The sequence below is a fragment of the Lithobates pipiens genome, unplaced genomic scaffold (genome assembly GCF_037356315.1).
Source record: "Lithobates pipiens isolate NorthernLeopardFrog02 unplaced genomic scaffold, aLitPip1_a1.2 Scaffold_1, whole genome shotgun sequence".
Classification (NCBI taxonomy): domain Eukaryota; kingdom Metazoa; phylum Chordata; class Amphibia; order Anura; family Ranidae; genus Lithobates; species Lithobates pipiens.
This window is the reverse complement of record NW_027507685.1, coordinates 98,077,799-98,149,887: the sequence shown is the minus strand read 5'-3', so window position 1 is coordinate 98,149,887 and position 72,089 is coordinate 98,077,799. Positions and strand designations below refer to the sequence as shown.

General features: G+C 44.7%; 1 protein-coding gene across 2 annotated transcripts; it reads right to left on the bottom strand.

The window, feature by feature from the left end:
* Positions 1 to 13,591: 13,591 nt before the first annotated feature.
* Positions 13,592 to 66,157, bottom strand: PLP1 (proteolipid protein 1). 2 transcript variants are annotated; one of them, XM_077466148.1, is made up of 7 exons: positions 66,003 to 66,157; positions 51,474 to 51,660; positions 47,933 to 48,194; positions 44,206 to 44,374; positions 39,638 to 39,711; positions 35,442 to 35,507; positions 13,592 to 15,913 (listed from the first exon to the last, which is right to left on the bottom strand). In XM_077466148.1, exons 1-7 carry the CDS (start codon positions 66,004 to 66,006, stop codon positions 15,761 to 15,763), a joined length of 915 nt encoding a protein of 304 aa, XP_077322274.1. In that variant the 5' UTR covers positions 66,007 to 66,157; the 3' UTR covers positions 13,592 to 15,760. The 2 variants fall into 2 exon arrangements, with proteins under 2 accessions (XP_077322274.1, XP_077322336.1); XM_077466210.1 differs by lacking the exon at positions 13,592 to 15,913 and adding an exon at positions 23,762 to 28,411.
* Positions 66,158 to 72,089: the final 5,932 nt, after the last annotated feature.

The window sequence follows — 72,089 nt, the reverse complement described above, 5'->3', positions numbered from 1 at the left end:
ATTGTGCAGTCATGCTACACTGTACCCAAACTAAATTTTTATCATTTTGTTCCCACAAATAGAGCTTTCTTTTGGTGGTATTTGATCGCCTCTGGGATTTTTATTTTCTGCTAAATAAATAAAAAAAAAAAAGACAGAAAATTTTGAAAAAAAAAATATTTTTTTTCTTTCAGTTACAAAACTTTGCAAATAAGTAAGTTTTCTCCTTCACTGATGGGGCTGTAGTGACGGGCACTGATGTGGCACCAATGAAGTGGCACTGATAGGTGGTATAGATAGGTGGCATTGTAGTGTAAAGTATTGTACGGATGGATGCCAATCAGTGCCAAACAATGCATGCCAATCAGTGATGCACTGATTGGCATGCATTGTGGGCACTGACTGGCATCCCTGGTGGTCCAGTGTGGGCATCCATGGAGGGGCTGTGCTGATAATCGATCAGCACAGACCCCCCGTCAGAGGAGCAGTCGATCACTGGCTCTTCCTATTTACACTGTGATCAGCCGTTATAGGACACGGCTGATCACGTGGTAAAGAGTCTCCGTCAGAGACTCTTTACCGAGATTGTAGTTGCGGTGTGTCAGACTAACACTCCGCAACAACGATCGGCGCGATGCGCGCCCCCGGAGGTGCGCAGCGGTTCAATATCCCGATCACGTCATATGACGCCCGGTCAGGATATTGAAACCACTTTGCCGCCGTCATTCTGCTATATGGTGGGCGGCAAGTGGTTAACAGCTCCCGTCACTAGAAATAGCTGAACTTACGATAGACCTGGTTCACACACATGCTTTTTTTTTTTTTTTTTGGTTCCATAGATTTCAATGGTTAAAAATGTGTATTGAATAATGCAAATTGCAAAGTGCATAGGTGTGAATCAGGGCTAGTTATAGAGTAGGTGTGATGGTCAGGTGCTCATGTAGTCTATAAGGTTGGGCAGTAATAGCTTTTCACTCATTGGATGTTATTATTGTGCCCTATACTGTCCAGATAATTCTTCTTCATATAATTTTACTACTTTAAAAAAAAATGGGAGCAGGTTTTTTCCAACATCAGGATCTGACCTCAATCCTACTTGTGACGGAACGTTCCACACTCGAGATTGAGTGTTTTCGTCTTATACTGTTTCCTCCCAGTCTGATTATAGATATCAGATATTCCAACCGCTCCCAACAACAAAACAAGATGATGCTCGTTTGGTTGCTGAACATGTACTGTTTTATTTGAGATCTCACACAAATATATACAGCAGGATGACAATACAAACTGTAACCAGAAAGCTAATTAACATTAGCTTGTTATCTAATCATTGACTCAGATATATGACCTTCCAGGGTAGACTTGCCGTCTCCTCACTCCCAACTTACAATACACATAATTAGAAACATCCCCCAATAGTTTGCTGGGAGGCAAAGGTGTGTTAACGAGCACAATAAACTATTGGGTGAAAGACCCAGGCTTTCCAGGTCTCATTAATCAGCATTCCTTTTAATTACATCTGTCCACTGAGTCCCAAGCTGGCAGAGACCATGATGGCCTCCTTAATAATGTCATTTTGCATTACATAACAAAATATCTTCCTAAATGCTTGTACAGTGGAACCTTGGATTATGAGCATAATCCGTTCCAGGAGAATGCTTGTAGTCCAAAGCACTCGCTTATTAAAGCGTATTTCCCCATAGAAGTCAATGGAAACTAAAATAATTTGTTCCACATTGACTTCTATTGCATGCAATACCGCATGTGGCTAGAAGTGGGGGGGTGTTGGAGAGCCTCGGAAATACTCTGGGACAGCTCGGCTGAACTCCGAAACACTCTGGGTATTTCCGAACGGCTCAGAACCGTTGTGAGTGTCACTGGCACCCCCGCACCTCTGGCCAAATGCGGTACTGCAAATAACATTAGCTTGAATGCTGCTCGTTTTGAGAGACAACACTCGCAAATTGAGTCAGGATTTAAAAAAAAAATGTTGCTTGTCTTTTAAAACGCTCCTTAACCGTGTTACTTGTTAACCAAGGTTTCACTGTAGCTCCCTCAAATGCCAGGGCCCATAGTCGGTATGCAAGAGGCTAGCATTCAGTCCCCTCCCAAAGCCTTTTGTCCTGGGTGAGTCTGTCACACTACTGACCTCCTTTAGGATTGAGTCTTTTCTTCCAACATCAGTATCTCACCTTAATCCTAATGAACACCTTTTGGATCGGATCTTCTCATCCAACATCAGAACCTGACCTCAACCCTACTGAGCTCCTTTAGGATTAGGTCTTCTCTTCCAACATCAGGATCTGACCTCGACCCTACTGAACACCTTTGCGATCGGATCTTCTAATCCAATATCAATACAGGAACTCAACCCTACTGAACACCTTTGTAATTGGGTCTTTTCATCCAATACTGGATCTCAACCCTACTGAACACTAGGGATGAGCTTCGTGTTCGAGTCCGTTTGGTGAATTCCGAACATTATGGGCCGTTCGCGCCAAATTCGTGTGGCGCTCACGGCCCACAATGCACTGCGTCATCGCAGTGCATTGCTGGCTCATGATTGGCCAAGCATGCACTGTGACCCCGCATGCTTGGCCAATCACAGCGCCAGCAGCGAGGAGAGCCATGATTGGCCACAGGCAGGAGGCCTGTGGCCAATCATAGCTCAGGCTGTGTAGTACACGCCCCACACTATATAAGGCCGCCAGCGCGACGGCCTTGTGTAGTGTGTTGGCGTCTGAAGCAGTTAGTGGGTGTTCTGTGTACCTTCAACACAGTATACACCGATCGTTATCGGCCGATTTTTGATCTTGCTCTTCTGTAGTGGTTGTTGTCTGCGTGCCCTGACCGCAGTATACACCGCTATATTCACCTCACCTATATAGCTAGTGATCTATCTTTTATAATAGAGCTTGCAGTCAGTAGTGTTAGGAGCTTGTGCGTGCTGTCTGCGTGCTCTGTACCCAGTACACACCGCTATATCCACCTACATAGCTTTTCTCTATTTGAGCCATCTGCCATCTGCAGGAGTTATTGGAAGTTGTGTGTGCCTCCAGCACAGCACAGTATACATCTGTATATACCCCTTTATCTCTGGTGTTCTATAATAAAGGCATCTGCAGGAGTTAGTGGGTGTTTTGTGCCTCCAGCACAATATACACCTGTATCTACCCTTTATTGCTGTTCTCTAATAGAGCCACCTGCAGGGCTTAGTGGGTGTTGTGTGCCTCCATTACAGTATACCCCTTTATCTCTGGTGTTCTATAATAAAGGCATCTGCAGGGGTTAGTGGGTGTTGTGTGCCTCCAGCACAATATACACCTGTATCTACCCTTTATTGCTGTTCTCTAATAGAGCCACCTGCAGGGCTTAGTGGGTGTTGTGTGACTCCATTACAGTGTACCCCTTTATCTCTGGTGTTCTATAATAAAGGCATCTGCAGGAGTTAGTGGGTGTTGTGTGCCTCCAGCACAATGTACACTACCCAACTGCTGTTTTACCCAACTCCCTTCAGGCCATTACCATGTCTGGAAGGCCAGCAAGGAGAGGCAGACAGGCGCGAGCCAATAAAAGAGGGCAAGCAGGCTCTGTGTCTAGAGACAACAGTGCTGGTCGTGGACGCGGTGCATTGTCATCAGCACGTGGCCATAGGACATGCTTGTCCTTCTTTTCGGCAGCTGGACATGTTGAACCGCAACATGCCAACGACTTGGTAGAGTGGATGACCAAGCCCTCTTCATCCTCCTCATCCTCTCTCACCCAGTCTCAGGGTACTAGCAAAGCAGCTGCCAACGAATCGTCTTCCCTCGTCTCAATGTCATCATCAGTGACTCCTTCCCTAGACCCACCACGTCCTCCTGAGGAGTCTCCTGAACTCTTTGAGCACAGTGTTGGGTACATGCTCTAGGAGGATGCCCAGTGTTTTGTAGGCTCTGATGATGACACTCAGCTAGAGGAAGGCAGTAGCGTGAATGCAGAGAGAGGGGATGCTCAAGAAGGACAGCAATCTGGCAGTCATGTTCCACAAGCTGCAGCATATTGCCAGGTTTGCTACAGCGATGAAGAGGGAGGGGATGATGAGGGCACTGACTCCACGTGGGTGCCTGGTAGGAGAGAGGAGGAGGAGGCACATGTCCAACGAGGCAGGATGCCCTCCGGGGGCCAGCTTAGGGGCAGCACACCGACTGAATCACACCGCAGAGCTCCGCCTGTGCAGGGCGCTGCCTCTGCGCGTTATTCTAAAAGTTCTTTGGTGTGGGCCTTTTTTGAGACAAGTGCATCAGATCGCACCGCTGCTATTTGCAACATATGTCTCAAGCTTATCTCGCGTGGCCAAAACATCAGCCGCTTGGGCACCACATGCTTGACCAGACATATGTTGACCTGCCATGCAGCTCGTTGGCAAGCGTACCTCAAAGACCCACACCAAAGAACAAAGCGGACCTCTCCTTGCTCCTCATCAGCTGGTATCTCCAACCCCACTAGACCTTCAGTCCTCTCTGAAACCTGCTCTGAGAGGAATGAAGGTGTAGAATTAGGTGTGTCACAGCCAAGTGCTTCCGGGCACTCTGCTAGCAGTACACCCACGTCCGATTATAGCAGGCAAATGTCCCTGCCTCAGCTGCTGGACCGGCGAAAGAAGTTCACTCCCAGCCATCCACATGCCCAGCAGTTGAATGCAAGATTGGCTAAATTGCTAGCACTTCAACTGCTGCCTTTTCAGTTGGTAGACTCGGCCCCCTTCCGTGAGTTTGTACAATGTGCGGTTCCTCAGTGGCAGGTCCCCAAACGCCACTTTTTCTCACGGAAGGCGATTCCGGCTCTCTACTGGCATGTGGAAGGCAATGTCCTTGCCTCGCTGGACAGGGCGGTCAGCGGTAAGGTGCATATTACCGCTGACTCATGGTCCAGCAGGCATGGACAGGGACATTACCTGTCTTTCACGGCCCATTGGGTCACTCTTCTGGCAGCTGGGAAGGATGCAGGACAAGGTGCAGTAGTGTTGGAGGTTGTTCCGCCACCACGCCTCCAAAATGCTACTATTGGTTGTGACACACCTCTCTCCTCCACCCCCTCCTCTTTTTCTTCCTCCATGGCCTCTTCCAGTGCTCTGTCCTCAGAACCAGCGGTGCTCCGTAGGCGTTCCAGGGGCTATGCAAGTACGCAGGCAAAACGATGCCATGCCGTGCTTGCGCTGGTTTGTTTGGGGGACAGGAGCCACACTGGGGCGGATGTTTTGTCAGCTCTGCAGGGGCAGGCCGAGAGGTGGTTGACGCCACGCCAGCTTAAGCCAGGAATGGTGGTTTGCGACAATGGCACCAACCTCCTCTCTGCCCTCCGACAGGGACAACTGACCCATGTGCCCTGTGTAGCTCACGTCCTTAACCTGGTGGTGCAGCGGTTCTTGGGCAGGTACACGGGCTTACAGGATGTCCTGAAGCAGGCCAGGAAAGTCTGTGTGCATTTCCGCCGATCATTTAATGCCTGTGCTCGGCTGGCTGAGCTCCAAAAGGAGTTGAACCTGCCCAAGAACCGCCTTATATGTGACATGCCCACCAGGTGGAACTCAACGTTGGCCATGCTGCAGCGGCTGCACACGCAGCAGAGGGCCATCAATGAGTACCTGTGCGACTACGGCACCAGGACAGGGTCAGGGGAGCTCGGTTTTTTCTCATCACGCCAGTGAGGCATGATCAGGGATGCATGCACTGTCCTGTCACCGTTTGAGGAGGCCACAAGGATGGTGAGCAGTGACAGTGCATGCATCAGTGACACTGTACCTCTTGTCCACCTCTTGGAGCATATGCTGCGTGGAATAATGGACAGGGCACTTGAGGCAGAACAGAGGCAGGAAGGGGAGGACTTCCTTGCCTCTCAAGGCCCCCTTTATCCAGACAGTGTTCCTGCTGTGCCAGCCATCACACAGGAAGAGGAAGAGGAGGGGGAGGATGATTGTGTCAGCATGGAGGTGGAGGCTGGCACTCAGCATCAGCAGCAGCAGTCTTGTAGGGATGATTTACAGTCCCAAGAAACACGTGGACTTGTACGTGGCTGGGAGGAGGTAGCTGCGGATCATGTTGTCCTTAGTGACCCAGAGGACTCCAGACTGAATGCCTCAGCTAACCTACGCTGCATGGCCTCCCTGATCCTGCAAAGCCTGCGGAAGGATCCTCGTATTCTTCGGATCAAGGAGAGGGACCATTACTGGCTGGCCACTCTCCTTGATCCACGGTACAAGGGTAAGGTTGCCGACCTTATCTTGCCATCGCAGAGGGAGCAGAGGATGAGACATCTCCGGGAGGCCTTGCAGAAAGGTCTGTGCAACGCGTTCCCAGAGACTGGGAGGTTACAAACTCCTGGTCCTGGACAACGTGTTGCTGATGCATCGGTCAGAAGGAGCAGTGGAGAAGGTGGCCGTCTGACTGATGATTTCAGACAATTTTTTAGTCCGCAGCCCCAAGGTATGATCGGTTCCAGCAACCATCGCCAGCGTCTGATTTACATGGTGCAGGAATACCTAGGGGCAAGGTCAGACTTGGACACCTTTCCCACCGAAAATCCTCTGGCTTACTGGGTCTTGAGGATGGATCACTGGCCAGAGCTTGCACAGTATGCAATTGAGCTACTGGCCTGTCCTGCATCCAGCGTTCTTTCGGAACGCACCTTCAGTGCTGCTGGTGGCTTTGTTACCGATCACAGGGTGCGCCTGTCCACCGAATCAGTTGATCGACTGACCTTCATCAAGATGAATCAGTCTTGGATCACCCACAGCTACCAAGCACCTGAAGCTGATGTAACCGAATAATTTTTTTTTAAATATCACATCCCTTCAAGACTGCCTATGCTGATGCTGAGTGACTGTCCTGTTATGTTGATTGTCTATCCTCTTCCTCCTCCGCTGATATGTTGGAAGAACATTTCTGGTTCTGGGTGATGCCATCAGCCCAATTTTTCTGCCCCTGTTTAACAGGGGCGTTTAAGTACAATTTTTGATGCAATGCTTTGCAGCAGGGCTAATTCCTGCAATAAAACAAGAGTATATGGGAGAGGTTGCAGTGTCGTGGCACCAGCACCAGTGCCTAAGGCCCAATTTTTCTGCCCCTGTTTAACAGGGACATGTAATTACAATTCTTGATATAATATTTCACAGGAGGGCCCGTTCCTGTGCCAGAGTAACTGTGAGGACTTATAGTGTTGTGGCACCAGCACCACAACCACCAAAGGTCAATTTTTCTACCACTGTTCAACAATGGCATGTAATTACAATTCTTGATATAATCGTTCACAGCAGGGCGCTCCAGCGCCCACCAAGAGTCACTTTGAGGGCTTACAATGTTGTGGCAAAACCAACACCTTGTTCCGCCATTTCTGCAGAGCATATAGGGCAGGCGCCTACTTTCAAACATCCAACTTACAAACATCTCCTACTTGCAAACAGAAGGAGACAACAGCAAGTGAGATGAAAAAAGATGTACGACAAAACAAATTATACAGGGGTGATGACCTGTATACTGCTGTTCTGAGTATATAGGGCCTGGGGGCCACACGCATTTCCTTTTTTTAATATGGGTACTGGGTTCCCCTTAATATGCGTACAAGACCCAAAAGGGCTGGTAATGGGCAGGGAGGGCTACCCATGCCATTTTTCTCAATGATTTTCAACCATGTTGCAGGAACCAGATATAACATTAAAACCGCAAGCAGTTTTAAATGATGTTATTTCCGTTTAATGTCATTTTGTGCAGGGACTGTTCTAAACACGGGAAACACGTGGCACTTCACAGGCATACTACAGACACCCCCCAGGCACCATATTTAAAGGAATATTTCACCTTTTTTTCACTTTAATCGTCATTAAAATCAGTGCTCCCGCCAAAACGGCCGTTTTTAAAAACATTTTAGGCATTGACCCATGTCCCCTGGGGCAGGAGCCAGGTCCCCAAACCCTTTTTAGGACAGTATCTTGCATATTAGCTGTTAAAATTAGCACTTTTAATTTCGAACGTTCGAGTCCCATAGACTTCAATGGGGTTCTAAAGTTCATACGAATTTGGGGTCCGTTCGAAAGTTCTGGTGCGAACCGAACCGGGGGGTGTTCGGCTCATCCCTACTGAACACCTTTAGGATTGGGTCTTTTCATCCAATAGCAGTCCCAAACCTCAACCCTACTGAACACCTTTGGGATTGGGTCTTTTCATCCAATACCAGTACCGGACCTCAACCCTACTGAACAGCTTTGGGATCTGGTCTTTTCATCCAATATCAGTACCTGACCTTAACTCTACTGAACAACCCATGGTTTTAGGAAAGAAATTTGCACCATCTATGGCCGGCCTTAGACAGTTGTCAAAGGAACAAGTCTCCTGTTTAAAGGATTTCCTCTTCATATCTGCTATTGATTTTCTGTCACAATAGTCACCAGGAAAAACGTAGTGAATGTTCCTTTGTTACTTGCTACAAAGTTACAATCTAAACAGAGAGGAGACTGAGGAAATGCTTCTTCCTGCCTGCAGTAGACTGATGACACCATCTCACCCTAAGCAATGTGTCTGGAATGGAACTCTGGGATTGCTCTTTAATATTGAATAATAAAAAAAATGGCACATTTTTGGAAAAAGTATATTGTGACAAGAAATGTAGCTTGAGATTTCCACATTAAGTTCTCATTTCACTTATATTCACAGACTGACACAGCTCCTCTCTGTAACAAAATGGGTTGTTAGCCCTATCACTGGAGATTACTAGGCAAAAATGTAATACAACACTTCAGAACTTTAGTTCCGCCCAGGGGGGCGGTCCCTAGGCTACAATCCCCTCACTCTGCCCTAGCAGCCTCAGTTTTATTTTGCCTAGTGAGGAGATAGACCTAGGAACCCTGCGGGCACATAGGTCCGTGTTTTTTTGATGCAGAAGCTTGGCTTTTTGCGCAAGATGAATGATCCTGTGATCTTCTATCAAAAGCCGGCTGGGTGACAGGCTGGTTCACTTATCCTTGTAGTCTTCCCAGTCCGGCCATCGAGTGTGTGCAGGTCGCAGCTACGGCTCGGCAGGCCATGACATACCTCAGCTCCAGAGGTGGTCGGTGAGCTTTTATGCTCCGGGGCATACATATACCGGGCTACTGATCAGGAGTTGGCTACAATGGAATGTCTCCCAGCTCTTCAGGACTGGTAAGTACGGTTATCCCTGTCTCGGCAGGGTTGAGGAGCTGGGCATTCCCTGGAAGGTCGATTCGGGGGCCCCCTCACCCCCCTCTCTTCTCTCCCCTGTCCCTAACTCCCCTCCTCCTCCCCCCTCACGGGGTGGGGCGTGAATGGATGCTGAGCGGTGTGCACCTGGGTTCTGACTGTAGTGGGGTGCCTGGGTCCTGAGTGCTTAATCCCGGGAGGTGTCTGTGAGGGTTGCCCCTGTGTCGGTGCAGCGCTGTTTCTGCCACATGTTTCTTTCTGCCTCTCATGTTGTTGGCTGGTGGCCATTTTCAGTATGGGCAAGGGACAGCATGCTTTTGGGCTTCAAGCGGCCATTTTCCCAGTGATTCCCTATTCAGAACACTGGCGGCCATTTTCTTGAAGCCGGACCACATTTTTTGTGCTCTAGCAGCAGCTTCCTGTGCCCTCAGCTTCGCTCAGCGATCATTCACAGATCGTTCTGATGGGCTGCCACAGACACAGCTTTGGTCCCTCTGCATCTGCATCTGGGAGCGCTAGGGAGCTACAGGCACTGCTGTATACAGCGTAGAACTCCTCAGGGCGATGAGTCCCACGGGTTAGACCCCCTCAGTCAGCGGCAGCAAGGGTGGTGGGACTGTCACTGTCCTAAGTCCCCTTCGGGTGGCAGACAGGGTAGGGTCAGCATGGCTTCACAAACTGGTGTTTCTTCCCCCGAAATCCAGGCAATTGCAACCGGGTCCCCTGCTGACTGCGCGGTTCCCATGGACACCCTAACGACAGTCCTCAATTCGTTCATTGCCAAGATAGAGGCAGTGCGTGGGAAGAAAGGTGCTAAAAAGCGCCCCCCCGCCCTCCGGGGAGAGCTCTGATGCAGACTCGGGTCCGGCTGAGGCCGGTGACCCCTGCTCTGTCTTGTCAGATGACGCTGACCAGCACCATTCGGACAGTGAGGATGAGTCCCCGTCCGGGTCCGTGCGTGACAAAGCGCTTGTTGGAGCACTTATCACAGCTGTGAAGATTCAGCAGCCAGCGGATCCCTCTGCTGATGTACTGGTCTCTTTTGGGTCCACGTTCACCTAAGGTGTTCCCGTATCTGACTTATTTTGACAAGTTCATTTACAAGGAATGGGGTCGCCTGCAACGGACCTTTTCGGTCCCCATGGCGGGGCATTACCCCTTTGAGGAAAGCCTTCTCAAAAAGTGGTCGGCTCCTCCGGTCGTGGACCCCCAGTATCCAGGTTAAATAAAGTAACCACGATCCCAATTGAGGGGACTCCTGCATTCAAGGATCCCACGGACAGGAAGGCCGAGGCGGTGGCTCGCTCCTTGTTTACGGTCGTGGGGTCAGCCGTGCGACCTGTACTGCCATCTGCACTGGTGTCGCAGACACTAACTGAGTGGGCAAAACTTTTGCACCGCGAATTGGGAGAGCAACAAGCTTCCCCTGTCTGCGTGGAACTAGCAGACCAACTAGTGCAAGGCCTTAAGTACGTCTGTGACGTGGCCCTGGATACTCTCCCTCTGTTATCCAGTGCTTCAGTGTCAGCTGTGGTGCTGAGGTTCCTAATTTGGCTAAAATGCTGGTCTGCTGACCAGGCATCCAAAAAAGCCCTGATGGATCTTCCTTTCCTTGGCAACCGGCTCTTTGGAGCCTCGTTAGATGACATTATTAAAAATGCCACTGGTGGTAAGAGTACCCTACTCCCACAGGCCAGGAAAAGCTAAGGAGCCACGCCGTAGGCAAGGGCCCTCTTTTTCTGCTCACAAATGGCTTTTTGCCCGCCCTGAGCTTCGACAAAACGTCCACAGCCCGACAGGACACCCAGAAACGTCCCTGGAATCGCAAGCCTGCGAAATAAAAGTGCTACTGCATGAAGGTTTGCCCCTACCCTTGTCTCGGGGGGGGGCACCTTCGGGAGTTTGCAGCCCAGTGGTCCTCCCGGTTATCCGACCAATGGGTCTGCGATCTGATTTCCACAGGCTACAAGACAGAGTTTCTCTCTTGGCCGCCAAACAGATTCTTCCCCTCCAGTATACCCGTATCCCCGGATCGCTGGGAGGCCCTCTTGGGGCAGTAAGGGACCTGCTGAATCGAGGGGTGGTTGTACTGGTTCCAGACTCGGAACGCTTCCAGGGATTCTACTCAAATCTGTTTGTGGTTCCCAAGAAGGAAGGTGTACGTCCAATCTTGGACTTAAAAGCCCTCAATCATTTTGTGAACATGCAGAGGTTCAGAATGGAATCAGTTTGCTCAGTAGTCGCTGCGCTCCATCAAGGGGAGTGCCTGGAGTCTTTAAATATCCAGGATGCGTACCTGCACATACCCATATGCCTTCGGCATCAAAAGCTTCTGCGTTTTGCTGTCGGGAATGGCCATTACCAATTGTGGCTCTTCCCTGGTCTGGCATCAGCCCCCCGGGTCTTTACCAAGGTACTGGCTCCAGTATTGGTGTTGCTGCGACAACGTGGGATCGCGATCGTGGGCTAGCTGGACGATCTCCTCCTGAGAGCATCTTCTGCCTCAGAATTAGAGGAGGATGTGGCGATCACCATGCAGACCCTGAGGAATTTGGGTGGCTGTTGACCCTAAAGAAGTCAGTGATTGTGCCGACCCAGCATCTGCACCGTTTGCTGTTGGACTCCAGGGAAGCGAGAGTTTTTCTCCCTGACAAAATGCAGACTCTCAGATCTGCGGTCAAATTACTGATTAACCACAGGTGGTTGTCGCTCCGGTTTTGCATGCGAGTACTGGGACTCATGATAGCCTCCTTCGAGGCAGTGCCTTATGCCCAGTTCCACACCAGAGTTCGGCAGAAGGAGATCTTGTTAAAATGGGACAAATCTCAGTTGTCCCTGGATCGGCAGATCAAGGTGAGCCAGCCATTCAGGGACTCACTGATCTGGTGGTTAAGGTCCATGGTGAGTCAGTCCGGAAAATCGTTCCTTCCTCTGAAATGGGCAGTGATCACTACGGACACCAGTCTATCCGGCTGGGGTGGAGTGATGGGGGTTCAGTCGGCTCAGGGCCTCTGGTCGATGGAAGAATCCGAGCTGCCAATCAATCAATCTGCTTAAATTGAGAGCGATCAGGCTGTGTCTCCCCACATGGTTGAGGAGTTTTCAAGGGCACCCGATCAGGATACAGTCAGACAACGTCACGGCTGTGGCGTACGTAAATCACCAAGGGGGAACAAGAAGCTCAGCCGCTGCACGGAGGTCACTCACATACTTCGGTGGGCAGAGCGACACGTACCGGCCCTGTCGGCCATTTACATCCCGGGAGTGGAGAACTGGCAGGCGGACTATCTAAGCTGCCAGATGCTGGACCCAGGAGAATGGGCATTGCATCCGGAGACATGTGCCTGAAGTGGGGCACACCAGATGTGGATCTACTGGGCTCCCGTCTCAATCGGAAGGTGCCAAGATTCGTGTCCAGGACAAGAGATCCATGGGCAGACGTGTCGGACGCGCTGGTGGCCCCGTGGGATCAGTAACAGCTGATCTACGCATTTCCTCCACTGAAACTGTTGCCACCTTTGCTTCACAGAGTGGAAGCCGAGGAGATCCCAGTAATACTGGTTGCCCCGGATTGGCCTCAGCATCCTTGGTACGCAGACCTGGTGCGTCTGGTGGTAGACGCTCCCTGGCGACTGCCGTTGTGAGAGGACCTCCTATCTCAAGGTCCAATTCTTCATCCTGCTTTACCATCGCTGGCTTTAACGGCATGGCTATTGAGAGCCAGGTGTTGAGGAATCGGGGTCTGTCGGACTCTGTCGGAAATCTTCTTCTCGGAAGACATACCATCGTACCCATCGTTCACTAGTTCCCAACTGCCATGGTGGATGAAGTTTTTATGCTGTTTTTACCACCCCTCGTTTGGCACTGCTTGGGGAACGTCCCATTTTGTTACAGAGAGGAGCTGTGTCGGTCGGTGAAGAGAGAAAGAGAAAGAGAGAAAATAGGATTTTTTGTACTCATCGTAAGATCCTTTTCTCTGTAATTCACCGACCGACACAGCATCCGCCCCTCCTTTTTTCTCTTTACGTTATACTGCTTGTTGACGTACTGAGGCTGCTGGGGCAGACTGTGGGGATTGTAGCCTAAGGGACCGCCCCCCTGGGCACAACTAAAGTTCTGAAGTGTTGTATTACAACTTTGCCTAGTATCTCCTAGTGATAGGGCTAACAACCCATTTTGTTACAGAGAGGAGCTGTGTCAGTCAGTGAATTACAGAGAAAAGGATTTTACGGTGAGTATAAAAAATCCTATTATTCTACAATCAGCGCATTTCATGACACATTTGGAGTTTAAAAGATTGGGAATATGTGGAGCACAGCAGCAGGTTAGCGTGAGCCCTTTTTAACATGAAGAGAACTTTAGCTTAGCATTTGTAGGTAGAACATATCTTGAGCAAAGAAGAAGAATGACGGAACTCCTGGTTATAATACAGTCCAAAAGAATTTTATTTCAAACACAAAATAAAAGAACATTTTAGATTGGCATGGAATGGACACATCAGATATAATGAGGAAATGCGCCTGGGCTGATGACATAATTGACATTTGTTAAATTAGAAAAGCCACTTGGTTTCACTGGTTTCAAACATTTATATTCAACTGTAAGAATAAAAGTCTTATTGGCGACTGCTGACCCATGGCCAGTTGTCCTATTACTAATATAGGCTACAAAGTGGATCATCCCTTTAACACCCAAATTGTATTACTACAAATGCTTTCTCATTTTAGAGTTCTGAATGTAATTTATATTCAGCATTGATATACAAGGTGTAAATACCACTGCAAATTGTAGACTAGTCCTTCTGTGACGCAATATAAAGGCAGGCCACACGCTACATCAGTTGGTGTTCAACAAAGTGTCATTGTTCTAGATGGTTCACACACCCCACCAGACTCATCTCTATTGTGTTTGACCCTAAAATAAGGCTTAAAGTGTATGTCCAGGCATTGCCTAAATTTAACCCAAACCTCTTGCGTTCTCTCTTGCAATAGTCGTTCTCATCCAGGGTTTAGTGGAACCGTACGGTTCCTTCAGAAGTTGCAAGAGGTTCCTCAAGCTGTGGCTGAGTGACCTCCTATTTGATATGCTTGCATGATACCAGAGCCAACACAACATGACCAAATTAGAAGCATAACACCAATGATCTTTTTAGCTGTCTGTAAGGTGACATTCTGACTACCAATGTATAGAGCATTCATACCACTAACCACCAATGTAAGGGGCATTTTTCCTTTTACCACCAATGTAAGGCATTCATCCCACTGACCACTAATGTAAAGGAGCATTCTTCCCACTGACCACCAATGTAAGGGGCATTCTTCCCACTGACCACCAATGTAAGGGGCATTCTTCCCACTGACCAACAATGTAAGGGTCATTCTTCCCACTGACCAACAATGTAAGGAACATTCTTCCCACTGACCACCAATGTAATGAGCATTCTTCCCACTGACCACCAATGTAAGGAACATTCTTCCCAATGACCACTAATGTAAGGAACATTCTTCCCAATGACCACCTATATAACGTGCAATTTTCCCACTGACCATCAATGTAAGGGACATACTTCTCACTGACCACCAATGTAAGTACCATTCTTCCCACTGATCCCCGTGTATGGAGCATTTTCTCACTGACCACCAATGTAAGGGACACTTTTCCTTCTGGTCACCAATGTAAAGGACATTTTTCCCACTGACCGCCAATGTAAGGGGCATTTTCCCCCACACACACCACCAAAATAAAGGGCATTTTCTCACTGAAACCCAGTGAATTGGTTTAAACCCCAGGGTTCCTCAGGAACCCAAAATTATTTTAGAGGATCCTCTGTGGGAAAGTTTGAGAAATAAAACATTATAGTAGCCCAGCATTCTTTGTAGCAAGAAACAGTTTTTTTATCATAAGGCTTGTAAAGGTCTAAAAGGGTCAGTTGCTGGCTGTTTTGTTCCTATTGCACTAGAACTACTTCTCCCAAGAACCTTTTCCCTACACATAGCATGTGGGCATGTTCTTAGGAGTCCGGGTGTGTGAACTGCCTCGAACAATAAAGCTTTTTTTTTTTCATACTAAGTACTACGTTTTTATACTAAGTTTTTTTTATATTAAGTACCAACATACATTGAGTTTGGCTTGCCTTGGTATGGCATCCTGAGGTTTGGGCATTATATGAACCCCAGAGAAGCCCTTGAACCCAAGGCTGGTTTGTGCAGCCGAGTGAGCTTGGAGTGGTGCGATTCCTTTTTTTGGTCTTTCTGTAAAAATAGAGAACCTGGTTTATGTTAAAACAAAGTCATAAAAGTTTGAATTCCCATGTTGGTTTTCCATTGTACAATAAAAGAGCAATGGGTTTTGTAGAACAGTCGGTTTAGTATCAGATCATTCCATTTCAATTAATTTCCTTTGAATAGAGGGCTAACTGATGAAACCTTTGTCATAAAAAACAAAAATCAATCATCTTAAAAATAAATAAATGAATAATAGAACTGACAACATCAAAACAACTACCATATGACAAATTAAATGTTCCTATCAAATACAGCTGACAATAAAATGCATGCTCCCAACCTGGGACACCCCAAACAAAGGCGTTTTTATACCAGGTTCTCTGCGCTTCGTTGTGGGAGCTCCGGAAGAATCTCAGTAAGTTCTGAGCTCTCAGCCTGTGGAGTCTCCCGCCTTTTTCCAGCCTCTAGTGCTTGTTGATGATATACCCTGTTGGCCGACAGACACATGAGGGCGTTTATCTGAAAGAAAAGGGAGACCGGTGTCTGCCTTTGGGTTCAAAAATTCCTAACAAAAAAAAAAATCTTAATGGTTATTTTTATTGGTACCTAAACTAGATGTCCAAGAAGACGCACCTAAAGCCCAACTCCAAATATAAAAAAAATATATAAAAATCCTCCCCCTTCCATTTTTTTTTAAAGAAAATGTCCAAAAGCAATACTCACCCTTCCCACGCTCCGGAACTGCACTCTTCATCCTCCTCCAAACTCGGCCATCTTTCCTTTTCCAGGTTGAATTACCCACCATCATTCATCCCAATTCCTGTAGACCAGGGAGCCAAGTGCCCACCCCCTGGGAGCATGGCTTCAAGACTCCCAGGAGATTAATGTATAGAATGGTGCCAACATGTTTACTTAACACTATCCTCCCCATCATCGACGACTTGTCCATCACCACTGCAGGTAGAGGAGCAAGGACATCTTGAGGATAGGACCTCAAATTGAGTCAGTCAACAGTGGATCTAAACATGCTTGCTCCCTCAACATCCAAACCACGAGCCTACCTGACACCCCCTCCATTCCTATTGGCTCATCACTGAGCTACCTGACTGGCCATTAGGAATGTGTGGTAGGCAACAGAGAGAAGTGATTTTAGGACCAGGGTTTGAGCATACAGGGAGAAATGAAAGATCTAAGTAGACCTATTAACATTAAGACTAGAATTATATTACAACTTAGGAAGCAATTCAAAGACCAGTCATATGTTTAATTCTTGGAGTGGGGTGTTTTTGTCTTTTTTTCCTCTAAAAAGTCCACCAGAATTCAGCAAGGCTTCATTGGTGACAAAAGCTTGTAGTTCAAAGGTTGTTTCTTTTTTTTAAATCTGTATCTCTTTTTTATTATACACTATATGGCCACAGTTTGTAGACACCTAACCACCACATATACACTATGTGGGCCCCCATTCAAATGAGTTGAGTTGCATTGAAGGGTACAGTTAATGCTACAGCATACAAAGAGCCTTTATCAACCTTTTTAACATGGAGGCACCCTTGAAATAGCATTCGAGTCTTGGAATCTTCCCACTGACCACCAGTGAAAAGAGCGCTCCCCCCCCCCCCCCCCCCACTTTACAGATATCCATAACGACTCACCTGAGAGCTATACATTTCTTATTGCTCAAGGAACCCAAGGGCTCCATGGAACACTGATTAAGAAAGGCAGTTTAAAAAATTGTTTGCTTTCAACCTTGTGGTAACAGTTGGGCAAGACCCCTTTCTGCTCCAATTGGACTATGCCCCAGTGTACAAAGGCAGGTCCATAAAAACTATGATGAGTTTGGTGTGAAGGAACTCAAGTGTCCTATATAGAGCCCTGACCGCAACCCTACTGAACCCCAACAGCTTCACTTAGAAAACTTTACAGACTACAGTGTTGGGTACCTCTTGGGTCGAACTTTGATCATACCTCCTGGTCCAAAAACGTAGGTGCTATTATGTTAATTATTAATTCTCTGACATTAAAGAATAGAGATAAACTATATGGACAAAACTATAAGGTCCCTCCTCCAGGTCATTGGTCTACACAAAGCCCTGACCTCAACCTTACTGAACCTCAACAGACTCACTTAGACACTTTACAGACTAAAGGGTTGGGTACCTCTTGGGTTGAACTTTGATTATACTTCCTGGTCCAAAAATGTAGGTGGAATTGTTAGGTTAATTATCCTACATTAAAGAATAGAGATACACTATATGGCCAAAACTATAAGGTCCCTCCTCCAAGTCATTAGTCTACACAAAGCCCTGATCTCAACCCTACCTAACCAATTGGATGGCAAGCCAGGTCTTCTTCTCCAACATCAGTTCCTGGCCTCACAAATCGGCACAAATTCCCACAGACACTCTCCAAAATCTTGTAGAAAGTCTTCCCAGAAATGTTATAAGCACAAAGGGGGCCCATCTCCATAATAATGGCCATGGTTTTGGAATGGGCTTTCCAACAAGCTCATGTAAGTGTAATGGTCAGGTTTCCACAAACTTCAGGTCATTTAGTGTATAATGGAACCATTTACAAACATACATGAAAATATGATAGTAAAAACAGAATTCTTTACACAATTTATGTGTACAAAATTAGGAAAAAAAAAATTATGAAATGAATACAATGTCCATTTTATGAAAACATTTTTGTCTTCTATATGTTGTCATTTAAATAAGACCTTTGTTCTAATTTCATAAAACTCTGCTCTATTCATTTCACGTGAAAAGGTTTGTTTACCATTTGGCACAATTTCAGATGTTCAGAACATTACAGTTTCTCTTATGCCCCGTACACACGATCGGACTTTCCGACAACAAAACCGTGCATTTTTGTTCGAAGGCTGTTGGCTCCAACTTGTCTTGCATACACACGGCCACACAAATGTTGGACAACAATTACGAACGTAGTGACATACAAGACGTACCTGACATCTCCATTACGAACGCTAGTTATATCTCTGGCTCCTATTTGATTCCGAGCATGCGTGGACTTTTGTCCGACGGACTTGTGTACACACGATCGGAAAAGTCCGACAACAAACATTTGTTGGTGGGAAAATTTGAGAACCTACTAGCCAACATTTGTGGCGGAAAGTCCGACAACAAATGTTCGATGGAGCATACACATGGTCGGAACTTTCCGCCAACAAGCTCATATCCAACATCTGTTGTCGGAAAATCTGATCGTGTGTATGGGGCATTAGAATTACTGACCTTTCTTTGGTGCAGCTAGGTCACCTGCCCACCTGCAGCCTCTGATTAGACAGAGAACGAGCACCAACAGACTGGCGAGGTCATCTCCTTGCTCTCCTCCCATAAGAATGTTCCTTGTGAGCACACAGGAATGCAGCACACTTGATTGGATCCTAGTCCTGCCCCCTCCCTCTCCCAGTCTGAGTACTGCTGTACAGGGATTGCAATAGGCTATTACTAAGTCATATTCAGGTATTTACACTAGTTACATTTACAATACATTGACACATAACTGTATTCATTATTATTTTAATATCCACCTTGAGTTCAAACCTAGGGCTCATGGCAATGGGCATGGTCTTCCTGCTTTTGACATGCGTTTACAACAGGTCTTATTGATTTTCGTTGAGAAGTTCTTGGGACAAATGTGGGAGATCCTACTGAGATGCTCTTTGAATTGCAAGCAATGCGAATCAAATGCAGCATTTGTCATTTGCATGCATGCATTTGCCTTTGAATAGCAAACACAATCATTTGAATGTATTCTACAATACCACTATAATGAATTAAAACACAATTCAGTATTATCACCCTAACAATCCCTGCACAGCAAAAATCAGATTAAAGCGGAGGTCCACCCTAAAGTGGACCTTCCGCTCATTGGAATCCTCCCCCCCTCCGGCACCACAATTGGCACCTTTCAGGGGGGAGGGGGGTGCAGATACCTGTACAATACAGGTATCTGCACCCACTTCCGGCGTAGATTCTGCAGAAGGTTCGCCCCTTTACGCAGAATCTACGCCCCTTTCCGAAAGTCCCCCGCTGCCTGCTGGGAAACACACGGATCCCAGAGACTGCGGGGACCATCCTTATTGCGCAGCGCGACTCGCGCATGCGCAGTAGGGAACCGGGAAATGAAGCCGAAAGGCTCCACTTCCTGATTCCTATACCCAAGATGGCGGCGGCAGCACCCGAGAGACGATCGAGATCACATCACATCGCGGGCGCGCTGGGCGGGTAAGTGTCACCATTTTAAAAGTCAGCAGCTGCAGTATTTGTAGCTGCTGGCTTTTAAAAAGAAAAAAAAAAACGGCGGACTCCCGCTTTAAGAAGGTAAGAGCAGTGGGAGCGAACAAGTGGGAGCTTACAGGAGAGGAGCACAAGGAGGACCTCAGAAGTATGATTTTGTTCCTTCAGAGCTCATTGAAAGGGCTCTGAAGGAATAGACTTATACAAGTATTCTCACCAGCTATGAAATCCGCAAAGCACACACTCCTTGCTGATTGGACAGCTCTAGCTATGTCCCATATGATGGACCTCTGCAGAAAGTCCACTGTTTCTACACAGAAAGCAAGGGTCCTTCTCTATAGCATGTTGTCCAGGTTCGAAAATGTAATGTTACTATCAGGAGGTGAAAAAAAAGAAACAAGATATGGTACAATTTTGTTAAAACCTCTAATATATATATATATATATATACACACAGTGCCTTGCAAAAGTATTCGGCCCCCTTGAACTTTTCAAACTTTTGCCACATTTCAGGCTTCAAACATAAAGATATAAAATTTTTATTTTTTGTGAAGAATCACCAACAAGTGGGACACAATTGTGAAGTGGAACGAAATCTATTGGACAACTTAAACTTTTTTAGCCAATAAAAAACGGAAAAGTGGTGCGTGCAAAATTATTCGGCCCCTTTACTTTCAGTGCAGCAAACTCACTCCAGAAGTTCAGCGAGGATCTCTGAATGATCCAATGTTGTCCTAAATGACTGATGGTGATAAATAGAATCCACCTGTGTGTAATCAAGTCTGTATAAATGCACCTGCTCTGTGATAGTCTCAGGGTTCTGTTGAAAGCGCAGAGAGCATCATGAAGACCAAGGAACACACCAGGCAGGTCCGTAATACTGTTGTGGAGAAGTTTAAAGCCAGATTTGGATACAAAAAGATTTCCCAAGCTTTAAACATCCCAAGGAGCACTGTGCAAGCGATCATTTTGAAATGGAAGGAGTATCAGACCACTGCAAATCTACCAAGACCTGGCCGTCCCTCTAAACTTTCAGCTCAGACAAGGAAAAGACTGATCAGAGATGCAGCCAAGAAGCCCATGATCACTCTGGATGAAGGTGGCACAGTGGTGTAGTGGTTAGCACTCTCACCTAGCAGTAAGAAGCGTCACTGGTTCAAATCCCCACCACGACACTACCTGCCTGGAGTTTGCATGTTCTCCCTGTGCCTGCGTGGGTTTCCTCCGGGTACTCCGGTTTCCTCCCACAAACCAAAGACATGCAGGTAGGTTAATTGGCTTCTGTTCAAAAAATTGGCCCTAGTATATGAATGGGGACCTTGGATTGTGGGCTCCTTGAGGGCAGGGACCAATGTGAGTGTGTAATGTACAGGGATGGGGATAACTGTAGACACTCAGGTTGAACTGGATGGACTGGTGTCTTTATTCAACCTTACTAACTATGAAACTGCAGAGAACTACAGCTAAGGTGGGAGAGTCTGTCCATAGGACATCAGTCAGTCGTACACTGCACAAATTTGGCCTTTATGGAAGAGTGGCAAGAAGAAAGCCATTTCTCAAAGATATCCATAAAAAGTCTTGTCTAAAGTTTGCCACAAGCCACCTGGGAGACGCACCAAACATGTGGAAGAAGGTGCTCTGGTCAGATGAAACCAAAACCAAACTTTTTGCCCACAATGCAAAACGATATGTTTGGCGTAAAAGCAACACAGCTCATCACCCTCAACACACCATCCCCACTGTCAAACATGGTGGTGGCAGCATCGTGGTTTGGGCCTGCTTTTCTTCAGCAGGGACAGGGAAGATGGTTAAAATTGAGGGGAAGATGGATGCAGCCAAATACAGGACCATTCTGGATGAAAACCTGTTGGAGTCTGCAAAAGACCTGAAACTGGGACAGAGATTTATCTTCCAACAAGACAATGATCCCAAACATACAGCAAAATCTACAAAGGAATGGTTCACAAATAAACGTATCCAGGTGTTAGAATGGCCAAGTCAAAGTCCAGACCTGAGTCCAATCGAGAATCTATGGAAAGAGCTGAAAACTGCTGTTCACAAACGCTCTCCATCCAACCTCACTGAGCTCAAGCTGTTTTGCAAGGAAGAATGGGCAAGAATTTCAGTCTCTCGATGTGCAAAACTGATAGAGACATACCCCAAGCGACTGTAATCGCAGCAAAAGGTGGCTCTACAAAGTATTAACGCAAGGGGGCTGAATAATTTTGCACGCCCCACTTTTCATATTTTTATTAGTTAAAAAAGTTTCAAAAATCCAATAGATTTCGTTCCACTTCACAATTGTGTCCCACTTGTTGGTGATTCTTCACAAAAAATAAAATTTTTATATCTTTATGTTTGAAGCCTGAAATGTGGCAAAAGGTTGAAAAGTTCAAGGGGGCAGAATACTTTCGCAAGGCACTGTATATATATATATATATATATATATATATATATATATATATATATATATATATAAAAAATGAAGTCAGACCAGGGAAATACAAATTTAAGCCCAACTGAAGTCTAACTTATGCCTTAGGTCTTGTAAAACTAGTGCTCGTAATGGAGATATCACGTATGTCTTGTACGTCACTACCCTCATAATTGTTGGCCAACATTTGTGTGACCGTGTGTATGCAGGACAAGTTGGAGCCAACAGCCTTTCAAACAAAAATCCACGGTTTTGTTGTCGGAAAGTCTGATCGTGTGTACGGGGCATTACACTATATTGCCAAAAGTATTGGGACACCTGCCTTTACATGCAAATTAACTTTAATGGCATATCAGTCTAAGCCCTTGTACACACGGTCGGAGAATCCGTCGGTATGTGTCCTATCGGACCGTGTCGTCGGATAATCCGACTGTGTGTGGTATGCATCAGACTGATTCCGTCGGAATATCCGTCGGACCCAATTTTCCAACATGTTGGAAATATTTCCCGACCAACTGGGCCGATCGGACATACTCCGATCATGTGTAGAGAATTTTGATCGGACCAAGTGCCACGCATGCTCAGATCAAATTCCTACATCAAAGCTATTGGCTACTAGCCTGAATGTAGTCCCATCGTAACGAAATTACGTCATCACGTTCTGAAAGATCGGATTTTTTTCGCCAACTTTGTCTGACCGTGTGTATGCAACAGTTTCGGACAAGATCCGACGGGCAAAATCCGACGGATTTGGTTGTGGAAATCTCCGACCGTGTGTACAGGGGCTTAGTCTGTAGGGTTCAGTATGGAGTTGGCTCACACTTTTGCAGCCATAACAGCTTCAACTCTTCTGGGAAGGCTGTCCACAAAGTTTAGGAGTGTGTCTATGGGAATGTTTGACAGAAGAGCATTTGTGAGGTCAGGCTCTGATGTTGGACAAGAAGACCTGACTCACAGTCTCTGCTCCAATTCATCCCAAAGGTGTTCTATTGGTTTGAGGTCAAGACTCTGTGCAGGGTGGTCAAGTTCCTCCAGCCCAAACTCACTCATCCATGTCTTTATGGCCCTTGCTTTGTGCGCTGGTCCATTCGATTATGGTGTGAGGTTTTTTTTTCAGGGGTTGGGCTTGGGCCCTTAGTTCCAGTGAAGGGAACTCTTAAGGCATCAGCATACCAAAACATTTTGGACAATTTCATGCTTCCAACTTTGTGGGAACAGTTTGGGGATGGCCCCCTCCTGTTCCAACATGACTGCACACCAGTGCACAAAGCAAGGTCCATAAAGACATGGATGAGCGAGTTTGGGGTGGAGGAACTTGACTGGCCTGCACAGAGTCCTGACCTCAACCCAATAGAACACCTTTGAGATCAATTGGAGCAGAGACTCCAAGCCAGGCCTCCTCTCCAACATCAGTACCTGACCTCACAAATGATTTTCTGGAAGAATGGTCAAACATTCCCATAGACACACTCCTAAACCTTGTGGACAGCCTTCCCAGAAGAGTTGAAGGAATATGAAATCAGACTTCAGTTGGGCTTGCATGCGTATTTCCCTGGTCTAACTTAGCTCTTACCCTTGCCCTACTAAATGTAATCCATACATTCTCTAACTGAATCTTCACAACATTTATTCGTTTCAGCATTTTAATAAATTCACCCATAGAGAATAAAATAACCAAGAAAAAATTTAATATTGTTTTAAAATCTTTTACATTTCACAATTAGCGATTCACAGCAAGCAAATTCATAAACCAAATAAAATAGGAAAAACACAAAAAAGCTGAAAAACAAAAAAACAAACAAATTCCTGACGGACTGAGTCCTTTGTTTTGTGTCGGGCCGTATGTGTATATGGATGTATATATTATACTTACACATACAGATAAGCTCACATTTGGATTGAGCACCATTTGGAAGCCCCTAGTACATTTAACTGTCAGATGTTATCAATGCATTTTATAAAAACACATTAGATCCCGCCAATCTATTGATTATAGAAGAAGGCAGTTTGGTTTTTTCAATTAGTTGGCGCCGTTATGTACTAGACTTGATGCTTATTACAGTTAATATACATTTTGAGGTCCTCTATGGGGAATGGGGAATACAGTGTGTGTTTGACAGTTTAAATGCCTTACCTAAATACAGGGATATAACAAGCTTATGTATTACAAGCTGGTTAGTGGAAGGGGAATAAATAATGTAGGGCTCATCTCCGATATGGAGATTCCTAGTCCCAAGTCTATCCCCTGTTTTTTCATGTCTAGACTATGCTAGGTGTACCTGTCTCTTGCATCTGCCCAATGTGTCCGCTGTATTAGTCTACAGAATTAAGAAAAAGGGGGCATCTCCGAATGTAGTTAAAGCTGAACTCTTCTCCCCAACCTTAATCAAAATGCATTTACATGAACTGCCCAGCGAAGTAATTGTGCATCCATTGGCCATTTATAGACTGGGGGATCCACCAACTCTAGTTAGCAATGCCTTCTGAAAACCACGGGGGGGGGGGGGGGGGGCTGTTTCATGACCAGTCACCCTGTTTAAGGGCAGAGGGCAATGGTGACTGGTCAACTGTACCCCCTCTGCAATAATATTAAATAAATAAATCTACTAACTAGGCAAAACTGAGAAGACTAAAGGAAGGGTTGAGGTCCACAAGGAGATCGCCACAGCTCACTAATAAGAAATTAATGTTAGCAGGAGTTCAGCTTTAAAGATGTTATACCAGATATGGAGAAGACATGCTTGCTTAAAAAGAAAAAGCATCCTATTTTTAATCTCAGCAGTAGAATTATAATTTGGACCAATTTCATCCATGCCTTCAAAAATTGACTATGATGGTTTTAGTTTATGGCATATACATTACTTGTCTCTACTTTTTAAAACTGGAATTTACATTAAATAATTCTATATTGATTGTTCAGTCTAATTCAGACTAAAGCTGTGCAAATATTTTAAAATGTATTTATAAAATTTTAATAAATAGCGTTTATACATTTTAGACTGTTCCAATGCAGTCCCAATGTTGTCTTTTAGCTGGTGTCTAATAGACCATAATGGATAGGTTCCTTCTCAAGCCTCAAGATTATCATCTTTATCTTTTCTATCCATATTGGTAAGAAAGCAAACTTTTAGCTGTTATCCAATAGACCAGTGATAGTGAACTTTGGCACCCCAGATGTTTTGGAACTAAATTTCCCATGATGCTCATGCACTCTGCAGTGTAGATGGGCATCATGGGAAATATAGTTCCAAAACATCTGAGGTGCCAAGGTTTGCCATCACCGCAATAGACCATAATGGATAGGTTCCTATTAGGCTGTTTCAATGTACAGTCCCAGTGTTGTCTCCTAGACGATAATATTCCTTTTCAATCCTCAAGATTATCATTGTTTTATTTTCTATCCATATTGGTAACAAAATAACCTTTCATTGGTCTACTCACAATATTGGGGTACAAACTTTCGAAAAGAAACCCTTGTTTTCCTTCTTTGAGCATGGTTTAATGAAAATAAAATTAGGCACCTCCAATATATTCAGTTGGCCAATGGAAGGTATCCCTTACTTCAGGCACCCATCTTTCTCATGAGCACCCAACTTTTCCAACTTTCACCAGTGCCTTCGGGCTGCAGCTGGGGTCTGGGAAGTACTTTTTTCTTTAAATGCTTCTTTTTCTTAGATTTTTTTATTACATTTTCATGCTAGGTCTGCTGTTGTGAGAACCTTGTAGGCTATAATTGGAGACTTCCTTCTGAAACTGCTTGTTGCCCATCTTTCTAAGTTAATGGCACCTGGAACAAGTGAATGTCATGATCTGCATACTTGATCCAGGTTAGTATCAATGCTGAAGCCAACACAGTATTGTAGGACATTCAGGCAACTGGTCTGCACAAGAACAAGGCCAGCAGTGAAAACCCAAGATGTTCTCCAACCAGAAATTTAGGCAACTAGAAATTTTAAAATGAGGTTAACACTGAAAAGTCAAGAGGTTCTCCAAGCAGATGGTCCCTCTGAGACAAGTAAAGCTGAGTATTTCCATTAGTTTAGCACTTGGCATAGAAGATTCTTGCAGAATAAAAGAAGCTTGAGCGTCAAGTGCAAAATATGCATAACAACTACTTTTTTTAAATTACCTTAGGACTTGGGAGGAAAAAAAAACTCTAGCCACTGATAGAACTTCCTTCCCTATTGTAAATACAAATAACTCAATCTTACTGTAAGACCTATCCAAGTCTCCACTAGTTTGATATGTTCACTGGTCTAGGCTTTGACTTTGGGGTGACCCATGCCCACAGTTTATATTGCTTCTTTTATCTGTTCTAATGAGTTAGATGAGGCACCCACGAGAAGTCCAGTAATGCTTTAATGTAAGCTTGGATAGCTTCTTAGGCTATTGTGCAGATGTTAAATCTAAGCTTAACCCCTTGGCACCGACCACCTCCCAGCCCTTTAACAGTTCTAAAAGCAGGGAGGTGGAGGCGGGCATTTAGGTTATATGACTGCTTTTATTGGCTGTCACATTATCGGAAAGCTCCCGATGCATACTTGAGATCTGCCAGCTACCATGCTGGAAGTATGCAGGGAGTGTGTTCTCATCACAGTAAGTAATTTACACAGGGCTGCATATATGCAGCCACTCAGTGTTAAGGCCCATCCATGGATACAGCCTACTCTCCTCTATGAACAGTCGGATATAAAAACAGACCATCTCTCCATTCATTTACACCCAACTGCCATCTGATCCACCAGACGGCTGAGGTACGATCCCCATCCATCTGTTTTAGCAGAAAGGATCAGATCAGATGTTGGTGGGTGTCAATAGACACATGTCTGTTGACACCTGCTCCTCCATAGAGGAAAGTTCATTTTCTTTTCTGGGGTTGGAGATCATGCTGCACTGACTCAGTCAGTTGTGGGTCAATGGCTGGGTGATGTTGGGGGCAGATAGCCTAAAAACAGCCACAGCCTGAGTAGAAAAGTATTTTCTCTGCCAGCAGAGTGCAGAGCAGGATCCTTGCTTTGTGTAGAGCTCCAACACTCCCCATGCTAAGTTAAAGGTAAAGCTCTCCAATCAGCTGGGAGCAAGAGCTTTGTAGATTGAGGAGCTTCAGCTCTAACTCAACAGGGAGCATGTGGGACCTCTGCAGAGAATCTACTGCTTTCTCAGAGAGAGCAAGGGTCCCACTCTGCAGCATGCTGGCAGGGGACAGGATTTTTTACTCAAGCTGTAGTCGCTTTCTTAAGACTTTGCATATCTGGAAGGTATTTAGTGGATTTAAACTGAACTTTCAGTTGGCCTTTAAGCGTAATACAAATAAGAGATTTTTTGATTATGTTTAATTTGAAATCCATATTTTTTCATTATGATATGGTGGAGAAACAAGCCAGCAGGAGGGTTAATAGTAAGCATTAAATGCAACAGTGGTTTTTGGCCATAGCAGTCTGCGATGTAGTCTAAGCCTAGGACAAGACTAGGGGGTTTCAGAATTTCTCATAAAGAATCTTTGATTAAAAATGGTCAATAGAATGAAAGGCTAGGATTAAGGTTTAGTTGACCAATATATTTTGGGAAGTGGTCCTTGAAATGTCTTAACGTTGTTGGATTTTGGAGTTGTTTTTGATATTGCTAAGTAAATTTAAGATTTGGAAGTATTTTGCTTGGGTAACCAAACACCGGAATTGAGGAGCTTCTTAAAATTAAGGATTCTTGTAGACTATTATAAGAAGAGTATGTGAACTAATAATGATTATTATGGAAGATCATTTAGCTTGATAGATGAAACAAAGACCCATCCAAGTGTAGTATTATCGGTATCAGTTGATATGATACAATATACATATATTGTTTGACAAGCTCGTATTAACATCTGAACCTGGAACACGCAATACTTAGCTTCTGTATACCGTAGACTTGTAGACACATTTCTTACATATACTTTGAAGTCAACTCTACCAAGTTTTACCCATTATATCCTAATCTACAACAAATAAAATTATGTCCGTTGCTTCAGTGACAGGAGGAGCGGAAAACATCAGTACTTTCTCTTTAGGTATACAGTGCTCTGTTGTAGAGTTGGAATTTATCTATCATCGTTAGGACGTTGTAAGCTGGATACAAAGGGCAGACCAGCTATGGAAACCGCTATCCATATTATTAGGAGTCCATTAAAATGATAGGAATTAAAACGAAGATATTATGAACATAATATGAAGACAGTTTTTTGTACTTTAGTCCCCAGCTCGGAGTTTAAAACTTTGAACGGCCGGCCTGGCCAGTAACTCGAAGCACAGCATAGTTGAAAGCTGCCCCTATCATATAAGTGAGCTGCAAAGGAACATACAGAAGAGAGAATACACAATGTGTAAGCAGTGATTATTTTGTCTGTGATAATATATAATATATCCTGTCCTACAATATTGATACAATGCACCAAAAAATGATTGGCATCATTGCTTGATTCTTAACCCCTTACCAACCCTCCTGGTGACCCTTTAACTGAGTCTTAATGCCAGGGGGCAGGACAGATCCCAGTCATGTGATCACTGATTGGTTGTTCCAGTGGTCAATGTCTGAGAGCATCAATCATAAACAGAGACTGGGAGCCTTCAGCACAAAAACCTTGGCTACCATGGATGCATATCTACGGCACCCTCCTTGCTGCTTTGCATATGCATTATGTGGCCATTACGAGGTATAACTGTGACCAGGCTTTGGACCTTCAAATGTTTTCATATTAAAGCAATATATAAAACTTCAAAACAAGTCCTCAATGACCTCTGTAGCTACAGTAAAAAGATTTGGGGCACTCGAACCTTTACAGCAGTAGGCGTTCTCAGGCAAGTCTTAAGCAATATAGAGGGAATTGTTCTTCTTAGGCAAAGCGGTGGCCAGAGGTTGGTTCCTTCCTTGTGTAGGAACTGGGTGTGTAAGGAAACGTTAAGTATAAAGAATAACATAAAAAAATCAGGTTAAATTTTATTGAGACTCCATCATAAAAAGCCAGCTTGTCTTGGGGGTTCAAATGGTTCCCCTTCATCAGAGCTTGGTACTATTACATAGTTAGGAAGGCTGAATAAAGACACCAGTCCATCCAGTTCAACCTGAACTCATCTTGGGACTTTAAAGGGCCCACCTTTATCAGGGCTTGATAATGTCGACCAAAGTGAGTACTGGACCAATGAAATTGGGGGATCATGAGGAGTTGCCTCAAGTTGCTTAACCGGCATCTGGAGCCATCATCAGACTAATCACCACTTAGGATCCCTCAAATCAGTCCAGAACACACTTTATTGCTTAACTGCCATTCGGAGTGGTCAACAGTTAAGATTCAATTTAAATGAGACTCGTATCATAAAAATCCAGCTCGTCTTGGGGGTTCAAAGGGTTCCCCTTCATCAGGGCTTGGTACTGTTGAACAAGAATTGGAGGGATCCTGAGGGGTGATTAGTCTAAAGATGTCAGTTATGCAACCTGTCATAATCCCTCAAATTTGGTCAGTCCAGTGCGCATGATGAGGGACCCTCTGAACCCTCAAGATGAGTTGGCTTTTTATGATAAGAGTCTCATTAAAATGGAATCTTGACTGTTTATTGCTTAACTGCCATCTGTAGTCAACAGTCAAGATTATATTTGAATCGGCAACTCCTCCCGATCCCCCAATTTTATCGGTCCAGTACTCACTTTGTTCCACATTATCAAGCCCTGATAAAAGTGGGCCCTTTGAAGCCCCAAGATGAGTTTTTTTTATTATTATTATAGAAGAGTCTCAATAAAATTGAATCTGGATGTTAAACATTTCATGATCTGGGATCAAGCTCAGAGTCCAGTAGTTGAAACAGCAGACAAGTTTGAGATAATTAGCAGGGCGGGTTCAGTACAAATGTATAGTAAGCAGAAGCGTAGTCAGGAGGACAAACCACAATCAGTAGCTAAAGTTGTCAGATTTGGACTATAGAGAAGATAGGAGTGGCCAGTGAATTGGCAGCCCAAGGTCGGAAAATACAAGCAGAGGTAAATAAGGACATGGAGTAGCAGTAGAAGCCAAGGGCAAGATACTGCTATAAACAGAATAAAATGGCTAACAGGACATTGAGCGGCATGGCCTAAATAGAAAGAGAGGGAGTAAGGTGTTCAGAAAGAAACTCAATATCAATGAGGACTGACCAGGAGACCGGGAAAGGAGCCATCAGTTCTTCAGGTGGCCCATTAAGAGGATCCCCTGGCAGACAGACTGGGAGGCTGAGCAGAGAGACTAATCTGCTGTAGGAAATACTTACACTACAGCAGTGCTTCTGCTGTGAATATGTAGGATGAATTGCTGTACAGTACACAAGGCTATAGAGGTCACTAAGGGCTTTTAAAGCTTTCTAAGTAGTAATGGCCCATAGCCTGGTCACAGATTCACTCTTAGTACTCTGATGTTAAAAAGACTTTCACATTCTTCAGTATACATTTTAGGACTTTCCACCTACTTTACTCTTTTATTCATGATTTGTGCACCTTACTCTCCTAGTAGAGATCTTTCCTTCCATGTGTTCTATCTTTTATCCTACTGAATAATACTCCTGATTACCATCTACCTTTTCTTCTCCTTATGCCCGGTTCTTGAAAATGATACCTTAAAAAAAGCTTAGACCATCTACAGTAGGTAACCAAGACACAAGCAATCAGTCAATGACAGGGGTCTCCAAACTTTCAAAACAAAGGGGCAGTTTACTGCCCTTCAGACTTTAGTGGGGGGGGGGGGGGGGGCGGACTTTGGCCAGAGGGAGTAGAAAATGCCCCAGCATCAGTGGGAGTAAACAATGACAATGGCTTGGCAGTCATCAGAAGTAAAAAAAATTACATAATTGAGATCAGTGGGAGGAATAATGCCCCCTCATTGGTATCAATGGGATGAATAGTGCTCCATCATTGGTATCAGTGGGAGGAACAGTGCCCTATTATTGGTATCAGTGGGAGGAACAGTGCCCCATTGTTGGTATCGGGGGAAGAATAGTGCCCCATTGTTGGCATCAGTGGGAGGAATAGTGCCCCGTCACTAGTATCAGTGGGAGGAATAGTGCCCCATCATTGGTATCAGTGGGAGGAATAGTGCCCAATTGCTGGCATCAGTGGGAGGAATAGTGCCCCCATCATTGGTGTCAGTGGAACAAATAGTGTCCCATGATTGGCATCAGTGGAAGGAATAGTGACACACCATTGGTGCCATTGGGAAGAATACTTTAGGGGGACCAGACTGTGGTCAGTGGGAGTAGAAATGCCCCAGCATCAGTGGGAAGAACACAATGACATAGGCTTGGTGTTCAGTAGGAGTAAAAAAAATTATATCATTGGTGTCAGTGGGAGGAATAGTGCCCCATTGTTACCATCAGTGGGAGGAACAGTGCCCCATCACTGTATCAGTGGGAAGAATAGTGCCCTATTGTTGGTGTCAGGGGAGGAATAGTCTCCCATCATTGGTATCAGTGGGAGGAATAGTTCCCTATTATTGATATCAGTGGGAGGAATTGTGTTCCATCATTGGTATCAGTGGGAGGAATAGTGCCCCATTGTTGGTGCCAGGGGAGGAATAGTGCCCCATTGTTGGTGCCAGGGGAGGAATAGTGCCCCATTGTTGGTGCCAGGGGAGGAATAGTGCCCCATTGTTGGTGCCAGGGGAGGAATAGTGCCCCATTGTTGGTGCCAGGGGAGGAATAGTGCCCCATTGTTGTTATCAGGGAGAGGAATAGTGTCCCATCATTGGTATCAGTGGGAGGAATAGTTCCCTATTATTGATATCAGTGGGAAGAATAGTGCCCTATCATTGGTATCAGTGGGAGGAATAGTGTCCCATCATTGGTATCAGTAAAGGGAATAGGACCTCATCATTGGTGTTAATGGAAAGGGCAGAATAAAGGCAAGCAAAGGGCCACATCCTTCCCGAGGGCCGCAGTTTGGAGACCCCTGGTGTGGGAGGATAAATTTACATTTATAATACTCACCATTAGCTCCTCTGTTGCAGCCAATCTTCTCTCTTGCAGAGTTAGAGGTGCCACCAGAATGATCTTCAGCGTCCAAAATTGCTCGGTGTGTTGGATACCTGCATCTCCCTGCTGCACACTGTGGCTACAACCCTGAACATCCCCCCACCTTTCCCAGTCCCTGACTCCCATCACCGCCAGGCTACTAGAGTATTCCCACGTGTCTGAAAAGGGGACATACTGGTGACCCGGTGATGTAGCGGGAAGGCCACAATGGGAGGCAGTGGAGATTTGCAAGCGTCCAAACGCACCCAAAAGTGTTAACAAAGGCTCTAACAGGGAGCATTATAAATGCATTTTTACAATGATTTATGTAGATAAACCTTTCGGTGTTATTGAAGGGCCTTTTTAATGCCAAGACCAAGGTGTGTCCCGAGATTGGGTCAATGTCCCTTCATTAGGAAGGACCTCATTCACAGCTATGGCCGAGGTAGATAAGAGGGATATCCTGCAGGGTGGACCATACCATTATGTATTACCCCTTTTATTAAGGTTTGCATGCCCATATACAAATGTACATTATGAAATAACCAGAGAAGCAGATCCAAACAGACTACTAATAAAAACGTAAAAGCTTAAAGCTCAACCCCAAGCAGATATAGAAGACGCAGTAACCAGTGTAGATACCTGAATTTGACTTCTCTACTGCATAGTTCAGACTGAGGGAGACTGGCAGCATGCCAATGTGCTGACAAGGGTAGGAGGAGAGAGCAGAGTGACCACCTCATCAGCCTGCCCCTGCTCTTACACTGAGCAGTAAGCAGGCTGGGGGTGGGGGGGTTAGAGACACACTATAATGAAGATTGTGGTGTCATCTGCCTGGCTGTGGTAGAGCTATACAAATCTCAGGACTAGTTGGCCTTTTTCAAGCCGGGTTCCTCCAAAGGGTGCTAGCAGTTCCTTAAGCAGTGCTGGATTGATTGCCCGCCTGAGAGTGCCTGCATGGTTCTGGTACCAACAGCACTTGGCTCAGTCAGAAAAATGGGAGCAATGGCCATCGGTGTCACTGAGCTCTGATGTAAGGGGTATCCCCCCATATGTAACAAGACATTCCTCCTACTGACCACCAAGGTATAAAGACATCCTCCCATGGACTACCAATGCAATAAAAAGGTCTTCCCCCTGACCACTAATGTGACAAGATGTTCTTCTAATTAAACACCAATGTTGCCAATTTTTTTTACTGACCACCAATGTAAAGGGGATCCTTCTCCCACTATCCACCAATATATAAGGGGTCCTTCTCCCACTACCCACCAATATATAATGGGTCCTTCTCCCACTATCCACCAATATATTGGGGGTCCTTCTCCCACTATCCACCAATATATATAGGGTGTCCTTCTCCCACTATCCACCAATATACAGGGGGTCCTTCTCTCACTATCCACCAATATATCGGGGGATCTTCTCCCACTATCCACCAATACATAGGGGACCTTCTCCCACTATCCACCAATATCTATGGGGTCTTTCTCCCACTATCCACCAATATATAAGGGCTCCATCTCCCACTATGCACTAATATATAGGGGCTCCTTCTCACACTATCCACCAATATATAGGGGGTCCTTCTCTCACTAGCCATCAATATATAGGGATCATTCTCCCACTATCCACCAATATATAGGGGACCTTCTCCCACTATCCAATATATAGGGGGTCCTTCTCCCACTATCCAAAAATGTATAGGTGTCCTTCTCCCACTATCCAAAAATGTATAGGGGTCCTTCTCCCACTATCCAAAAATGTATAGGGGTCCTTCTCCCACTATCCAAAAATGTATAGGGGTCCTTCTCCCACTATCCACCAATATATAGGAGTCCTTTTTCCACTATCCACCAATATATAGGGGGACCTTCTCCCACTATGCACCAATATATAGGGGGACCTTCTCCCACTATCCACCAATATATAGGGGGACCTTCTCCCACTATCCACCAATATACAGGGGGTCCTTCTCCCACTATCCACCTATATATAGGGTGTCCTTCTCCCACTATCCACCAATATATAGCGTGTCATTCTCCCACTATCCACCAATTTATAAGGGGCCCTTCTCCCACTATCCATCAATATATAGGGGGTCCTTCTCCCACTATCCACCAATATACAGGGGGTCCTTCTCCCTCTATCCACTAATATATAGGGGGTCCTTCTTCCATTATCCACCCATATGTAGGGGGTCCTTCTCCCACTACGCACCACTATATAGGGGGTGCTTTTCCCACTATCCACCAATATATAGGGTGTCCTTCTCACACTGTCCACCAATATATAGGGTGTCCTTCTCACACTATCCACCAATATACAGGGGGTCCTTCTCCCACTATCCACCAATATATAGGGGTCCTTCTTCCGCTATCCACCCATATAAAGGGGGTCCTTCTCCCACTATCCACAAATCTAACTGAACCAATGTAACACGACATTCCTCCCACTGAGCACCAAGCAAAAAATTCAGATGCCAAAAGCCAATGAGTTTCGGGGGCTCAATGGCTTGGAAACCGGCTGTAGATCGAGGTTTGCACTGGGCACACAATTATAATTTTATATAGATATATTTCTATAGAGACATACCAACGCTTTATACTTAAAGCTGAACTCCAGGCATACACCTAAATACACAGATGAATGCATATAAAGGGAGCTGCTTCCCCTGCCAAAGCACTTGTGTTCGTGTTTATCCAGTTCATAGATTTACACAGCTCTGCCACACACACAGCACAGCCCTGATTTTTTTTTTTACTGCTGCAGTTCAGCAACACTGACAAGTCTTGTCCATTTTCCAGCCTGTTTCTGGACTTTGGAAGGAGAAACAGTAGAGTAATGAGCTCATCTCTATGTCACTCTGCTCTCTCCTCCTATCAGCATGTTCCTTGTTAACACATAAAACAAACAACAGCACACCTGATTGGCTCTTTGTGCTGTTTCTCCCTCCACCAGTCTAAGCTCTGCTGTACAGGGGCATACAAGGTTATTATCAAGGTCATTCACTGCTTGCATTGCAAAAAATACATTTAATTATTTATTTATGAATATATACAGTAGAGCTGCATTAATTTGCACCTTTTTGGATCTGCAAGGAGTTCAGCTTTAAAACATTTTTACCCGAAAACCTAGAAATATATAATAATGTTTTTGTTTAACCCTCCAGCATGTACCAGAGAACTGAAGTATCAATTTTTAGTTAATTAATTCCTTAATTTGAAGTCTGCTGAATACAGTAGAGGTGATTGTCACTATGGAATTGGTGTCACCCGTTTCTATAGGACAATTTGTCATTTAGGTTTGCTTCTTTGTCACCCACAAGAATTATTAGTACAACTCACCAGAGCCACAAGAGCTGCAGCTGCACCCACAAACGCAACAATGAAAAGGTGGAACGTCACCTGAAACTAAAAAAGATAAATAAAAAAAAAGTTATTATTGTCCTTTCATTTTTATTTTTTAATTAAAAGGTTAGTAAACCCAAATAATAGGTTAATTAAAGATTATTAACCCTAATAATAAACCCTTATTTTTTCACTTTTGGTCTATTAACTGTACTTTTAGTTGTTATATACTTTTTATGTATCGTAATTTTTTTATCTTTGTCAATAAAGCGTACAGTATCTCACTAAAGCGAGTACACCCCTCACATTTTTGTAAATATTTTCTTCTATCTTTTCATGTGACAACACTGAAGAAATGACACTTGTCTACAATGTAAAGTAGTGAGTGTACAGCTTGTATAACAGTGTAAATTTGCTGTCCCCTCAAAATAACTCAACACACAGCCATTAATCTCTAAATCGCTGGCAACAAAAGTTAGTACACCCCTAAGTGAAAATGTCCAAATTGGGCCCAATTAGCCATTTTTCCTCCCCGGTATCATGTGACTCGTTAGCGTTACAAGGTCTCAGGTGTGAATGGGGAGCAGGTGTGTTAAATTTGGGTGTTATCGCTCTCACTCTCTCATACTGGTCACTGGAAGTTCAACATGGCACCTCATGGCAAAGAACTCTCTGAGGATCTGAAAAAAAGAATTGTTGCTCTACATAAAGATGGCCTAGGCTATAAGAACCATGACCATGAAACTGAGCTGCAGCATGGTGGCCAAGACCAAACAGCGGCTTAACAGGACAGATTCCACTCAGAACAGGCCTCGCCATTTTCCACCAAAGAAGTTGAGGTCACATGCTCAGAATCATATCTAGAGGTTGTCTTTGAGAAATAGACATATGAGTGCTGCCAGCATTGCTGCAGAGGTTGAAGGGGTGGGGGAGTCAGCCTGTCAGTGCTCAGACCATACGCCGCACACTGTATCAAATTGGCCTGCATGGCTGTTGTCCCAGAAGGAGGCCTCTTCTAAAGATGATGCACAAGAAAGCCCGCAAATAATTTGCTGAAGACAAGCAGACTAAGGACATGGATTACTGGAACCATGTCCTGTGATCTGATGAGACCAAGGTAAAGTTATTTGGTTCAGATGGTGGCAAGCATGTGTGGAGGCAACCAGGTGAGGAGTACAAAGACAAGTGTGTCTTGCCTACAGTCAAGCATGGTGGTGGGAGTCTCATGGTCTGGGGCTGCATGAGTGCTGCCGGCACTGGGGAGCTACAGTTCATTCAGGGAATGCCAACATGTACTGTGACATACTGAAGCAGAGCATGATCCCCTCCCCTCAGAGACTGGGCGACAGGGCAGTATTCCAACATGATAACAACCCCAAACACACCTCCAAAATGATCACTGCCGTGCTAAAGAAGCTGAGGGTAAAGGTGATGGACTGGCCAAGTATGTCTCCAGACCTAAACCCTATTGAGCATCTGTGGGACATCCTCAAACAGAAGGTGGAGGAGCACAAGGTCTCTATCATCCACCAGCTCTGTGATGTCATCATGGAGGAGTGGAAGAGGACTCCAGCGACAACCTGTGAAGCTCTGGTGAACTCCATGCCCAAGAGGGTTAAGGCAGTGCTGGAAAATAATGGTGGCCACACAAAATATTGACACTTTGGGCCCAATTTGGATATTTTCACTTAGGGATGTACTCACTTTCGTTGCCAGCGGTTTAGACATTAGTGACTGTGTGTTGAGTTATTTTGAGGGGACAGCAAATTTACACTGTTATACAAGCTGTACACTCACTACATTACATTGTAGACAAGTGTCATTTCTTCAGTGTTGTCACATGAAAAGATAGAATACAATAATTACACAAATGTGAGGGGCGTACTCATTTTTGTGAGATACTGAATATTTCCAATATTTTCTTTCATTAGTCAATTTAGTACTGCTAAATTCCCATTTGGTTTCCCATTTTTTTAGTAATTACCAACAAAAATATTTTGTTATATCTGTACAATATGTGAAAAAGTACCAGTGGATCCTGCCAGAAATTGAAAGAGCTGATAACTTTGGTAGTCCTTTAAGTAGAACTTCACCCAAAAGGGGAAGTTCCACTTGTTTGCATCCTCTCCCCCTTCACTGCCACATTTGGCCCTTTTTGGGGGGGATCGGGTACCTGGTTTTGACAGGTACCCACTCCTACTTCCAGTAAGATGCGCCGCAGTGATCTGAGCTGGACATTCGGCATCCCCTCCTTCCCCTAGGTCCCAGAAGACTACGAGACCATTCACAAGGCACTGCATGCATTCACAAGGCACACTCGTGCATGGCCAGTGGGAAACAGGCTGTGAAGCCGCAAAGGTTTCACTGCCTGTTTCCCTTACCTGAGATGTCAATGCCTGCACCCAAATCCGATTGAAGAATCGGCTCAGGTGAGGAAATCGCTGGATATGTGGACAGGTAAGTGTCCTGATATTAAAAGTCAGCAGCTACAGTATTTGTAGCTGCTGAATTTTAATTTTTTTGGGGGAGCCTGGATCTCCTCTTTAAACACTTGTAACGGGGTGTTAAAACAATTCTTTGGTTACTAGGTAATTCTTCACCCTGATAGATGTATAATGAGTGAGTCACGGTGAGGTTGGAGTTCAGGTGGAGAATCAAAGTGTTAGGCTCTGTAGCTAGCCCTCATGGGACTTGGTGGGGCCAAATCTGCCTGCATGTAGTGCACCCACTGATTGGTGTTACCCGGCTGGGGACTACTAAGAGAGGTCCTTGTACCCTGGATAGTAAGGAGTCAGAGACGAGATGTAGATGGCTCAACCTGGATGGGTTACAATGACTGCAGCCATCATGGTGAGGAGTTACAAGCTTGGAAGACTAGTGCTCTCAAGATGTATGTCCTGAAGTAACCTTGGTGCTAGATTATGAACAACAATTAAGCTGGGGTAGCCAAACCCCCGAGGTCACCAGGGAGAAAGGTGCAGGCTGGCAAAAGGGGCACATCCAAAGGAACAGTGAACCAAGCCTAACAGGTGGCTTCAGCTGCATGGACAAACCACTCATTCATACATCCAGAATGAGCTCCGGTGGAGAGGAGCTCCAAACCTGTCATACTTACCTGCCCCGTGTAATGGTTTTGCACAGAGCAGCCCCGATCCTCCACTTCTTGGTTCCTCCACTGGTGCGCTTGGCTCCTTACCCCCACAGACTGCCCTCCATAGCAAGAGCACTTGTGTGGGCTCAATCCTGAGAGATTTTTACCATTTTTGTTTATTTAAATTTTCAAATTTTTTGAACAGCACTGTGGGGGTTGGTGAAATATCAGAGGTCTAAACAGACACCCAACAGAAAGAGATTGAGAACACAGATTCAGCTGCAGAGTGAATGAACAGGAAGCACTCTGTACACAGGCTCCCTGTTCATTCACAAACAGAAGCATTGTAAACGCAGGGGGGTTGGTTTCAGTAATTGCAGCCACTCTTGCTGCTCTGAGACCCCCCTGTTGAACTTATGTGGCCTGGGTCCTGTACAGGAGGGAAGGGGCTACCCCCTTATCAGGAGCCCTGGTCATGGCAATGTACATGTGCTGGTGAATTTACAATATCTGGCTTCCTCTGGGAGCGGGGACTCACACTGATGTGGAGTTACGGCAAGAGGCTAGTTAGTGGTGCCCGTCAATGGAATGTTATGCCCACATGGGGATGGCCCTGCCTATACACTTCCTTTCCTAGGGTGACAACGCTGGTCCTCCAAAGATACAGTATAGGGAGTGAATGTTGCCACCCTAGAACAGGAAGTGTGTTACTGGCAGTATCACCAGGTGAAAATAAAGGAGAAAAAGACTTAAAAAAGGAAAATTAATTAATGGCATATAAAGGACTATTCAGGGAACAGCACCTAAAGCTGAAGAGATAAAAAAAAAAAAAAGTGTCCACCCCAGGAGCAGCCAGTTTGGAGATGCTGTAGGACTTAGAACCCCCCCATCTGCCCCATCCATAACTGCCTTGGGGCGATCCCTTGTGAAACCATAGGCTCATTGCCAACTTATTGCAACTCTGCTGAACTACCCACATAGCAGTCATGTAGCCCTGTCTGACCTAAGCTCAGGGTGGTGCCCAAGGGAAGCTCTCCTAGCAATTTATATTAAAAAAAATTGTAACTGCTCAAAAAAAATATATATAAAAACGTTTTCTAACCTCATTGGTTTTGCAAATAGCAAGTAGACTGGCTCCACACACTTTCCCGGGAAAAGCATTCCATGGCAGAACTCCTGTAGAGAAAGAACCAATATTAAATGGTTTTGGACAATGCTACAAGGATGTGTGTTATCTGGTTAAAGGCTTTAAATTGATACATTTCTTAAATTGAATTTATCCCTGAGATAGTAATTAGCAAATACATTTGATTGACTTACAATATACATTACATGACCATAAGTATGTGGATCTCCCTCCAAATGACTGAGTTCAGGTATCTCCAGTGAAGAGTACTGTTAATACTACAGCATACAAAGACAATTATGGCCTTCAACCTTGTGGTAACAGTTTGGGGAAGATCCTTTCCTGTTCCACTACTATTGTGCCCCTATGTATAAAGCCAGCTCCATAAAGACATGGTTTGACCAGTTTGTGCAGGCCACTCAAGTTCTGAGTTCCACACCAGAGCCCTGACCTTAACCCTACTGAACACCTTTGAGATGAAATGAAACACCAGTCTTAAGCCATGTCTTCTAATTCAACATCATTACATGTCCTTGCAAAAGCTCATTTGTCTAAATGGGCGCAAATATTGTTAATATAGCTACAAGGGGTAGAGTTGGGGCAACTTCATACTCAAGTGGCCCGCAGAGAGCTCTGACCTCCACGCTACTGAACATCTTTGGGATTAATGGAAACACCAAGCCAGGTCTTCCCATTACGTATCAATAACTGACCTGACTATAAAGACATGTCTTTACCAGTTTGGTGTGGAGGAGCTTTGTGTTTTGTACACAGCCCTGACCTCAATCCTACTAAAACCCGCTGGGGTCAGCTCTTGTCATCCAACATCAGTACACAACCTCAATCCTACTGACAGCTTTGGGATCTAATCTTCACATTTAACATCAGTACCTGACTTCAACCCCACTGAACACCTTTAGGATCAGGTCTTCCCAACCAACATCAGTATCTGACCTCAACCCTAAAAGGGAAAAAAAATTAACAGAAAGCACACCAGCCTTGCGCATTACCTTTGCAACACTGTAACGAGTGAAAAATGTTAAAAATGCGTACTCACAAACGAGTTAGATATTCAAGTATAGAGTATGAAGTCCATAAGATGCATCATCCAGAAAGATCAGCTGGCAAGCAACAGTAGTGGGATGTATAATTCAAAAAGCATCTGATGCATTTTGAGGGTGTCCCCTCTTCTTCAGAGCCCTGAAGAAGAGGGGAAACCCTTGAAATGCGTCAGATGCTTTTTGGACTATACATCCCACTACTGTTGCAACTTATGGACTTTATACTCTATGCTTGAATATGTACCTTGTTTAGTGAGTGAAAAATGTAAAAAATGCATACTCACAAAGTGTTGCAAAGGTAATGCGCAAGGCTGGTGCGCTTTCTGTTCCTTTTTTCCCCCTTTTAGAATTTTCTCTGGGTTGCCCTTGACCTGTTGTGAGTGGCAGCACAGCTGATGCGGTGACTTGATTATTGAAGTCCTTTCCATCTCTTTAGAATCAACCGCACGGCAATCTCTTAAGCGCAGGAGTTTTTAACTTTTCTTTCCTGACCTCAACCTTACAGAGCACCTTTGGGATCAGATCTTCTAATCTAACATCAGTACCTGACTTCAACCCCACTGAACATCTTTGAGATTAGATCTTCTCATCCAACATTAGTACCTTAGTACCTGACCTCAACCCTACTGGCCACCTTTTGGATCAGTTCTTCTCATCAAACATGTTACCTGACTTCAACCCTACTGACCATCTTTGGGATCACGTCTTCTCATCCAAAATTAGTACCTGACCCTAACCCTACTGACCACCTTTGGGCTCAGATTTTCTCATCCAACATTAGTACCTGACCTCAACCCTACTGACCATCTTTGGGCTCCGATTTTCTCATCCAACATTAGTACCTGACCTCAACCCTACTGACCATCTTTGGGACCAGATCTTTTCATCCAACATCAGAACCTGGCCTCAACCCCACTGACCATCTTTGGGATCAGGTCTTCTCATCCAACATAAGTACCTGACCTCAACCCTACTGAACATCTTTGGGATCAGATCTTCTTATCCATCAGCACCTGACCTCAACCCTAGTGAACACCTTTGGGATCAGGTCTTTTCATCCAACATCAATACCTGAACTCAACCTCACTGGACACCTTTGGGATGAACTAGAACACCAACTGAAAGTCAGGTCTTCCCAAACAACATCAGTGCCTAGACTCACAAAGATAATTTTTGGTTGAATGGGCACAAGTTCCTGCAGACACACTCCAAAATCTCCCCATAGAGTGGAGCCTACTTTAACAGCAAATGGGGGAAACTCCATATTAACGACCAAGATTTTGGAATGAGATGTCCAACAAGCTGGAATATGCAGTTCAGTTTTGGGCACCAGTTCTCAAAAAGGATATCGGGGAACTGGAGAAAGTGCAGAGAAGGGCAACCAAACTGATAAGAGGCATGGAGGAGCTCAGCTATGAGGAGAGATTAGAGGAACTAAATTTATTCACTCTTGAGAAGAGGAGAATAAGGGGGGATATGATCAACATGTTCAAATATATTAGGGGTCCATATAGTGAACTTGGTGTTGAGTTGTTCTCTGTACGGTCAACCCAGAGGACACGGGGGCACTCTTTACGTCTAGAGGAAAAGAGATTTCATCTTCAAGTACGGAAAGGTTTCTTCACAGTTAGAGCTGTGAAAATGTGGAATAGACTCCCGCCAGAGGTGGTTCTGGCCAGCTCAGTAGATTGCTTTAAGAAAGGCCTGGATACTTTCCTGATGGTACATAATATAACTAGGTACTAACATAGGTAAAGTTGATCCAGGGAAAATCCGATCGCCTCTTGGGGGATCAGAAAGGAATTTTTTTTCCCCTGCTGTAGCAAATTGGAGCATGCTTTGCTAGGGTTTTTTTTCGCCTTCCTCTGGATCAATTGTGGGCATAAAATTGGGTATTTGGATTGTACGATTATTTTTTTATTTTATTTATTTGTTTTTAAGGTTGAACTGGATGGACTTGTGTCTTTTTTCAACCTGACTAACTATGTAACTATGTAACTATGTAAGCTGATATAGGTGTGACGGTCAAGTGTCCATAAATTTTGGCCATATAGTGCAAATAAAAAGTCATAAAGAGTAAATCATTTTCATAAAAACAGAACAGTTCCTTCTAGGAATATATAATGATAATATATTGGTATCCTTAGTCATGACCAGGCATGTACTGGCCATTGGGGCGACCGGGAGTTTCCCGGTGGGCCGATGGCTCAGTGGGCCACTCTGATGTAAGGGGGCTGGTGATGGGCCACTCTGATGTAAGGGGGTGCTGATGGGACACTCTGATGTAAGGGGGTGCTGATGGGACACTCTGATGTAAGGGGGTGTTGATGGGACACTCTGATGTAAGGGGGCTGCTCATGGGACACTCTGATGTAAGGGGGCTGCTCATGGGACACTCTGATGTAAGGGGGCTGCTCATGGGACACTCTGATGTAAGGGGGGTGCTGATGGGACACTCTGATGTAAGGGGGAGCTGATGGGACACTCTGATGTAAGGGGGAGCTGATAGGACACTCTGGTGTAAGGGGGCTGCTCATGGGACACTTTGACGTAAGGGGGCTGGTGATGGGACACTCTGATGTAAGGGGGCTGGTGATGGGACACTCTGATGTAAGGGGGAGCTGATGGGACACTCTGATGTAAGGGGGCTGCTGATGGGACACTCTGATGTAAGGGGGCTGGTGATGGGACACTCTGATGTAAGGGGGCTGCTCATGGGACACTTTGACGTAAGGGGGCTGGTGATGGGACACTTTGATGTAAGGGGGCTGGTGATGGGACACTCTGATGTAAGGGGGAGCTGATGGGACACTCTGATGTAAGGGGGTGCTGATGGGACACTCTGATGTAAGGGGGCTGCTCATGGGACACTCTGATGTAAGGGGGCTGCTCATGGGACACTCTGATGTAAGGGGGCTGCTCATGGGACACTCTGATGTAAGGGGGCTGCTCATGGGACACTCTGATGTAAGGGGGTGATGATGGGACACTCTGATGTAAGGGGGAGCTGATAGGACACTCTGGTGTAAGGGGGCTGCTCATGGGACACTTTGACGTAAGGGGGCTGGTGATGGGACACTTTGATGTAAGGGGGCTGGTGATGGGACACTCTGATGTAAGGGGGAGCTGATGGGACACTCTGATGTAAGGGGGCTGCTGATGGGACACTCTGATGTAAGGGGGCTGCTGATGGGACACTCTGATGTAAGGGGGCTGCTGATGGGACACTCTGATGTAAGGGGGCTGCTGATGGGACACTCTGACGTAAGGGGGTGCTGATGGGACACTCTGACATAAGGGGGTGCTGATGGGACACTCTGATGTAAGGGGGCTGGTGATGGGACACTCTGATGTAAGGGGGCTGGTGATGGGACACTCAAAATGTAAGTGGGCCGGTCTGGATGAAGTCCAGGGCCAAATTTCTGTCCCAGTCCAGCCCTGGTCATGACTAAAGCTTAGCCATCATTCAAACATCACACGTACCGTACATTCGTGCGTCAGCACACAAGTTACTGATGCCAGCCGAGGTCTTTGCAGGAAATGCAATTGATTGACAGGTCACCCAAGTGTTGAAGTAAATGTAGACAGGGACAGCAGAGCAGGCAACGATCAGGATCCACAGGATGGTGACAGCGTATGTGACTCCAACAAACTATAATGAACATAGTACAATTCCAGGTAAACACAAAAAAGGAGAGCACACTTTGCTACAGCAGTGAAAGAACAAAACTCTTAAAGTGTATTTAAACCCTAGCGATGATCTTCTTTGATTTGCTCCATTTTGTTCTTCTTAATATTCCATTGGAAATATCTTGCATCTGTTTAATCAGTATAAAACAATTCCCTGTTGAATCTGCCAGAAATGTAATAAGCTGAAAACTTCCTGTGACATCTGCCTGTGCAGAAGGAGGGGTTATAGAGATAGCGGGGGTGGAGATAAGAATGAGTAGAAGTATTTTTGAAAGCCCAACACACTTAAAAACTTTACCCGGTGCCAAAAAAATGTGCACACACATAAGGCATGAAACACAAAAAAAGTGCAACGGATGTACACAAACCCTCTAAAATCAGAAGGCCTCGCCCTGATCCCCCCAGGGCATGAGGCTCCAGACGGGGACTGGGGTACTTTACACTTGGTCCATCTGGCCGAAACCAGATGGACCCCTTTCTCTGGAGGGTCTGCCGAAACAGACTCACCCAAGTACTTGGTGGGGCTCCCCCAAAGGAAGACCCCATGAGAGAGGGGGAACTAAGCCAGAAGGCCATGTCCACCCTCTCCCAAGACTTTCAGGGCAGGCCCGAGGACCTAAACTATACCAATCACATGTGCAAAAACGTGTACAAAATAAAAATACAAAAAGTGACAAACATAAGGAATTAAATAAAAGAAAGCGGGGGGAGAAGGGAGTGGAGAGGAGAGTGAAAAGTGGTCATTGTGTAAAACAATGACCAAGGATGAGGAGTTATGAAGATTGGGGCGGGAGGGGGTGAGGAAGTGGATTATGATTAGGTAGAGAGGTCAAGAAGACGAGGCATTGGGATATGTGGAGGAACGGTCATGGAGATGAGGAGGGGAGGAGGGTGGAGGAGATGAGAAAGGGGTTATGGCGATGAGGAGGGGTTATTGAGTTGAGGGGAGAAACGAAGAGGGCGATGAGGATGATTAGGGTTTATCGAGATGGGGGAGATGGGGAAGGGGAAGATAATTAGTTGGAGGGGTTATGGAGATGAGGTGCTAGGATGAGATGTGAAGGAGGAGTTATGGAGGGGAGGATGATAATGAGGGGTTAGGGAGATGAGGATGGAGGGGGGGTGAATGAGGAAGGGGGTGATTATTAGTAGTTATGGAGAAGATGTGTTGGAAGGATATGTGGAGAAGATAAGAAGGGTTTATGGAGGTGAGGAGGAGGGGTTATGGAGATGAGGAAGAATTATGAAGATGGAGGGGGGGGGATATGATGATGAGGAAGGGTTATTGAGATGAAGGGGGGGATGAGGAAGGGGAAGATGATTAGGTAGAGGGGTTTTGGAGAAAAGAGGTGGAGGAGATGAGTGCCATGGTCATGCAGTAATCTTCCTCTGTTTGCTTACCTCTCCTCATGTGGTTAGACTAAGAGGCCAACCACTTCCATCTGGTGGTTTTTATAACCTCTCCTCTAAGCATGGCTCCACCCCAGTCCCTATCAGGGAACCCTATATTAACCTGTGCACTGCAAACCAGTGGTGCTGATCAACCATTGTGTATACATTATATGTTTGGCTTCCTGTTTCCTGCTTGTCGTGTGCTCTATGTTTGTCTCGGTTACCGACCTTGACGTGTTCAACGATTCCTGTCTGCTTGTGACCTTGATCTTTTGGCATGTCCCTGACCATCCCTGTCTGCCTGTGACCCTGAACCTTTGGCGTGTACTCTGTTCCTGTCTGCTAGTTGCCCTCCCCTCTGCCTTATTCCCTTACTATCCTTGTTGTTCCAGCCTGCTGCTTCCTTCTCCTGTAGTCTACTGTGAGTGTGAGCTGTGAGACCCTAGGGGCCGTGACCTGGAGCCAGACTGCAGCGAAGTCCATCCTCACCACTGGAGGCTCTAGTGAACACCTGCTGGCTCTTAGACTCCGTGCCCTGGGGAATCTATGCTCTAGCTCCTGCTGGGATCTGTGTTAGTGATCCAGTAGACCTGTGTCCTGAATCTCCCTGGGTACAATCTGTAGCAGTCAGTCCTAAGGTCCACTACCTAGCAGTGCACTTCTGACTCCTACGGAGTGCATCTGTCACCTGGTCTCAGGTGACCTGACAATGAGGAACAGTTATTAAGACAAATAGGAGGAACATGATAATGAGGAAAGGTTACGGAGACACAGAAGGGGGAAATGATGATGAGGATAGGGTAGATGATGAGGAGGAAGGGTTATGGAGACAAGGATGCGGAAAATGGATGATGACTGGTTATGAAGATATGGAGGGGGAAAAGGATGATGAGGATAGGGGAGATGATGATGAGGAAGGGTTATGGAATCAAGGAGGGGGGAAATTATGATGAAGAAGGGCTATGGAGACACGGAGGGGGGAAAGAATGATGAGGAAGGGTTATGGAGACAAGGAGGGGGAAAATTATGATAAGGAAGGGTTATGGAGACAAGGAGTGGGAAAATGATAAGGAAGAGTCATGGAGACACGGAGGGGGGAAATTATGAGGAGGATGGGGGAGATGGTAATGAGGAGGGGTTATGGAGACACAAATGGGGAAAATGATGATGAGGATGGGGGAGATGATGAGGAGAAAGTGTTATGGAGACAAGGAGGGGGAAAATGATGATGATGATGATGAAGAGGGATTATGAAGATGGGGTGGGGTACTGAGGAGAAAGATGATGATAATGAGGAGGAGGGTTATGGAGATGGGGAACGCGGGAGCAGATGAGGAAGGGGAAGATGAGGAGGGGTTATAGCGGGCGAGGCATTAGGAGGACATGTGGAGGAGGGGTTATGAAGAAGAAGAAGGGGGGAGAACATAAGGGAAGGTTTGTGCTCTTCAGAATTGAAGTAGACATAAGACATAATGTTATCATGCCAAAGGAAAGGTAGGCATGGATATTTTTGGCACATCAAGGGTTATTTTTCTGTACTTGCAGTGTGTTTCAAGGGATAAATCATGGGGAATGTACAAATTATTATTTTAATTTTTTTTGCCTTGACATATGCGGAAAAGTAGATTTAAATCCAATCACTAAAAACTTTAAAATGTTAATGTGATCTCAAATGTTCTTTTGAATTAAATTCAAATCTGTATTTTTCATTAAAATAATACCTGCTGATCCTTCCACAGTCCATGTTCAGGCACTTCCTGTTATGGCATGATCACCTGATCTGCTACATTGTTACCTGTGCCACTGATGGAGGCTACAAGCCACCGTACCATCACACAAGCATGGTCCACTGTTGCCACCATGAATAATCTGACCTATGACATGATGCTGAAGTGCATGTAGACAGGAAATGGCTCAAAGAGGCTGGATAAGATAAGCAGCACTGAGATGAAAAAAAAAAAGAAAGAGAGTGGGAAAAAAAAGTAGTATTTCACTTTGCAGCAGAAACATGCTTCCTTTAGGAGCTGTATTCCATGGGAAGATCACCTGTAGGAATGAATGGGGCCATGGTGCGCATGCAAAGTTGGAAGCGGACCCGAGGGTCCTCTTGTTTCAGCGTAGATCTTACCTTGTCTGGGTGTCCCAGCCACTTCCCTAAGCAACGGCAGAGGAGCTCCAAGGTGTGAATTGGCTGCCTGCCCCTGACACTCCTAGGCTTGGGTGGTCCTCCAGTTACAGTAGAGATGAGGCCGCCTTTAGAGGGTGGCTTGAACTCTCCCAGAATGTGTTTGATTGCAGTTGTGGTATAAAATCCTTCAGCCAGGAGCAGGATTCCGAACAGGAAAAAGAAGATGGCGATGCCGTATATCACATACTGGAAGGCATTGATCCTTTAAGAGAGAACAAAAGAGTTACACTGGAAAAGGTTAGTTATAGGGAAGTCAGTAGTAAAGTCCACCATTCCATACCTTAAGCATGTAAACTTAGGGGTCTAGTGATAAAAAAATAAATCATTTCTGTATGGAAGTCTAACCCTTCCACACAAGTAATCCCCACAATTTGCCTAATATCTTTATTTCCTATGAGTGTTAGCTCCATCCAGTGGCCATAATGTGGTATTAACTGAAATACCTTATGCAGGAAAATACCACATTATGTCCACTAGATAGAGCTGCTGATCACAGGAAATAAACATATTAGGCAAATTACGAGGCTAAAGTGTAAGCCCTTGTACACACGGTCGGAGATTCCGACAACCAAATCCGTCGGATTTAGTCTGAAGGATTTTGTCCGAAACTGTTGCATACACACGGTCGGACAAAGTTGTCGGAAAAACCGACGTGATGACGTTATTTTGTTATGACGGGACTACGTTCACGCTAGTAGCCAATAGCTTTGGTGTAGGAATTTGATCTGAGCATGCGTGGCACTTTGTCCGATCGGAATTTTCTACACATGATCGGAGTATGTCCGATCGGAGCATTTTGTCGGAAAATTTTACCAACAAGTTGGAAAACTTGGTCCGTCGGAGTATCCGACGGAAACAGTCCGATTTAGACCACACACAGTCGGAATATCCGACAAATCGGTCCGATCTGACACATTCCATGTACAAGGGCTAACAGATGTTAGGAGACATTTCCACGCCAATTTTTCAAAAATAAATGTACCCCTTAATGTTGCCTTCAGAGTCTCCTTGATCACATCCTTCATTCCCCAAAATGTGTAGCCTAAGCAGACTAAAACTGTTTTTACTGGTATGCAAATTGACTTTTTAACAAAAGTCAACAGCTAAGCCATCAATTCCACCTCTAACCACACCCTCCCCACTTAAGCTGTGACTACTGAAGGAAGGGAAGAGGGGTCTTTGATGAGCGGGCTATGCTATTGGAAAAGCAAGATGGCGGCCGCTAGTGGTTAATTAACTGGGTCACCTGAGGCAGGATGGAATAAAGTTTTCAATCACTGATTATGCATGAGCTGCAGTGGCGGCCCGCCCATAGGGGGCGCCCGGGCGCCGCCCCCCTCCCCCTAGGTGTAAAAAAAAAAAAAAAAAAAGTAAAAAAAAAAAAAATACGGGCCCTTTAAGACATTTAAAAAAAAAAAAAATGTCATTTAACAATTTAACATAGTGTACTGTGGCGCCGGTCACAGTGCACTATGAGAAGCGCCACGTCGATGCAATCACAAGATTGCATCCATGGCGCTTCATTTGAGGGTTAAAAACCCGCCTTGCGGCGCACTGCAGAACGCCGCCTAGCTTCCGCCCGTAAAATCACTGTGATTCTACGGGCGGGAGCATTGTCAATCTTAGACAGGCAGGTCACTTCCGGCTTTCGGCTGCTTCACGAAACCCGGAAGTGACGTCGGCAGCTCCGTTCCTCAGCCCGAGTGGAGCTGCAATACAGTGAGGCAGGAGGTGAGTCACCGCATAAAGGCTTTCTAGTTTCTACTTTGTTGAGAATGTTCATGCATTTAGCTGAATGAATGGAAAAAAAGCTTTCACAGCCAGAAAGGTTTCCCCAGGCCAGGCGACTTTTGCCGTGGCCAATCAGAGAATGAACTCTGAAGGGGGAACTCCACGCCAAATTTCTGAAAAAAAAATTGACGTGGGTTCCCCCTCCGAGAGCATACCAGGCCCTTAGGTCTGGTATGGATTCCAAGGGGAACCCCCTACGCCGAAAAAACGGCGTGGGGGTCCCCCCCAGATCCACACCAGACCCTTATCAGAGCACGCTACCCGGCCGGCCAGGAAAGGGGGTGGGGACGAGCGGGCGCCCCCCCCCCTCCTGAGCCGTACCAGGCCGCGTGCCCTCAACATGGGGGGGTGCCTTGGGGGAGGGGGGCCGGGCCACCACGCCTTCTTATAGCTCTTTTACAGGCGGTGGCCCGGTCTTCTGTCGCCGCCGCACCGCCCGTTCTTCTTCTTCTTCTTCTTCTCCAGGAGATGTTGACTCGACGATCTCTCCGGCCGGAATGCCAGGGACGTGCTGCGCTGCCACTTATATATCTCCTGGAGAAGAAGAAGAAGAAGAGCGGGCGGCGGCGGCGGCTTCGGCAGCGACAGAAGACCGGGCCACCGTCTGTAAAAGAGCTATAAGAAGGCGCAGTGGCCCGGTAGAAGAACCGAAGAGGGGGACAAGACCCCCGAAGTCGGAAGAAGAGGCCGGCGGCGAGGAAGAAAGCCGGGCTCCTCCGCTAGCAAAAGAGCTACAAGAAGATAGCGGAGGAGTCCGGCGAGAAGACCCCGGAAGACGGAAGACCCCCGGAGCTGTGCAATAAAATATTTTAACCCTGTGTTGTGTTTTTTTTGTACTTTTTTTCACAGGTGAATGGGTAGGGGTACATTGTACCCCATACTCATTCACATAGGGTGGGGGGCCGGTATCCGGGGCCCCCTTATTAAAGGGGGCTCCCGGATTCCGATAAGCCCCCCCGCCCGCAGACCCCGACAACCAACGGCCAGGGTTGTCGGGAAGAGGCCCTTGTCCTCATCAACATGGGGACAAGGTGCTTTGGGGTGGGGGGGCCGCCCGCCCCCCCTCCCCCAAGGCACCCCCCCATGTTGAGGGCACGCGGCCTGGTACGGCTCAGGAGGGGGGGGCCGCCCGCTCGTCCCCACCCCCTTTCCTGGCCGACCGGGTAGCGTGCTCGGATAAGGGTCTGGTGTGGATCTGGGGGGGACCCCCACGCCGTTTTTTCGGCGTAGGGGGTTCCCCTTGGAATCCATTCCAGACCTAAGGGCCTGGTATGCTCTCAGAGGGGGGAACCCACCCCAATTTTTATTTCAGATTACATAAGGGGTGTGGTTTATGAGAAGTGGGAGGGGGCAAAATGATGGGCGGGGTCATGATGGGCGGGATCTGGCGCCCCCCCATCCAAAAACTTCACCAGCCGCCACTGATGAGCTGGTCACAAGCTGAAATACTTTATTCAGGAAAATACCACATTATATCCACTAGATAGAGCCGATGGCCATAGGAAAAAAGCATATTAGGCAAATTACAGGGGAAGGGAAAGGGCTTTTTCTGAGATCAGGTCCCCCATGGCAATTTTTTAGTAATTTGGAAAGCTGACCTCCAGCCTTCTTTTCAGTCTTGCACAGTTGTACGGACTCCTGTCCTGTACTGAGGGATCATTTTTTTTAATGTATCAAGATGTTTACTTACACGTGAATGAGGTATTCATATTCCTGGTAGTTCTTCGAGAAGTATGTCTCAATCAGTTTTTCAGTTCCACTCAGAGCTTCATGACCACATCCACAAAACAAGGCCACCCCAGTGAAACAAAGGATGGTGGCAATTACAGAAGCGGTTGGGATGCCAACCATACAACGAATGCAGCCATCGTGCCAGCCTGTAATAAAACCACAACCAAGGAAAATATTAGTATTCTCTGTCTTGTATTGCGTAATTTGTGCTTCTTATGTTATTTTATTTACATTTCCTTCATTAAATAAAGTTCTATTGAAGTTTGGTACACTTTTCATGTTGCTATTTTTGCTGATTTTAGATCATATTCATTTTTTTTTTTTACTTTTAACATTATCTTGTTTAGTTAATTTTAGTATAAGATGAGAGGAAGTAGAGTAAATATTAGTCCTCATAAAGGTACATCTATAGACTACACTTCTCTTGAACAAGACAAGCCTCCAGCCTGTGACTGGACAAGGAGTAGGCAGCAGTACTTTGACCAGTTCCCTACTCATCTCCATCTCTATCTCTTAGGAAATTGATGTGTTAATCCTTATTGGATTACCGACCCCGATGGATTGGTCAATAGGTCCCCACGTCCCTTCAAACTGTTGAAATCATCATCATCATTTATCTCATATGACTTCAGTAGGACCTCTATGATGCCAATAGCTTGGTTTTACTTTACATATCGATAGCTAGGGATGGAATAGTTGGAAATTATGAGGAATTTATCATATTTATTTATACGAGAGAGAAAAAAAAAATCACAAATACACAAACTAGCTACAACTAATGGACATTTTTTTGGTTGTTTTTGTGCATGGCGATGTTAGCTACAATTAACATATCACATGGAAATATTGGGAAAATGTCCCTGTTGATGGATTTGATCTGTTCCAGCTCTAGCCACTTTAACACAGGCACTATTAAAGGGAATGATCTCCTGTTTGATGGTGCCAGCATGGTCCCAGCTGTCTTCATGAGAAGATGGAGCCTGCAAGGAAAGTGCGGCTAAATGCCAATGATTGGGCTAAATTCCTCCCTTTGACCATCAATGATAGGGCTACATTCTTACACTGACAACAATGATGGGGATATCCTCCCCCCCCACTGACCACCAATGATAGGGCTACAATCCTTCCACTGACCACCAATGACAGGGTTTTTTTTCTTCCACTGAGCACCAATGATGAGGTACACTCCCCCTACTGACCACAAATGGTGGGGCTACATTACGCTCACTGACCACCAATAACAGGGCTACATTACTCCCACTGACAACCAGTGATGGGGCTTCACTCCTCCAATTGACCACTATTGATAGAGCAGTATATTTTGACAACCAAGGATGAAGCACTGTTTCCTTCACTGACCACTGATGGTGGGGATACATTCTGCCCACTGACCACCAATGGTGAGGCTTCCACTGACTATAAACAATCAGCACCAACAGTCAACTATGACCACTGACGCCAATGAATATTTTAATCCCACTGTCTAATGCCAGTAGGGTATTTTATACTCTTACTGACCATAGCTCTGCCCCCAAACCATCAGATGGCCAGTGAACTGGGCCTTTGCTTAAGAAGTTTGGGGACCCCTGTTATGCGTTTTTGACACATACTGATTTTAGAATATACCATAAAGTGCAAGGTGGGAATTTAATATTACCAGAAGATATTTTTGAGCCTCCTGCTTGAATCAGTGAACTGTAGGAGGAAGGCCTTTACATTTTTGGTTAGTGTCAGGAAGGGCTAGCCAATATCCAAGATGGCGGCCGAAGAATTCAAACACCTCTGGTGCATCTGGGCTCCCCTGTGCACGCAGGTGTGCGCGCACGCGTGCGCATGAGAACCCAAGACCTGACAGCTTGCCTCCTGTGCGCATGCATGCATCAGCACGCACATGCCTGCACTCGGTGACAGCTTTGATGCCCAACACCCTATTTAAACACTGCCAGTGCACAGACTCAGTGCTGTCTGCTCTACAGTGTTCCTGCTACCTAAATCTTGTTACCTGTTCCCGTTACCCCGACCCGGCGTGCCTGTGAAGATTCCTGCTATCCGCCTGCACCCGACCCAGCTTGTCTGACCACTGCACCTGCCTGCTCCTTCTGCTACCTCGCTGCCAGACCATTACCGACCCGGCCTGTATCCTGACTATTCTTCTGCCACCGCATCTGCTCCTGACATGTCTGCCAGTGTATGACCTGGCCTGCCTGTACCATCCCTCTCTTATGCCTGGAGAATCCTGCTGAGCTACCACTCCTCCTACAGCTGTTTCGGATTCCACGGTCTGCAACCAATCAGGCACTCATGCGACTCTGCACTCCTGCGCTCCCTGTCTGCTCTACCGGGGGGGGCTCAAGTCACAGGTGTAAGAGAGGCCATCCACTGCATATCAGGCTCTACCATCAGGTACGTGTCAGTTAGTGGGAAGAACCTTCTTTACAGATGGTTAAAGATGATCGCTGGTTTCAGTGGTTATTTAACTGAAAGGTTATTTCTCAAGCAACCCCTAGCAACCTCTGGAGGAATCCTAGAGTATTTGTCAGGGAACCCTCAGCAACCTCTAGAGGAATCCTAGGATATTTCTCAAGGAACCCCTAGCAAACTCTGGAGGAACCCTAGGGTTCCATGGAACCCTGGTTGAGAACGACTGGTGTAGAATGAATTTGTATAATGTGGCTATTTACAATACCCTTCACTGGAACTCAATCATTTTGAAGGAAAGCTGCATAATTTTGGATAGTAAAGCAGCTTTGCAAGGAACCACTAGCAACCTCTGGAGGAATCCTAGAGTTCCATGGAATCCTGGTTGAGAAAAGCTGGTCTAGAATGTATTTGTATAACGTAGCATTAATAATAATACCCTTCACTTAAAACACTAACAAAATCATTTGGAGGTAAAGCCACATAGTTTTGGACATGTAGTAAAGCAGCTTTTTGAGAAACTCCTAGCAACCTCTGGAGGAATCCTAGGGTTCCATGTAACCCTGGTTGAGACTTGTGGACATGTAGTAAAGCAGCTTTTTAAGGAACCCCTAGCAATCCCTGGAGGAATCCTAGGGTTCCATGGAATTCTGGTTGAGAAAAGCTGGTCTAGAATGTATTTGTATAATGTAGCATTGACAATGCCCTTCACTTGAAACACTTTAATTACATAATTTGGCGGCAAAGCACATGTAGTGAAGCAGCTTTGTAAGAAACCCCTAGCAACCTCTGGAGGAACCCTAGGGTACCAAGGAACCCTGGGTGAGACGTTTGGACATGTAATAAAGAAGCTTTGTAAGGAACCCCTAGCAACCTCTGGAGAAATCCTAGAGTTCCAAGGAACCCTGGTTGAGACTTTTGAATATGTAGTAAAGCAGCTTTGGAAAATAGTAATAGTAAAGTAGTTATTTAAAAAAAAGCCATAAAAAAAGTGTCAGCAATGTAACCATATCCCAGCCATGAAAGTTAGCCTTATAGTGGAGTATTCATAACCAACTACATTTTTGTTCTAAGTCCCGCAGGTGACACTTAGAAAACAAACATTTATATTCTTTTGCCGCAGTGTCACCCATGGTGCTAAACAAGCAGATGCATCTTTACTATGTCACCTAAACATTGATCCTTTGTTTGTTGGCATACTTTATTTCTGTTGAATAATGCCTCATGCAGAGCCATCGCAGTACAGTATACAGAAACTATATTCATAACCTGCACACAATATAGAACACACCCACATATAGTCACACAAATAGACAATTAGCCTCTGTACTGCAAACAAAAGACTGATGTACTGCGGCCAGGCATACCCTGACACTGATTAACACTTATTACTCCCACTGCATCATATGAACGCACAGAATATTGCGCAACGCCACCGATAAATGCCCCACATTGTATAGTGCTGCAAAGTAATTTAAGACCCGAAAAAAAAGAATTTGTTAATTTTTTTTCTTATCTGTTGGTTATGTAATTCAAGTAGGGTCATCCCACATTAACACCCACCATGTCTGAGACAATATTGTGTGCTGTTTTAAGCTCCACTACCAAATATGATAAAAAATAATGACATCAGTGTATCAGCCATAGCAATCAAAACTACAAATTGTTTACATGGTTTATGCTGCCTTAAAGCTGACCTCCAGCCTTCCCTTCAGTCTTGCACAGTTGTACAGTTCTCATCTTGATTTCACTGCACAATGTGAGCTTTTCACAGTGTGCTTTGGCAACTGCAGATGGAACCTGCCTCATTTCCTAGGAATCATGTAGCACCTTTCTCCCCAGTTTAATTGCCCCTGAAGCTATGCATAGCACCCTGCAAGACCCTTCCACCAGCTGTGATCTGCCTGCAATATATTATGGCCGCCAAGGATGAGGAACCATTGATTGTGGGGTCACTGATCAACAGTGATAGGTCTACATTTCTCCCATTGACTGCTGATATATTGCCCCATCACCACCAGTGAAGGGGCAATATATTCTGGCCATGAAGGATAAAGCACAATTTCCTCCACTGGCCACTGATGGTAGGGTTACATTCCTTCCACTGATCAATAGTAATATTGCTACATTCCTTCCATTGACCAACAGTCAACACTGACCACTGATGGTGGGGTTACATTACATTGACTAACATGGATAGGGCTACATTCCTCCCATTGACCACCAATAATGGGGCTACATTCCTCCCACTGATCAACAATCAGCACCAACAGTCAACAGTGACCTCTGATGGTGGGGTTACATTAATTACATTGACTAACATGGATAGGGCTACATTTCTCCCATTGACTACCAAAAATGGGGCTACATTCCTCCCACTGACCAACAATCACCAACAGTCAACACTGACCACTGATGATGGGGGTTACATTTCCTTCACTGACCACCAGTGATGGGGCTACACTCCTCCCACAGACCACCAATAACAGGGAAATATATTCTGGTCACCAAGGATATGGAACCATTTCCTCCACTGACCACTGATGATGGGGGTTACATTCCTTCCACCAAACAGTGATGGGGCTACAATCCTTTAATTTACCACCAATAATGGAGCTACATTTTTTCTACTGACCAACAATCAGTATCAAGGGTCAACACTGACCACCGATGATGGGGTTAGATTCCCTCCACTGACCGCCAGTGATGGGGCAATATATTGTGGTCATGAAGGATAAAGCACCATTTCTTCCACTGGCCACTGATGGTGGGGTTACATTCCTTCCATTGATCAACAGTGATAGGGCTACATTCCTCCCATTGACCACCAATAATGATGTTACAGTCCTCCTACTGGCCAACAATCAGCACCAACAGTCGACACTGACCACTGATGGTGGGGTTACATTCCTCCCATTGACCACCAATAATGAGGCTACATTCCTCCCACTGACCATCAATCAGCACTAACAGTTAACACTGACCACTGATGAGGTGGTTACATTCCCTCCACTGACCAATAGTGATGTGGATACACTCCTCCCACTAACCACCAATAATAGGGAAATATATTATGGCTACCAAGGATGAGGCACCATTTCCTGCACTGATCACTGATGGTGGAGGTTACATTCCTTCCACTAATCAACAGTGATGGGGCTACATTCCTCCCATTTACCACCAGTAATGGAGTTACATTTCTTCCACTGACCAACGATCGGCACCAAGAGTCAACAATGACCACCACTAATGGGGCAATATATTATGGCCACAGAGGAAAAAGCACCATTTCCTTCACTGACCACTGATGGTAGGAGTGACTTGAACCAAGTGGCAAAGCCAGTAGTCAGAGATCACATAATGTCAGAACAAGTGGAGTGAAAAAACGAGGCCAAGATAGACAATATAAGCAGCAATTAAGGTCCTTCCAAGAACAGTAATAAAGGTCTTTCCTGCAAATCAAGTATTTAATACTTGCCAATCTCGTTTCTGCCATTCTTCTGCTTTGGACAATTCTGGAAATGTTCAATGTTGGCGTCCTCCACTGTGCTCTGTGGTTTTATCTGCCGGCAGGACACAGTGGTGTCATAGAAGCCAGTGGAAGGAACCACACAGAAGATAACCAACACACATCGACACTAAAGACCTTTAAGCAAAATGTATGCACCTAACTATTTTTAACTCTTAACATATACTTTTGGAGGGAATATAACATAGTAACATCATGGTTGGGTAGCATTGGGTTGCTACATTGCATAAATAAGTTTGACCTTTTTTGTACCTTGTCACCATGTTCCCATGAAGAATGAATACTGCAGCATCCTGAAATGCCATAAATGGCATTGATTTTGTGATTTTATGTTTTCACATTAAAATGAGGAAAGATCATTTTAGCACCACTGGTGACCTTAGAAACATTATCTAATTTCTAACTGACACCAAGTTGTTTCAAGTTGACTTTTATGGCTTCTGCCAACTTAACTTATTTATTTATATCTGTAAGTGATCCTAAAAACAATTGACATTATTTATGGTTGGAGCTAGTGTGACAGAACAATAAAACTGCACATTTTACAATTTTTGACCAACATTGAGCCCATTGTTCTCTTCTTCCTCCTCATACTCAACAGAAATCTGCTTCTTATACAAGACCATTGTCACAATCGTCTCCCCATGTTGCTACTGGTGTAGAATTAGAAAACATGCTATCAAATTAAACATGAAGAGTAAGGGATGGAGCTAAAAAATTAAATCCAATGCGGCTTTGGTCAAAAACAAAAAGCAGCCCTCTGTTTCCAACCACACCTGGCTAATCTGTTCTTTAATAGAAAAAACCCTCAGAAACCAATAAAAAGTACCTAAACCCACTATCACCTGATCTCTGGGGAGACCAGTGGTCTACAACGGCCTTCTATTCTTGTTTTTGATTTGGCCAACTGGTCCTGTGGCCAACCCTTGGCTGACATCACTCCTAAGCGCTCCATAACCCTGTGATGGACAGTTGTGGGCAATGTTCACCGCACTAGGAAGAGACTTTGGCACTGCAAACCGCACGGTCACAGACTGTTAACCAAATTGAAGTTTTCACTCTGCAGAAGAGCATTATTGTGTAAGGAAGACACCAGCTCCAGTGCTTTACATGATCAGGGCAACCCAAATACTGTGACTCTTTTTTCTTATCCTGCTTCCTGATATTCGTAGTCAACACTGGCAACTCCAGTCACTGGTCTAGCAACTGAAGCAGGCTTTCCGGTAATAGCCTCCACAAATTGTTTATTATCTTTAGTCCAGATATCATCTAAGAATGTAAAGTCCCTATGAAGTTATTCAGAACTGCTGAAATAGGTTGACCCTTTTTTAAGGTATTATGAGCAATACATTTTATATGGACTTTACTAGTAGTTTGGTGCTGTCTTTCTACTATATCCAATCCCCAATGGAGTATCTGGAAGAAAGGCATAAATTTCACCCAGTCATCCCCTTATCTCTTAAATTAATGCTCATTTGGCCAAGAGGTTGACGCAGTCACCACCAAGGTGGTTGGTAGGATCCACATTCTTCCACCAGCTATTGGAGTACATTGTACCCCAATGGAAGGTAGTAACTACCCAGAGACTGTCCAAGAGATATAAACCCATACTGACAAATCTCTCTGGCCCTTGCTGTTCACATGAGTCCACACCACGGACAATAAATTCAGCAGCAACATCCATTTAAACCATGAAGGGAAATCACTGATCTCTGGTGAACATCCATGGTGTTGCCAAACTTGATTCAGGAAAACCAGTTTATTTTTCTTACAAAATGGTCATCCTACTGAGTTTTAGAAATTGCACATAAAATGATATCCTCAGCACAATTGGCAACATTACTTCGGCCTCTGGATCATTTGTAAATTGATACTAAAGAACTTACCCCAATTCTGATCCATGTAGTGTGCAATTTACAACTATTGTATGGGCCGCTCTATGAGTAAGCCCCATCAGGGTGAAACATGTCAGTGGGGTGTGGCTACAGACGGGATTGTCAGTGTACAGGCCTTGAATAAGCTTGCTCTAAAGCAGGGGTCACCAAACTTTATAAACAAAGGGCCAGTTCACTGCCCTTCAGACTTTAGGGGGGGTGGACTGTGGCCATCAAAAGTACAAAATTCACCATCATTGGAAGGAACTGTGCCCTATTTTTGGTGTCATTGGGGGAGGCGATTGTGCCCTTCAAGCAAGCAAAGGGTCAGATCCGGTCCCCGGGCTGCAGTTTGGAGACCACTGCTCTAAAGCAATGATATTATCAGTTTAAAGCCTTCCTTGTACGGCTTTTGCAGAGCAACAGAGTGAAGACAGGCTCTCACAGCCGGAACTTGCTTTAACCTGAGCCAAAGAGGATAAGTAGAGTTTGGAGGGGTACCTCATACAGTTGATACTCTATTGGATTTGTTTACAATTAAACAACAGAAGGGATAAATCACTATTGTACAGGTAGGGTGTGTAATAGTATTTATCATTGAAACTGTCATCACGCCAACTGTGGCCCCAAGTAGCGTACCATAATATTCCCTGTGTAGCGGGCACAATACCCAATTTCGTTTAGTTAAAGTTATCAGTATGTTCCTGTATTAGATACACATGGAAATGCTCTAATACAGTTTGCTAGACCAAATAACATTAGCGAAAATAACATTTTTAGTTTAGGCATGTTGCCACTTTAATAGATATCAAATGAACCTCTCTAGATGGATCATAGCTCCCACACCCTTCCACTATGCCCTGAGCGCTGCACTGGTAGGGTTTGTCTTGGCATAAGATAAGTACTGAGTATATGAAGGCTCCTCTGAACAAGCAGGCGGTGGAAAACTTCTTAGTCTAGTAGTGGCCAAGGATACAGCTCTTACGCGTTTTACCCTTACAAGCCCTTTAAAAGAGGTGCCATTGCTTAGTTGCTATATGAGTAGACATTGGATCCAGTCCAGAGCAAACCACACCAATTAGTCAATTAATTGTATCTATTGTATACGTTGTAATGTCCAGTCTACCCAAGATGTTGTAGGGTCAAGGGATGAATACAAAGGCAAAGAATGCGAAAATGGAAATTTAGGAATTTTTGAAAAATAAGATATTGCAGTAAAACAATCTAACTTTCTATTTCATACATGTAAATATATGTGGATGCTGTTATTAAGTATGTAGTCGAATACCTATTTATTTGTGATAGGTTGATACTTTTTATCCTTCTTTAAAGGATCTGAGAAGGTTTCCATTTATCCAGGTCATGATATATCTAGTAGAAGTTGGCCTCATTAAACTAGGACATGTTCTGTAATGTTAAAGATATTTCTTTGTTTACCTAAGTAGTTTCTCTTGTTCCGTAAAACCAAACAGAATCAAAGAAACATTTTGAATAAGCAACAAACCATTACGGAAGGAGTCCGGTTGAATACGGCTATTACCGGATTCCATTCAAAGCAATTGCTTTGTACTTTGACATACAATAAATAACTATCATTTTTTTTCCAGGAACAGAGGCATGCCAATGGTGGAACACTTTCGAAAGCTTTACACAAAACAGCTTACTAAAAAATAAAGCTAGAGAAATAACTACCCAGGATGCTGAAAGGTCAACGAATGGAAAGGAAGCTAAAAGCAAAAATGTGGATGTTGTTGCAAAATTTCATTTTTAAAATTTTGTAGTGAAACAATTTTACTCTCCCATTCATACATTCAAATACAAGTGGATGCTGCTATTATGATGGAATATAATATCTATTTCCTTAGGATATGTTGAACTCAGATGGAATCTTTCTATCTTTCCTTCCAGTTATCTGTGGTACTCATTTATCCAAGTCATGGTATTAATAGTAGCCTAACACATTCAACTGGGCTTGTTCTGTAACGATGAAGAAACCTGACTGCTTATCCCAAATCTGTAAAACCAAATCATATCATATCAAAGAAGCTGCTTTGTCAAGCCACACACTATCTTTCTGTCAAGGTTCTCATTTATCCAGGTCAAGATAGTACTGGCAGTACCATTGTAGCAGTACTTAACTTGTTCTGCAATATTAAAGACAATTGGGCTACTTATTAGGGATGAGCCGAACACCCCCCCCCCCCCCCCCCCCGGTTCGGTTCGAACACTATTAAAGTCTATGCGACTTGAACGTTCGAAATCAAAAGTGCTAATTTTAAAGGCTAACATACAAGATATGCAACAGACAACACCAGCAATAAGGGGTATATTCAGGTGTATACTGTGCTGGAGGCACACAACACCCACTTTAACTCCTGCAGATATCTGTATTAGAGAACAACAGCAATAAAGGGTAGATACAGGTGTATACTATGCTGTGCTGGAGGCACACAACACTCACTAACTCCTGCAGATGCCTGTATTAGAGAACACCAGCAATAAAGGGTAGATACAGGTGTATATTGTGCTGGAGGCACACAACACCCACTAACTCCTGCAGATGCCTTTATTATAGAACACCAGCAATAAAGGGTAGATACAGGTGTATACTGTGCTGGAGGCACACAACACCACTTTAACTTTAAGATGCCTGAGAAAAGAACACACAGTCCCTGCCTATCTAGCGCTTTCTCTGCATGCCGGAACACACTACACGAGGCCGCCGCGCTGGCAGCCTTATAGACGAATGGCCGATGTTCGAGTCGAACACCGAGCTTATCTCTACTACTTATCCAAGTAGTTTCTCCAGTTCCGACCAAACTGAAACAAAGAAGCTTCTTAGATAAGCAACAAACCATCTTTCTGTCAAGGTTCTTCAAGATTTGACAAGTAATGTTAGTACTATTGTAGGAGTACTCGACTTGTTCTGTAATATTGAAGACAGTTGGCTATTTATCCAAGTAATTTCTCCAGTTCCATTAAAACCAAACTTGGACAAGCAACAAACTAATTCACTTTCAAGGTTCGCATTTCTCCAGGTTAAGATATTACAAGTACTGGTAGTACCATTGTAGTAGTACTCAACTTGTTCTGTAATATTGAAGTCAGCTGGCTACTTATCCAAGTAGTTTCTCTAGTTCCGTAAAACCAAACCGAACCAAAGAAGCTGCTTGGGCAAGCAACAAACCATCTTTCTGTTAAGGTTGTCATTTATCTAGGTCTTGATATCACAAGGGCTGGTAGTACCATTGTAGTAGTATTCGACTTGCTCTGTTATAGTGAAGACAGTTGGCTACCTGTCCGAGTTTCTCTGGTTTCCTAAAAACAAACCGAACAAAAGAAGCTGCTTGGACAAGGTCTTCAACATTACAGAACATGTTCAGTGGAGTGTGTCTAAAACTAGATACTGTTGGATGCAATTATTTTGTGCTTTGAGATACACAAAAATGATAACTATATTATTATTTATATATTTTTATTTCCAGGAACAGAGACCCACCAAAGGCAAATGTAACTGCTATCTGCCATTTTTATCAAGAGCCAATAAAATTGTCTTTAGAAAAATACCAAAATTGGCAGAAAGTTAAAAAAATTCTCTTGCCTTGATGAATGCAATGGTACAATGAATTACTTTTTTACAATGAATTAATTTTTACACGCACTCCCATTGAAGTCTATTGGGGGGGAAAAAATGAGTAACTCTGCCCCCCAAAAGAAGCTCATGTACTTTTTCAAGCAGCAAGCATCAGGTTAACATGTCTGGTGTCTAGTGTCCATGAGTTAAACTTCAAATCATGCTTCGGATTGCTGAGGTAAAGCCTTAGTAACACCCACTGTGTGTTTATATTAGAGGGCTGGCAGGCTGCCAAGTTTCTGAAGCATCAATAGAAAATAATAGCAAAAAAAAAAAACTTTGAATATGAATTTATCCACAATGCTTTTAGCTACAGAGGTAAGGGAAGACTGCTTGTTTTAAAGTGATTACAATACACTTTATTTTGCATAATTTGGGCACAGGTTCACATGCATCAAAAGATGCATCCTTCCCACACCCAAACCTCTCGCCTCCAAAATTCTGGATTGCACAGCCAGCAGCTGCACGGCTAGAGACCCAGCATGCACAAAGGCCAGCATTTCATTTAAATTTCATTTAATATACAGTGGAACCTTAGTTAACAAATAATGTGGTTAACGAGTATTGTGAAATACTCCGTTCCCTAGTGTTTCCGAGGCTTACCGAGTTCAGCCCAGCTGTCCCCGAGTATTTCCAAGGCTCTCAGGTGCCCCCCCCACCTCTGGTCACATGTGGTATTGCATGCAATAGAAGTCAATGTGGAACGAATTATCTTATTTTCCATTGACTTCTATGGGGAAACTCGCTTTGATATGCGAGTGCTTTGGATTAAAAGCATTCTCCCGGAACAGATTATGCTTGTAATCCAAAGTTCCACTGTATAGTTATTTTATTGCAACCAGCAAGAGGACTTGAGCCTCATTAAAAGCATGCATCAGTGATTTCAGTTTTAAGTAAAAGAGCTTTATCTTGCACGGAGCGGCGGCCTTTCTTCATGCAGGCTCAGTTTAATGACAAACTGGAATGCGGATTACATTGCATATAAAAATATTATTCTAATCAAGCAGACACATAGGGCTTGATTTGTACGAAAGGAAAACAGACTGAACTTTGCACAGTGCAGTAGCATTCTGCGAGAGCAGTTACTCCAGAGCTTAGTAAATGAGGAAAAGCTCTGCTGAATTCCATCATCCAAACGTATAGAAGCAAGAAGGCTGTCTTTTTTTACATTTTCCTTGCATGTGATTGGGTATACTTTGCAAAGTGAAGCTTTACCTCATTAAGCTCTAGACCAGCGATGGAGAACCTTGGCACCCCAGATGTTTTGGAACTACATTTCCCACAATGCTCCTGCACTCTGCAGTGTAGTGGAGCATCATGGGAAATGTAGTTCCAAAACATCTGGGATGCCAAGGTTCGCCATCACTGCCCTAGAGCAACTGCACTTGCAGAGTGCCATTGCACTTTTGCAAAGTTCCCAGTCTATTTGCCTTTAGTAAATCCACAACCTTAGGCTGGCCATACATTATACAATTTTCTTATTCGCTTTCCTTTAGATTTGCCTTCAATTATGTAGTACAAGTGCCTGCCTGATTGCATACAAAGGGAAAGTGTTTTGACCTCATATTATATGGTTTTTGGTAAAATCGAAAGAGAAACTGTAGAAGGAAAAAAAAAAAAAAAACATATGTTGTATGGCCAGACTAAGAACCACTTTGAGATTTCAAAATAAATAAATAATAATAAAAAAAGAACTAGATAAATAAAGATGGGTGGATGGATTGGATAGATAGACAAGATGGATGGATGGATTAGATAGATAGATAGATAGATAGATAGATAGATAGATAGATAGATAGATAGATAGATAGATAGATAGATAGATAGATAGATAGATAGATAGATAGATAGATAGATAGATAGAAAAGTAAAAAAAAAAAAGTAACATGACAAACAAAACGTTTGTATCTATCCTGATGTATTCAGAGAAATAGTTCTCAGAATAGTTAACAGTAACCTACATTAATTGTTTTTCTACCATAATAAAGATTTTTTTTAAATTACAAATATTAGAGAAAAAAATAAAATATATATTATTAATTATCATTAATATGCGTTTGTTCACAGTGTCACCCTGTGATACAAACTGCTATATATCTCACATTTTGAGTTTCCAATTATTATTATATGGTTTTTGGTAAATCTAAAGAAAAACTGTAGAAGAAAAAAAATGTATATTGTATGGCCAGACTAAGAACCACTTTGAGATTTTTAACCTAACATGACAAACAAAAGGTTTGTACCCATCCTGATGTATTCTTTTTTTTCTACCATAATATTATTTTATAATAAATATATTAGAGAAAAATATATATATATATATACACACATTTTTCTCTAATATAATAAATATATTAGAGAAAAATGTGTGTATATATATATATATATATATATATATATATATATATATATATATATATATATTTTTTTTTTTTTTTTTACATAATGGATTATTACATGTTCAAATAATTATATATAAAAATAATAATAATAATAATAATAATAAGACAGCACGGTAACAGATTATTATTATTTGTGTTGATGTGGGTACATGCGTTGATGTAGGTGAAAAAACAAACAAAAAAAAAACAGTACTTCCCATTACAGAGTTTATAATAAAGTCCATGTTAAGAACCATGGCTTTCAGCTGAAATAAAAGTTTGGGCCCAAAAAAAAAAAAAAAAGTGCTAAATTTATTTTATTTTTTATTTTATTTTTTTGTTTTTTTCATGGATCTGCAACAAAGTGTAAAAGCCCCCGGTTTCCAAACATTCCCACATTTCCCAATACTAAAAATAGTGACCCCTCTCCCTCCGAAATGATCCCCTTACTGGGGGAGATTTACTAGAGGAGTGCAAAATCAGCTTTCAGGTTTTTACTGTCAAAGCTTAACTGAACAAGCTGAAGTTAGAAGCTGATTGGATGTACCAGATTCTGAGTGCTCCAGTTTTGGTAAATCTTCCTTTTATTTCTTTTCAAATAAAAGAATACTAGATAGATAGATAGAAGGCAGATGGAGATGATTTGACTTACCCATGGTCTCAGAGATGGAGAAGAGGAGGACTTGATTCTTTTGCTGTATTTCCTCTCTGGTACCGACACTCTAAAGTGACTCTGTCCCCACCGTGCCACTTGAATTCTATGAATTTTTTGTGCCATGCCCCTTAACACATTCTTGTCTGTGATGGTCCAGGCGCTCGGATTATCAGTATTAAAGTGGTGGCATCCAATGCAATGGATGGGTTAACGCAGTCCAAGGGAGGGCTTCTGTTCTGGGGATGTCAGCTCTCCCCACCTCTGAGTTTTGGATAAAAAAGGGCTCATTGTGATCAGTGGGAGTCACTAGAGATAAAGTGCCCTTCAATCAGCCTCAACTCCATGTATGACATGCTTACTTCTCAGAATAGAAGGATGGAGCAATTTACACCCCCGGGCTCATGATATGTATAATTATAAGCACTTGAACATTATAAAATTTTAATACTTTACAGTTATATTAACCTCTTGCTTACCGGGTACCTAAACCCCCCTTCCTGCCCAGACCAGTTTTTAGCTTTCAGCGCTGTTGCACTTTGAATGACAATTGCGCGGTCATACAACACTGTACCTTGCACCGATAGGATGCACTGATAAGGAGACACTGATGGGAACTAATAGGCGACATTGATAGGTGGCATTGGTGGGCACTGAGAGGTGGCACTGATGGGCGGCACTGAAGGGCATTGATAGGTGGAACTGCTAGCTTGCACTGATAGGCACCGATAGGCTGCACTGATGGGTACTGATAAGGAGACACTAATGGGTACCAATAGGCAGCACTGATAGGTGGCATTGGTGGGCGCTTAGAGGTGGCACTGATGGGCGGCACTGAAGGGCATTAATAGGTGGTACTGATAGCTGACACTGATAGGCTGCACTGATGGACACAGAGGTGGCACTGATGGTCAGCACTGAAGGGCATTGATAGGTGGTACTGATAGCTGGCAGTGATGGACACTGATGGGTGGCAGTGATGGGCACTGATGGGTGGCAGTGATGGGCGGCACTGAAGGACATTGATAGGTGGCACTGATAGCTGCCAGTGATGGGCACTGATGGGTGGAAGTGGTGGGCACTGATCGGCACTGGTAGGTGACACTGATAGGCAGCACTTCTAAGTGGCGCTGATGAGGCACTGATTGGCACCACTGGTGGGCATTGATAGGTGGCACTCGGGGGCATGGATAGGTGGTACTTATGTACTGCTGGGCACTGATTCGTGGCACTGGCATGTGGTACTGGTAGGCACATATGAGGCGGCTTCGCCTCTTCCTCTTCGGGACCGATGTCCCTTCAACAGAAGCCGGTGGTCAGCTTTTTTTTCTTCTCACGGCGAGCATGCAAAGGGGAGGACGTTTATTGACGGCCTCCCTGCAAAGCAGATCCGTGCTGTAGCCGTCCTTCAGCTACAGCGTGGATCTGAAGGGGTTAATTTATAATACTTTATTGTTGTATAACGTTATATTGCATTATAATTAAATTATATAATACAAATTAATAATAATAATAATAATCACACTGCATGGTATTTGTACAGAAATTCATACAACCTCGTAAATGGGAAAAATAATTATATACAGTATTGTGCAAATGGGTGTGGAAAAAATGCTGTAAATGAAGAAGGCTTTCAGAAATAGAAGTGTTAATTGTTTAGGTAGGTTTTAATTTAGTTTAATAGTTTGCAGGTAGGTTGTTCAAAACATCCTGGAGAACTAACCACAAATCCTTCTGTCTCTTCATCCTCGACAGATTCCATGATGGTGAGATCAGGGCTCTGTGGGGACCAAACCATCAGTTCCAGGACTCCTTGTTCTTCTTTACACTGAAGATAGTTCTTACTGCCATTAGCTGTAAATTTGGTGGAAAATCATTTGGTGGAGGGAGGATTATGGTGTGGGGGTTGTTTTTCAGGGGTTGGGCTTGGCCCCTTAGGCCCAGTGAAGGGAACTCTTATGGTGTCAGCCATAGGAGTCGCCAAGGGGTGGCTATTGAGGCTGTAACCCCGAATCTGGAGCCCATAGCAGGGTCCCTGCCTAACCAGTGGGTCACGGCTGCGGTGGGCGGGTGGGCTGTATTAGAGGTGGAGGAGAGAGACGAGCGGGCGGACAAGCAGAGATGACATCTCTCTCCACGTCACCACTCTTCTGCCCTCAGAGCCAGGGCCACTTCAATGTGGGGGTTGCGGCAGGGAGCAGAGAGATTACATCATCTCTCACTGCCGGCCCCGCACCTCCGCTCTCCTGCCCTCACTAAATGGACTAGTGCTGCCAGCCTGCCACCAATGCATTGACAATGCACATTTGGTGGCACGGCAAGTGACAATCCACATCAGTTGGCAAGTGACGTGGCAAGTGACCATCTGCAAATGGTGGCAGGTGACGCGGCAAGCGACAATCTGTATCAGGTAGCAGGTGACGTGGCAAGTGACACTCTGCAAAAAAAAGCGAGTTTGGGGTGGAGGAACTTGACTGTCCTGATCTTAACCTGCTAGAACACCTTTGGGATGAATTTGAGCGGAGACTGCGAGCCAGGCCTTCTCATCCAACATCAGTGCCTGACTTTACAATAGTGCTTCTGGAAGAATGATCAAACATCTCCATAGACACACCCCTAAACCTTGTGGACAGCCTTCCCAGAAGAGTTGAATCTGTTATAGCTGCAAAGGGCGGAGCCAACTCAATATTGAACCCTACCGACTAAGACTGGGATGCCATTAAAGTTCAAGTGTGTGTAAAGGCAGGTGTCCCAATACTTTTGGTAATATAGTGTCATATACTAGGGCAGCCATTCTCAACCAGGGTTCCTCCAGAGGTTGTGAGGGGATCCTTGAGCTGTGGCTGATGAACCTGATTAACCGCCTCTTTGATGGTGCCTACAGAGTTCAAGGTTCAGCATCACTTAGCAAAGCCAGCAGCCTGACACAACATATCTTTTTAGCTGCCTTTAAGGGTGGCATTCTGAGCACCACTTTAAGGGGGGCGTTCTTCCTATTGGTCACCAGTAAAAAAAAAAAATCATCCTACATAAGTTGTACCTGTTTAGCTGCAGTCTTCTTTTGTCTACATCCGGTCAAAGTCCAGAATTCATAAAAGCTTTCAGAAAAAAAAAAAGGGTCAGAGATTACACACTGCAGAGCACAGTGCGGAAAGCGCTGAGAGCTGATTGGAGGTAAGAGACACCGCCCCCCTCCCCCTTTTCACACAGGAACAACGCTGAGTCTGTCAATCAGCTGGAGATCCTTCCCCTGTCACCATATTTCTCTTGGTCAGGAAAAATTTGTCAGAAGTGATTCATGCTGATAGAGGAAGGAGAAAGCAGACAGAAATGACACTTAGGCTGCATTCACACCTGAGCGTAGCGTGTGTGAACGTTTTTACCGGCGTTTTGTCGCGCGACAACGAGCGTTTTGTCACACTACAACGCGCGACAACGAGCGTTTTTTAACTTCGGCGTTTTTTTTTCAGCCAATAGGAAAAATATTTTTCATCTGCTTATTTTTTCTTGAGCAGATACAGCGTCAAAACGCCCGTAGAAACGCTCGTTGTCGCGCTAAACGCTTGAATCGAGCGTTTCCATTAGTTTCTATGGGAATGAAAACGCCCAAATCAGCCCAATTCGCGCGACAAAAAAGGGTCCGGAACTTGTTTGAGCTTCAGGCGTAGGGCTTCAGGCGACATGGAGTGGAGATGTGAACCATCTCCATTGAGAATAATGGATTTTTTCCCCTCCAGCGTTTTGTAGCTTCAGGCGTAGGGCTACAAAACGTTCAGGTGTGAACGGGCTGTTAGTGCTCTGGACTGAGACAAGTACACACTATAGAGAGATGTGCTTTGTTCAGATATCATGCCTGAGCTACAATCAATTTAAATTGATTCTGGAACTAAGTGCAATTGATTAATATGTTTGGAATAAAAAATAAAGACAATATAAAAAAGGCAATAAAATAGTAATATGCACATTTTTACGTCTTTTATTTTGTTTGCATTTCCTGCTTGAGCATGTGAAGGTCTAATGTTTATATACAGACTGAGAAATCAGAGTTAATATCTATTTTGTGGAGAAGAATTGGCCGGGCTGTGGTAAGGGACAGGCAGCTCCTGGCACTGCTTAGCAGGGAGAACTATACAGCTAAAATGAAAGTGTAGACTATGTTAGGAAGAGAGAGTAAGCCGAAAGAATTAAAGGACTCTGCCCCTAATGAATATAAATTTGCACACCCCTATTAACCATTTAGTAGAACTATGATGTGTATACATTTAGGACATTTAGTTTCCATCCTTCCCATTGGGGAGGATAGAAACCTTTGATTTGGGAGGCCAACACAACCAACAAGCCCTTTTCTGGCTGGGAAAAAAAGTCCACATCCGCATTGGTGGCCATGTTGATACCCAACCCCACTCAATGCTACCCAACCCCAACTAAATGCTACCCAACCCAACTAAACGATACCAAACCCAACCCAACTAAACGCTACCCAACCCCAACCCCAACTAAATGCTACCCAACCCAACTAAACGCTATCCAACCCAACCCCAACTAAACGCTACCCAACCCCAACTAAATGCTATCCAACCCCGCTCGAGCCTACCCAACCCCAACTAAACGCTACCCGACCCCAACTAAACTACCCAATCCCAATCAACGCTACCCAACCCCAACTAAATGATACCCAACCCCACTCGATCCTACCCAGCCCCAACTAAACGCTATTCAACCCCACTCGATCCTACCCAACCCCAGCCAAACACTACCCAACCCCCACTCAACGCTACCAAACTAAACGCTACCCAACCCCACTCGATCCTATCCAACCCCAACTAAACGCTACCCAACCCCACTCAAAGCTACCCCAACTAAACACTACGCAACCCCATTCAATGCTACCCAACCCCATTCAACTCTACCCAACCCCACTCAACTCTACCCAAACCCAACTAAACGCTACCCGACCCCACTCGACCCTACCCAACTAAACGCTACCCAACCCCACTCGATGCTACCCAACTAAACGCTACCCAACCCCAACTAAACGCTACCCAACCCCAACTAAACACTACACCAACCCCAACTAAATGCTACCCAACCCCACCTAAACACTACCCAACCCCACTCAACCCTACCCAACCCCAACCAACCCCACTCAACCCCAACACATCTCACCCCAACTCAACGCCACCCTACCCAACCCCGTACCTTTTTATCACCTGAGATCCCTCACCAATCCTTCCTTTCTCACAGCTGGCTACACTACACAATGCCAGGTATGTAACCCACTCATCTGTGACAGTGCTTGGAGCTAGCAGAAGATCGCTAATTCTGAGCACTGTTACATGACCAAGGCAGTCACGCCACCGCCTTTGCCACCAACACTCTGAGCAACAACTGCAGAGTTAGGAGTGGTGAGGGGCCACTGATAAGCGAGTATGGGGGGGGGGGGGGTTTGACCTTCGTGGGAACACTACAGTTGATTTAATAAAAAGACAAAATAGGCTGTTCACTTTAAAAGGGAATTTGCCCCAGGGCCTAGTGGAGGTGAAGCTTTGCTGACATCCATCATACAATCATGTACAGTGATGTGAAAAAGTATTTGCCCCTTCCTGATTTTTTTTTCTATTTGTCACACTTAAACGATTCAGATCAAACAAAATTTGAATACTACACAAAGATAAGCAGAGTAAGTACAAAATGCAGTTTTTAAAGGATGAATAGCCCTATGTGAAAAAGTAATTGCCCCCTAAACCTAATAACTGGTTGTTCCCTCCTTGGTGGCAACAATTTCCATAAAGCGTTTGCAATAACTGGAGGAATTTTGTCCCACTCTTCTTTGCAGAATTGTTTTAATTCAGTCACATTGGAGGGTTTTCCAGCATGAACGGCCTGCTTAAGGTCAGGCCACAGAATCTCAATCGAATTTAAGTCTGGACTTTGACTAGGCCACTCAAAAGCCTTAATTTTGTTTTGTTCTTTTGAGCCAGAGGTGGACTTACTGGTGTCTTTTCGTATCATTGTCTTGCTGCATAACCCAAGTGCGCTTGAGGTCAGGAGCTGATGCCCGAACATTCTCCTTTAGGATTTTATGGT

Bases quoted from the DNA above. Each gene is read 5' to 3' on its own strand.
- PLP1 (XM_077466148.1), bottom strand. The intron at 48,195-51,473 runs GTAAGTAAACAT...TCTCTCTTAAAG, and splicing joins TATGAATACCTCATTCACGT to GATCAATGCCTTCCAGTATG. The intron at 15,914-35,441 runs GTGAGTTGTACT...CTTTTCTTTCAG, and splicing joins CTGCAGCTCTTGTGGCTCTG to ATAAACGCCCTCATGTGTCT.